General features: G+C 40.1%; 2 protein-coding genes across 5 annotated transcripts; one reads left to right on the top strand and one right to left on the bottom strand.

The window, feature by feature from the left end:
* The first annotated feature begins 19,822 nt into the window (after positions 1 to 19,822).
* On the top strand, positions 19,823 to 52,040 carry HEMK2 (HemK methyltransferase 2, ETF1 glutamine and histone H4 lysine). 3 transcript variants are annotated; one of them, XR_016280226.1, is made up of 7 exons: positions 19,823 to 20,038; positions 22,050 to 22,136; positions 24,635 to 24,725; positions 26,338 to 26,421; positions 26,605 to 26,746; positions 51,200 to 51,319; positions 51,870 to 52,040. XR_016280226.1 is itself a non-coding variant. In XM_089512147.1 (6 exons), exons 1-6 carry the CDS (start codon positions 19,908 to 19,910, stop codon positions 28,634 to 28,636), a joined length of 642 nt encoding a protein of 213 aa, XP_089368273.1. In that variant the 5' UTR covers positions 19,823 to 19,907; the 3' UTR covers positions 28,637 to 29,930. The 3 variants fall into 3 exon arrangements, 2 of the variants coding, with proteins under 2 accessions (XP_089368273.1, XP_089368274.1); XM_089512147.1 differs by lacking the exons at positions 51,200 to 51,319; positions 51,870 to 52,040 and adding an exon at positions 28,530 to 29,930; XM_089512148.1 differs by lacking the exons at positions 22,050 to 22,136; positions 51,200 to 51,319; positions 51,870 to 52,040 and adding an exon at positions 28,530 to 29,930.
* Positions 30,030 to 71,566, bottom strand: LTN1 (listerin E3 ubiquitin protein ligase 1). Of its 2 annotated transcripts, XM_089512145.1 has the most exons (30): positions 71,255 to 71,558; positions 68,954 to 69,157; positions 65,753 to 65,851; positions 65,176 to 65,406; positions 63,548 to 63,600; positions 62,595 to 62,775; positions 61,122 to 61,295; positions 60,260 to 60,450; positions 59,723 to 59,870; positions 57,977 to 58,750; positions 57,410 to 57,451; positions 55,061 to 55,253; positions 54,562 to 54,801; positions 53,718 to 53,871; positions 52,983 to 53,133; positions 49,155 to 49,356; positions 46,925 to 47,084; positions 46,615 to 46,719; positions 45,395 to 45,537; positions 43,632 to 43,767; positions 42,563 to 42,704; positions 41,104 to 41,317; positions 39,788 to 40,025; positions 38,544 to 38,618; positions 36,199 to 36,385; positions 34,102 to 34,273; positions 33,604 to 33,824; positions 32,179 to 32,373; positions 31,341 to 31,508; positions 30,030 to 30,236 (listed from the first exon to the last, which is right to left on the bottom strand). In XM_089512145.1, exons 1-30 carry the CDS (start codon positions 71,294 to 71,296, stop codon positions 30,174 to 30,176), a joined length of 5,298 nt encoding a protein of 1,765 aa, XP_089368271.1. In that variant the 5' UTR covers positions 71,297 to 71,558; the 3' UTR covers positions 30,030 to 30,173. The 2 variants fall into 2 exon arrangements, with proteins under 2 accessions (XP_089368271.1, XP_089368272.1); XM_089512146.1 differs by lacking the exons at positions 30,030 to 30,236; positions 31,341 to 31,508; positions 32,179 to 32,373; positions 33,604 to 33,824; positions 36,199 to 36,385 and having other exon boundaries at positions 34,132 to 34,273; positions 71,255 to 71,566.
* Between the last annotated feature and the right edge of the window lie 523 nt (positions 71,567 to 72,089).

Here is a 72,089-nt window from a genome sequence, read left to right as displayed (position 1 = left end):
AGAGTAAAGGATATGGTGTCCTTCCCTGATTTCACTCTAGTGTACCTGTGATGTTACATTTAGTGTATCTGTCATCATGGCAACAGTATACCCATAGGCCCACATAACATATCTTCCATCCAGAATCATTTGGTAAAATGCTCACAAATCCATGCACGATACTATGCAGTTAGCAGTAAAAGCTCATGTTTTAAATGTGGGTGTTTATGTACTGGTAATACAAACCAGTTATGAGTGAAAAACTATACAAATTCTCTAGTTTGAAAAGAATGTTGGCTGAGTAAGTAGGAAAACAAGTCAACTTTTAAAAATTAATTTCATTTTTTTCTACAGAAAAAGAAACATTTAAAAACAAGAAAATGGTTTGAATGTGATAGCTACAGAAGTAATTACCATCTAACTGAACACTAACCTTGCCAGATCTCAGTTACTGGAAGGACATGTTTCTTCCCAAAACTCTGTAGCTGTACTGAACAGATTGGAAACTAGAATGAAAAATGTCTACCTTGTGATCTTGAAGCTTCCTATCTTCCCAGTAAGTAAGAATTTACCTTGGAATAAAGGTCTGAAATGTTAGGAAACATCAGTGTGATTTCACCTGGCCCATTATCCCCAAAAGTATAACAACAGCACCCCAGAATCTTGCTCTTCCCAGTAGGCTCAGGCAAAAGCAAACTCTTGCAGCTTTTACTAACATTTGTGGTATCCCTCATTAATAACTTTTGCCATCTTGACCCTACTCTGATGTTGCTTGGCCACACATACCCCAGTTGAACTCTTATTCCCCCTGACATGGTTGTTTTTACTGTTGATCACTGGCAGAAGCTACGTGATGCACATAGTTGCTTGGATTTCAGGGAGGATCTAGTATGAAGGGAAAGTTTGCTTTGTCTGTGGAGTTCATCACATGTGAAATTTGAACTAAAATCCAAAGCAAATCCAAAGGGAAGGGGAAGCAGTGTCAATTCAAACCCAAGGCAATACATGTGATTAATTATCTCACATGAAAAACAGAATTGTGGTCATTCCTGAGGCAAAGCAAAGCGAGTGCAAAATAAATTATCACACCAGTACATACCATGCTGGGTCACCAATTCGAATTAGCACCCTTGCGCATGCTCAGTGGGGCTCTGAACGCATCGTGAACCTTTTTGCACTTTCAGGGTGAAGAAGGGGGCCACTTACTGGTTTCATTTTCACATTAATGCTAGCCTCCTGTGAATGATTGCTTCATGTTTCTTCCTCCCTTCTATTTTCCTATCCCTGGCAGCCAAATCCAAATGGGTCCCCCTTGTCAGAGCCCCCATCCCTTGCAGCCACATCTACATCTATCCTCCTGTCATTCTCCTCATCCATTTCAGCCACATCTACATCTAGCCTCTGTGTCAGAGCCCCCATTCATTTCAGCTACATCTACATCTATCCTCCTGTCATACTCCTCATCCATTTCATCCACATCTATATCTATCTTCCGTGTCAAAGCCCCCATTCATTTCAGCTACATCTACATCTATCCTCCTGTCATTCTCCTCATTCATTTCAGCCACATTTACATCTATCCTCCGTGTCAGCGCCCCCATCCATTTCAGCCACATCTACATCTATCCTCCTGCCTCTTCTCAAGGTTCAAGGCTCGAGGCAGGGTATCCAAAGGAAAACAAGGCACTGCAAAATAATAAATTATTATTATCAGCAAACTAATACATTATTATTATTATTATTATTATTATTATTATTATTATTTTGCAGTGCCCTGTTCTCCTTTGGGTCCCCTGCCTCGAGCCTTCAGGAGAGGCAGGAAATAAATTGTTTTTATTATGAAAGAATTATTATTATTATTATTATTATTATTATTATTATTATTATACATTTCTTTCCTGCCTCTCCTCAAGGCTGGAGGCAGGGTGCCTTGTTCTCCTTTGGGTACCCTGCTTTGAGCCTTGAGGAGAGGCAGGAAAGTAATTATTATTATTATTAAAGAAATATTATGCAGCCTCCATTCTTGAAGGAGTACCGGAAGCAAATGGAGCAAAATTGCAGTGCTGCATCATGGGAAATTTGCCACCTTGGAGGTTTGCGGGGAGTGTACCAGGACAGAAGCAAAGTTGCATTCCACACCAGACCAATTAGGACTGAAATCGAAGTGAGCTTGGAAACAATTTTTGTGAATTCTCTTGTTACTCAATTCACAAAAATCAGGAGTCAGTTTGGATTGACTTTGGATCTGGCTCAGAAGTACTCCCCATAGAAAGCAATCACGTGTGATAATATATCATGTTTTAACGTGAATTTGCATGGTTGGACCAGGAGTGACTTCGGATTGGATCTGCAAAACCCCTCGTGTGATATCGTCCTTTGTATTTTCTGGAAGGGATTGCCTGCCACTGCCATCAGGCCTGAAAATCATGTTCATATGCATAATTGTGTATTAGTAGAATTGAATAACAACCATTAGGAGCTCAAGGATCCACTTTTTTTACATTTGTATGCAACAAAACAGTCTCATTGATGAGTCCCCCAATGTGGGCACTTGGCAAATTTTTATCCTAATCATGTAGCAAATAAATCACAGACAGAAAAAACATTTGACGAAGAAAAAATGTTTCACAGTAAGAAACCCCACAGGGAGGGCAGATGCTTCTCTTTTCTTCCAATTCCCAATCAGTGTTCCATGTAATAACAATCCTAGTTGTATGTTTGCTGTTTTTGCTTCTCTTGGGACAACTATCCCTTCACTTCTGCACTCTGCAAATGAACTGATTCAGAAATTATTAAAAAGAATATTGGGTCAAGCAAGAGTAGGGAAGACAGACATCATCTTAGTTTTAATCGCAATGTGTTGCCAAGGCTTTTAAAATTATTCCTTGGTCAAAAGTCCTATTCCTTCAAGAAGCTAAAAACAAGGGAAATTATAATATGGAACAAGGCAGCAGCAGGTTCCCTGCAGGACACTGCTGAATTCCATTGACACAACCATTATAACCCCTACACTCACTTTCACACAAAAGCAAAAATACCTTTGTTTTAAAGCAAAAGGAGCCTCTGAGAAATGGAATTGAAGCAGAAAGAAACATGCATAACTACCTTCAAATAAATCAATCTACGACCACATTTTACCCAAGATCATCTCATTTAGCTGATAGGGATTTTCCAGGATTCCATTAGACGTCTTTTCAAAAGATGCTTTACTGTTGAACTATATAGTCCTTCCATCACCTTCCATGACTTCCCTCTAAGTCAAGTAGAATGATGAAAAATGTTATGAACCATCTTCCTTTTGAAAACACAGGTTTCAAATGAGGAGGAAATATTGTTGAAGATAAGAATGTGAAATTAATATTATGCTACGAACCTAGCAGAGGATAGTGCAGCAAGTAATGTTTGGAAGACAGAAGGGAAACTGGTGTAGAAAGAGTTCTAGGTGGGTTCCTATATATGAAATGGGCATATAGAAAATAGTACTGAGAGAATAACTTAAGGCTTTAGTACATTCCAGGTGCCATGAAAAAGCCAACAATCACCCTATGAGTTCAAATATACAAACTGTTGCAAATCACCTATAATTCTATTACTACTTATCACACAGACAGGGAGATGAGCGTACCATGCAATCAAAGGAAAATGTTCAGATTATTAAATATTTTGTGAATCTTTGCCTGTCCTAACTACAGAGTTTTTTGGAAGAATAGTCTCAAATAGTCAAAGCTGCAAATGTGGAGGGACAAGTATATTGCATCTCATTTCATTTACGAATATACAGATTGAGTGCACGGAGTGACAAAGACACAATTCAACTACCCCACAGGAAATCCACGCCAGTCCTCCAAACATGCAACCCTGTAGGTGCTTCCCAAAGGAAAAAAAACAGCATTCTGCATTCTGTCTCTCTGCTCTATTCATAACCCACACTTACAAAGACCATCTCTGTAATAAGATGCTCTTACTTAATATCATCTTTAGCTAAAAGGTATGCCTTTTGCCAAGATGGCTTTCACATTACAGGCTATCTCCAGATGACTTCCTAGTAGTATTAGGCCATTTACCTGTAACTAAAGCCTGTTTATGCCAAGGAAATTTACAGTCTACAGTCATTATGGTCACGTTAACTATACCCATGACTCCTTTGCATCAATCAGATAGATGCCATATTAACATCTGATGCACCTGAAGTTTCTTGCTAATAAGTCAAACCATTAATCCATCTAGTTCAGTATGGTCGCTCTGGCAACAGCTTCTCAATGACTCACTGGCAGTGTTGTTTCCTAGGTCTGAAACATGTATTGAGCCCAGTTATTGAGCCTGGGACAATCTGCACACAAAGCATGTGCTTTGCCACAAAACGAGAGGGAAACATATGTGCATATAACATGATAACTAGATTTACAATGCTGTTGATGCATCAAAAAGAATGAGATCTCTTTAACATTATATTATTATCAAGGCGGGTCTGGTGGGGGTAAGATGTTTGGAAATGAAATTTTCAAACTTTCAAATAGTTTTAAACTAAACTTTTAAGGCTTTTTGTGTTATGATTATAACCAATTCCCTGACCTGTTTACAACAGCTGAATAGGTTGTTCGTAACCATCACATTGTCTTCCCATCATCCTGCACCAACAGATTAGATAGACAGGTCTGATGGGACCTGCATTCCCAAAATATCTGAAAGTCCACACCTTTGCCACACCTGCTTTAAAGGATTTCTAATAAAAACACTTTGTCAAAACCACAGAATATTCTCACAGCTGCCATTACTATTCCTGCAGTAATTTAACTCTGTTCATTGCACTACTGAACAAGTACAAAAAAATGACAGAAATACAGTTTGATGGAATTCCTTATGTCTTGTTTATTTGCTGCTATATGCTAAATCCCAAAAGCTGTATTTTGTACAGTTCTGTGAAAGGCCTCCATTTAAAAAAGTAAAATTCAAACCATTGGCATATCACACTTTTTTTCGCAACTTCTCCATGCAGCCAATGTTGCCAAGAAGGTTTTATGGAGACAATTGCAAAACCTTGTAATTTCTCCTAAAATATATATCTACAACAGTGATTAATCAGGCTATCACTATTTGCAAATAAAGAATTTTCTTAGACATGCATACAGTAGACTGTAGTGAGATAAACACCTTAATCCTTAGAGAGCAGTTTGGCAGAAAAATCAAGAGCAATTCATTTCAGAAATACTCTTTCAATTATTAGCTTTTCCACCAGTGCTTCTTTTTAAAACACAATGTTCAGAGCCTCAGAATGGAAAAACAATATTTTTCCTGGAAACAGTTTTGCTGAGATTTAAATGTTGCTAGGTACTTTTCAATTATTTTGTTTATCCCTATTGCAAGGCTCTGTATTTGAGAGTATTACATAGCACATTGTATATCTGAAATTACTTAATGGAGGTTACATGAAGGTCATTGCTTGTGTTTAAAGAGACAGAAAATGCAGGTTAAACATAAACTGAGATCATAAAATCAATCTTAATTGTATGCATTTTTGTTTCACGTTGAAAGCTACACTGGGGACATAAGAAAACCCATGATATTAGTAATGCATAGTTGTTATTATTATTGATAAAGCCAGTTCATAGTCTGAGTGATTCTGGTATTTCAGTATTGTATACTTCTAATCTTCATAAGGATGGGAATCAAGGCACATCCTAGTCTTAGATGAAGAATGCTGGAAGTTGCAGTCCAGCGCTTGGTGGACTGTACTATTTTCATCTCTGGTTTAAATAATTCTTCTCTGGACGGTTTTCTCAAGCAAGGGCCCTTCAGTTTCTATCATCCTAATGACCAATAATTGTACTATCTGACAACAATGAGTAATGAATGAATTTGTAGTTCAATATGTCTGAAGTGCTCCCAGTTGGGGAGTCCTGTTCTGTGGCTTCTAGTTAGTAATTTAACTATGAAATAAGCAGGATTATATCCAAGAGGATATAATTTCCTCATAGAGGAAAAAATCATCCTGTGAATGTCTATTCTAGAGTAAGCCATCTAGAATTCAATGGGATCTATGTATAAGAATATAACCATACATATGACTGTTAAGTCATACTGTCCTAGTACGTTATACTGTGATTCAAGATTCAAGTACTACATACTGGAAGATGTTCATGAAGTCACAAAACTTGACAAGCTTGAGAGCCTCCCCCTACCATGTTGTATGTTTATCTTTGGATGTTTCAAGTTAATTAAATACAACATTATACATATTTCAAGGACTGGAAAGGAAGATAGACAAACAAAGCAGATAATCCATAAACATAATTCTTTCAAAGAAGCAAAACTTTCCTCATCTGAAAGGACAATGTGGGATAACGCATGAAAGTGTGTAGGCTCCTGCTCAATTACAGTGGGCCCTTGCTATCTGCTGGGGTTTGGTTCCAGGCCCTCTGTGGATACCAAAATCCATGGATGCTGAAGTCCCATTATATACAATGGTGTAGTAAATGGTGTATCTTATATAAAATGGAAAAAAAAATCAAGATTTGCATTTTGGATTTTTTTTAATATTTTCAATCCATAGATGGTTGAATCCATGGATATAGAGGGCCAGCTATAGTCTCATTGCCAACACAGCGAGGGTTTTTTCCTCCTACTTTGCTCTCCTGCTTTCTTTTTTATCTCTTAAGGTCTCTTTCACACAACTATAGTACTTTGATACAATTTTAATTACCATGGTTCCATCATTTGGAATCCTCTTGAAACACAGGGGGCTGCCTTAGGCCAAGTCAGACCATGGATCCATTTTGTGCAGTATTATCAGTTATCCTGGCTTTCAAACTGGATTTTGTCCTAATCCTACATGGAGATCCCTAATACTTCTGGTGATCACCTGTCTAAATACTAGCCAACTGCAATCCTACATAGCTTCCAAAATTAGCTGAGATTGAGTGTGTACAAGGTGGTATGGGAGATCTTTCCAGCATGCTGCATTATCTTTTACTTTTTTGACAAAGAATATTATTACTGATATACAAAGAGAAGGACAAACATTAACAGATATTTCCAAATAGATTATATCATACACAAAAGTTACATGGATCAATTTTACCTTGATCTTTACCACTTTAAGACAAAGACAATAAACACCATTTTTCTGTATAATCTCTGGCTTGTTGTTCTTGGATTCTAATTTTTTCAGCTTTATCATATAAGCTATACCCCATGTAGAAGAACACCTTGGTTAATGAAATATATAGATATTCCTAGACATTACTTCTTTAACAGAAAAGTTGATACCAGAGGCAGAAATAACATGGAGAGAATAGTGGTAAGTTCCTGCACCACAAAAAAGAAGAGCAGTTCAACAGGTTTCAGCAAAAATTTTATTCAAACTCAACAGTATGCATGCATGACATGACAACATCAGGTTAAGTAAGCCTTGCATAAGTAAACAGACACATTTTGAGCTTTCTACAGTACACTTGAAGACTTCTTTGAAAATTTAAAAAAGGTACCTTCTACCATACAGAGGTATTGGAAGGGAAAGCGGGGTTATATATATTTGCCTTCTGCTGTTCTGGAGAAGCCATATATGACCTCACTTTATTTTTATTTTTAAGTGAAAATGAGAAACAAGCTCAACTTCTTCACCTGCTTTGAGTGGTCGACTGCCATGGCTCATGAACCCACACAGAGTACATTGGTCTGATATCTTCCCTGTTGCATCCCACACCAGATTTTCCCTCCTCATGGCCAAACACCAAGTTTACACAAAACAGGTGCTGTAACTGACTGGGTAGAAGTTAAGTAGAACCAGGAGGTAGCTATTTTTATGCCCTACAAAGCAACATCTAGCATTGCATTCTGTATGCCAACTATCTAGCTCCAATCAGAGTAAACACATCTGATCTCGTATCATAGTATTGTAGAGTAGTGGTGTTATCTAAAGACAACCACTCATATCAGTAATGAGGCAATATAGGTCACCCAAGGGACTACCCATATCTGTCTTATCCTTGCACAGTAATATATTTAATTATGTGCAACATGTCTGTCCTTCATTTCCACAAGGTCCTGTTCTACTTGTACCAAAAAAGGTGAAATTTTTATGTGGAAAAAACACTAAGAATGTCTGAATTGTTGCATGTCTCTCAGCTAAACAACATCCACATACACCAAAAAGCAATTCAGAAGTATATCTTACAAGTTACAATATCCATCCAAAAAATAGTTACATGATAGACATAACATCAAAACAAAAACATTGTTAACTTGCCAGCAGTTTCTAGAAAATAAAATGAGACTGCCTTCTGGCAACAACACCCTGTCACATTTAGTTACATAAGGAACAAAAATAAATGTTGGTGAAGTTTTACCAAGCAAGTTTAGAGTCATTTTTTAAAAAATAAATATATTTCATGATCATTCAGATGGCCAAGACTAACATTTGTTAAAGTGTAAGATCATTACTTATGTTCTTGCAAAACACTTCAAAGGTTCACCTTCTATAGAGAGAAAAATCCCTCAGAAGGATTAAATTAATATAAATTAGCAATTCAAAATTCTCTGTTCTAGAGATCTAGATATTGTCAAAAAAGAATGCAGGCCTAAACGTACTTACCCTGGGGGCAAGAAGACATTCATGCAAGTACACAGTAAAAATCAGTGAAGGTTTCCCCTTTGACATGTTTGTCTAGTCATGACCAACTGTAGGGGGTGGTGCTCATCTCTGTTACTAAGCCGAGGGAGCCAGCATTGTCAAAGATGACTCTGTGGTCATGTGGCCAGCATGACTGCACAGAAAACTGTTACCTTCCCACTGAAGTGGTACCTATTTATCTACTTGCATTTTTACATGCTTTCAAACAATTAGGCTGGCAGAAGCTGGGACTAGTGATGGGAGCTCACTGAGAACTCTATTGCATGAGGTTAAAACCCTGGTTTACTCTTCAGTCCTAATTCAGGAGGCAGCTAAGTGTTATCGCAAAGAAATCGCCGCTGAATTGTTGGCCAGGTCCATCCCGGATGCAGCTTCTCATTTCTAAAAATGGCTGCAGAAGCAGCTTACAGGACCTGGGCTGCACCTGGGACAGACCCGGGCAGCGATTTCTTTGCAATAACACCCAGCTGCCCCCCGAATTAGGACTGAATTCGGGAAAGGTAAACAAGGGTTTTAACCCCATGCGATGGGGTCTTCTGTCATGCAGCACTTGGGTTTCAAACTGCCAACCTGCCGATCTAGCAACCGTCAGAATCAGCATCTTAATCACTGAGCCACCACATCCCAAATACACAGTAGGAAGGAGGGATAGTTTTATATAGGTAGGGGGTCTTGTATAGATAAAAGAATGGCCTGGAAGAGCATTACCCAGAAGAAAATGGACAGAAACATATCTCATTTACAACTGCTCTAATATATTGTAGCCAGTCTGTATCCTATCCTGGACAATCATATGATCTCATCTTGAAACAACTACCTACCAGGCTCCCAGAACACTCTGCTGATCATCTTTAAGCAGTCAGACTTGTACGGGAGACTTATCTATGGTGCTTCTGTAATTGAGAGCTTAGATTACTGGCATTCATTTTACATGAGAAGAGATAATGGAAATACCTGCCAGAATAGAATAGCCCTGATAGGAGTTAATAACATTAGTGGAAGATAGTTGCTGCAGTTAAATGTACATTGTGTGCCTTCAAGTATTAACTCTAAGGTGAACCTATCACAGGGGTTTTCTCAGCAAGATTTGTTCAGAGGGGCTTTGCCTTCCCCTTCCCCTTCCCCTTCAAGAGTGTGACTTGCCCAATGTTATCCAGTGGCTCTTTGTGGTTTAGTGAGGATTCTAACCCTGGTCTCCAGAGTCATAGTCCAACACTCAAATCTCTACACCACACTGGCTCACCTGAATATACAGAACCATTCAAAATGAAAATCTCACTGCAAAAACAAAGTGTAAAAATCTGTGCTCTGTGTCAGATAACCAGAGAATAACAACACTAATGCTAATAGCAGAATTGATCAGTTGTAAACAGGACAGAATACATATTTAACCCACACACTAGAATATTATTTATCTAATAATGTGATAATGATGTTCCTGTAGGCACATCAATTGCATATTTGGGCCATCATCCAACCAAATGTAAGAACTTTTGAACAGTTTTTCTCTCAATGAGGGAGTTAAGAACATCCTTCAGTCCTTGCTGAAAGATGTAAAGACACTAGCTCAAATTCTTGCTGCAGCACAGCCCTTACATTAATTTTGACTAAATTGTATTATTGCAATACGAAGCACCATCACTCCCAAGAAATACACTTTAGAAGAAACCAAAGCACATGCTAGTACCTGTCTCCAGAAAGTGCATGCTCTTTTCAGTGTGTCTGTAGTATGGACAACAACTTATATGAACAGAATTTAGTACTATCTATCCAGAAAACAAAGTTGCTTTGCCCTATTTTCTTAAGGGATAAATGTATGTTTTGCTTCCTTAACACATGTAATGTAATTAGTAAACAATTCTAATTTTTACTGACCATTTTTGAATAATTGTGCTTCAGGCTGCACAAAAATCATGAGCCTATAAAACTTCACAAATAGGAGTCTATTCTCAGCCAGGACAGCTTTCCAATGTTCTGCAAAGGACCTGGGCTAATTTTAAACCAGCACTCATGAACCTTTGCTGAAGCTAATTTTCCTGGCCACCCAAATGCAAACTGAAGGATTGGAACTGATTCTTGGCCTTGGCAACAGCATAATATTGGCCCACAAAATTACTCAGCACAGCAGCAACAGTTGTTAAGATGTTGCAAAGAATAATGTGCACATTCTGAAGGCATACAGGTATTATGAACGTTGCATCAATAATGTATTACCCATATAACTACTACTATTGTCTATATAGCTTGGCTCAGAAATCAGTTCCACCAGAAGAAGAAGGAAAATAGGGACATTCCATAGATTATGCAGAGTCTAGTGACTCCTCATCCTGAACTATTTTTGTTTGAGTTGGTCATTATAAGAATTAGTAGTTTGACTTACTGTGTTTTTAATTGTATCTGTTTGTGAGCAGCCTTTTGAGCAGGCTTGGGTCTCAGTACAGAGAGAGAAGAGGGACATAACTAAGCAAATTTACAGAGAGAAAGCCTATTTAACCTATTGGGACTTTTCTTAGTAAATGTGTGAAGGATTAGGATTATTATTATTATTAACCTTTATTTGTGAAGCGCTGTAAATTTACACAGCGCTGTACATACAATATTTTTAGTTAGACTGTTCCCTGCCCTTGGGCTTACAATCTAAAAAGACATGACACAGAAGGAGAAGGGAGTGGTGGAGGGAAAGGGTAAGAGGTCCAGCAGTTCCTCTCTACCTCCGAGGCCTGGACCAAGGCAGATGGACTGGAGGGAGGGCTTGGCTTCATAATGGATGGTTAAGATGGATGCACAAGAAATAATGTGTAAGGATATTTGGCTCAAATTTAAGGAATATCAATTAGCTCAACTCATCCATAATGGGCTCCTTACAAGTACCCTTTTTGGACCGAATCCCAAAGTGTTTACAGAGGGGGCAGATAGTCCATGAAAAAACGCAGAAGCATACTCTTTCAATTAACAGCTAGTTTATTAATGGGAAGGGACACACACACATAAAAAGCCCACACTCATGCTCTCACTCAAGACTCAAAGAAGAAAAAGGGAGGAAGAATGGACAGAGAACACTGGGCATATCTAACCCTAATACTCACCTGATGGTCTCCTTAGAATTCGCACAAAGCTGCACCACAGAAGATGAACAGGGAAAGGGTAAGGGGGGGGGGGTTGGAATTGCATCAAAACACAAGCTGACAAAGTGCCAACTTGGGCTAGGGCACAGAACAGAGAACAAAGAAATGGCAAGGCTTTTTATAGGGTTTTTCCTTGTCTTCAGTGGAGGATGTTTTCCTGCTTCAAAGCAAAACCAAATTTACACATTGCTTGATCTATAGTCAGCCTATTCAATAAGAAAGGCTATTGATACCAGAATAGCTGGTGCCTGCAAAGTATCTCAGTCATAAATCTGTCCCAATGGTGTGACGCATTCTTACTGTTTTGCAGCTCCTAACTAAGGCATAGTTGCTTACGTGGGATGCTCACTTCACTGTCATGGAAGACAGTGATCATTTCCCATCAAGCCCACTGTTAGGGTCATCAAGAGAAATGCCAGCACCCTAAGGACATAAGGTCTCACCTAGAGGCTTCTATGTCCAAGCAATGCCAAAGGGAACAGCCAATTACCTCCGCCAAATGCACTTTGAATTTGGGGGTGTTTTTATAAATTTCCACCCTTGCTAACAACTGGCCCGGCACATACCTCCCCGAAAGGGCAGGCTCGAGGCGGACAGTTTTTCTGTGGAGGGATGCCGCAGCAGCCAAGCTGTGTGGAGTCCCTCCACCCCAAAAAGAACCCAGAAAAACTTGGGGGTTCTTGGGATGCCGCACACACGAGTGTGCCTTTGGTGTGCTCATGACATAAGCAACACGCAGTGATGTCTATACACTGTGCGTTGCCTACATCATGATGATGGCTCCTGTATGGACGAAGACTGCCATTACACTGCCATCGTGACATCGTAGGGTTAGGGACCATGCAGTTGGTGCACGGTCCCTAACCCTACAATTGCTGCCTGGACGCCGCTTCTTGGTGGTATGTACTGGGCCATTGTTTCCTCTCAGAAAACTAGAACAATTTTGTATAAATGTTTAAGGACATTGTCTTTTATGTTCTCTCTGCTGAACCTTCACTGGCACAGACGATATTATTTGAGTGCCAAAAGCTGACTTATATGCTAGGCATTTTAAAACCCAGAAGTTAGTATATGTGGAATATGTTCTGGTTTTAACATCTCTGAACTGTTTTGACATTTTTTACCTTTCTTGTATTATATTTGTGGATTCTTTTTGGGTTAAGTGTTTTTGCTTGTTTGGAGGTTTGTCTGTCTGTTTACAACCAGCTACCTTAGAATAAAAGTAGTTTTTAAAAAAGGGTTTAACAAAAATAGCATTTCCAGTTGGAATGTCACCTATGCCTTCAGTAGGCAATACAGCATGGTTTCTGCTGCAGTTTAATTGCAAGACTCTCCATGGATAGAGAGGAACTACTGGACCTCTTACCCTTTCCCTCCACCACTCAGCTCCAAGCCAAGCTGAGGCTTTTTGTGTTTGTGCCTGTGCCTTTACCATCTGGGCAGCAGCTGAGGCAAGGACACGCCCCCTCTGCCCTCTCGCCGGACCACCGACGCCACCAGAGCTGCGCCTTCGGCCGGGCGGCCTCCTCCCGGGGTGTCGGAGGTGCGCATTTGTGCACCGCCCCGGGAGTGCCGCCCACGGACTGGGGAGCTCCGCGGCGGGACCCCCTTAAGACTCTGGGCTTGGCTTCTGGCTTTGGCGTTTGGCGGCCAGGAAGCGAGTGGGCCTTTAAGGAACACCTGGGGGGAAGCAGGGAGGAGCCCACCAGGTGAGAGCGGTGGGTACAAAAGCCGGGCAACCGGCGCCTCCTTGACACGCCCCCCTCTGCCCTCTCGCCGGACCACCGACGCCACCAGAGCTGCGCCTTCGGCCGGGCGGCCTCCTCCCGGGGTGTCGGAGGTGCGCATCTGCGCACCGCCCCGGGAGTGCCGCCCACGGACTGGGGAGCTCCGCGGCGGGACCCCCTTAAGACTCTGGGCCTGGCTTCTGGTTTTGGCGTTTGGCGGCCAGGAAGCGAGTGGGCCTTTAAGGAACACCTGGGGGGAAGCAGGGAGGAGCCCGCCAGGTGAGAGCGGCGGGTACAAAAGCCGGGCAACCGGCGCCTCCTTGACACGCCCCCCTCTGCCCTCTCGCCGGACCACCGACGCCACCAGAGCTGCGCCTTCGGCCGGGCGGCTTCCTCCCGGGGTGTCGGAGGTGCGCATCTGCGTACCGCCCCGGGAGTGCCGCCCACGGACTGGGGAGCTCCGCGGCGGGACCCCCTTAAGACTCTGGGCTTGGCTTCTGGCTTTGGCGTTTGGCGGCCAGGAAGCGAGTGGGCCTTTAAGGAACACCTGGGGGGAAGCAGGGAGGAGCCCGCCAGGTGAGAGCGGCGGGTACAAAATCCGGGCAACCGGCGCCTCCTTGACACGCCCCCCCTCTGCCCTCTCGCCGGGCCACCGACGCCACCAGAGCTGCGCCTTCGGCCGGGCGGCCTCCTCCCGGGGTGTCGGAGGTGCGCATCTGCGCACCGCCCCAGGAGTGCCGCCCACGGACTGGGGAGCTCCGCTGCTGCGGAGCTGCGCAATTGCGCAGCTTTTATTGGGCGAAGAGGCTTTGGATTAGCCTGGGTGCAGGGGATGCCTGTGGTGGCTAACCCCTGCTCCTCTAATAGCCATAGGAGGGTGGGGGGAGGATAGGGAAGCCGGGGATGCCTGGGCCGGGGATAACATCCTTGCGAGCGGGGCTCCAATTGAGGTTGTGCGGGGCAGGGGGAGGTATGGTGGTGGGAGAAGGGACTGGCGTTCCAGGGGAAGGCGTGATAGATGCGTCATATCTATCCCGCCTTCCTGTCCCCCTCCCAACCAGAAGGACCTGAGGGTCACTCCAACCGTGCCACAAACCCTGTCGCTGCTCCTGTGCAATGCCAGGTCTGTCAACAACAAGACCCACATCCTCCAGGATCTGCTGGAGGACTCTAAGTGTGACCTGGCTTGCATTACCGAGACCTGGCTGGGGCCTGAAGGGGATGCGGTGTGGGCTCAGGCCCTGCCTGCTGGGTTCTCGGTGAAGGATCAGCGCAGGTTAGGTGGGCGGGGGGGGTGTGTGGCCTTGATACATAGGAACACCGTGTCCCTCACCAGGAACCACATCCGACAGACCTCCTATATCGAGTGTATTTACCTGACCCTAAAGGCTAGGGACAGTCTAGGGATTCTGTTAGTGTATCGGCCACCGCATTAGCGGACTCCCTTAACGAGCTGACACAGCTGGTCGCTGAGTTGATGCTGGAGACGCCCAGGCTTCTTGTCCTGGGCGACTTCAACATCTCCCTCACGGCCAGCCATGTTCCATCCGGTGCGGCTCGGGAATTCATGGAGACCATGGCGGCCATGGGCCTGTCCCAGTTGATACAGGGTCCTACGCATTGTGCGGGTAATACTCTTGATTTGGTCTTCTGTTCGGAGGCGGAGAATCCGTGGGCGGAAATAGTTAATGTTTCCCCCCTGTCATGGACGGATCATTTCCTGGTAGAGGTGAAACTCAAGGCCTCTACCCAGATCCCCCCCGGAGGTGGTGGACCTGTTAGGATGGTCCACCCTCGAAGGCTGATGGAACCTGAGAGGTTCCAAGAAGCCTTAGAGGGGCTCACGGTTGGAAATGACGGCGACTCTGTTGATGCCCTCACCAGTATCTGGAATACCGGTCTTTCTAGGGCTATACACAGGATCGCTCCCAAGCGCCCTCTCAGGCCCGCTTCCAAGCGTAAGCCCTGGTATACGGAAGATCTCCGGGCAAGGAAGCGAGCTCTGCGACGGCTAGAGTACCGTTGGCGCAAACATCTCCGCTTAGACGACAAGACTCTCCTAGACCAATTGTTAAAGGACTATGGAGAGGCAATACGAGCAACAAAGAACTCGTTCTATGGTGCTCGTATTGCGTCCACTGAGTCGCGTCCGGCAGAGTTGTTCAGGGTGGTCAGGGAGCTAACTCAGCTCCCTCCCGCCCTGAACCAGATCCTTGAACCTTCTAAGGCCTGCTGTGACTTGTTTAACGACTTTTTTGCGGATAAAACTTCTCATATAAGCGAAGGTCTGAACGCTGACATTATAGCAGAACCTAGAGTAGAAGTGTCCAGAGCCTCCGTGGACTATGTTAAACTGGATCAGTTTGAGTTGGTGAGTACCGAGGATGTGGACAAGATCCTCGGAAGTGTCCGGAAAACAACCTGCTCTCTTGATCCCTGCCCCTCGTGGTTAGCAGCCCAGGGGGGACCGGCGGTAACATTGTTGTTACGCCGGATAATTAATACATCTCTGAGGGATGGGCTATTTCCATCGGATCTTAAATTGGCCATTGTAAAACCGATCCTAAAAAAGCCCTCCCTCGACCCCCTGGTTCATAATAATTATCGGCCTGTTTCGCTGCTACCGTTTTTGGGAAAGGTGATCGAGAGGGCGGTTGCGATCCAGCTTCAGGCGGTCTTGGATGAAACGGATTATCTGGACCCATTTCAAACTGGCTTCCGGGCGGGTTACGGGGTTGAGACTGCCATGGTCGCCCTGGTCGATGATCTCCGTCTGAGCATCGATGGGGGAAGCGTGTCCCTGTTGGTGCTCTTGGACATCTCAGCGGCTTTCGATACCATAGACCATGGTATCCTTCTGGGGCGCCTGGCAGAGGTGGGGATCGGGGGCACTGCGCTCCAGTGGTTCCGTTCCTACCTCTCCGGGAGGTCCCAGATGGTGCAGCTGGGAGACGTGTGCTCTGATGAGAGGCCCCTTAAAACTGGGGTCCCTCAAGGAGCCATTCTGTCTCCCATGCTATTTAACATTTACATGAAACCGCTGGGAGAGATCATCCGGAGACATGGGGCGCGGGGTTATCAGTACGCTGACGACACCCAAATTATTTTCTCTATGTCTCCGACTGATGCAGTGACCGGGGATGGCGTCTCTCCTCTCGTGGCCTGTCTAGAGTCAGTAATGGGCTGGATGAGGGAAAACCGACTCAAATTGAATCCAGAGAAAACGGAGGTACTAGTGATAGGTTCCCCTGGTCCAGGAATGGCGGTGGTTCCACCTGTCCTGAACGGGGTCACGCTCCCTGTGAAGGACTCCGTGCGCAGTCTGGGAGTGCTCCTTGACTCGTCGCTTCACCTGACTGCTCAGGTGAATGCGACGGTCAAGAGCACCTGTTATCAGCTTCGGCTGATTCGCCAGCTGCGCCCATACCTGGCCCAGAGGGACCTAGAAACTGTTGTACATGCTCTGGTAACTTCGAGACTGGATTTCTGCAATGTACTCTACATGGGGCAACCCTTATACCAAACTCGGAAGCTGCAAATGGTGCAGAACATGGCAGCCCGGCTGGTCACTGGTGCTCCCAGGACCAGCCATATAACACCGGTTCTGAAAGACCTCCATTGGCTGCCCATTCGCTTCCGAGCCCAATATAAGGCGTTGGTAATCACCTATAAAGCCCTAAATGGCTTGGGCCCAGGATACCTGAAGGACCGACTCTCCCCGTACATTCCGCCTCGCACCCTCAGAACGTCTGGGCAGCAATTACTGAAGGTGCCTGGGGCTAGGTTGGCCTCCACTACACGGAGGTCATTCTCCACAGCTGCCCCAGCCCTTTGGAATACGCTGCCCACTGAGCTCCGCTCGTCTACCACCCTGGCCCAATTCAGGAAGGATTTAAAGACCTTCCTGTTCCAACAGGCATTCCCCGAATAAAATCCTGTGGGCCTCCCTCCTCTTCCGTGGCCAAGAGGTTGGGCTATGGGGCTTTTGTTGGTTTTTTTCTCTGTATGATTACTGTATTGTATTTTAACTCTTGTCTTGATGTGTTTTGATTGTATTTTAACCCATGTTGTAAGCCGCCCTGATTTTTAGAAGGGCGGGATATAAATAAAAATTTTATTATTTATTTATTATTATTATATCACAATCCATGGATGCACAAGTCCCATTATATACAAAGGGGTAGTAAAAAGGTGTCCCTTATATAAAATGGTAAAATCAAACTTTGTTTGGGGGGGATATTTTGGGGGGGTGAATATTTTCAAGCCAAGGATAGTGTAATCACAGGCGACCTGGGGGCTTTTGCACTACACAATTATAGTACAGTTGGCCCTCCATGTTCACAGATTCTTTATCCACGGATTTGACTATCTGCGGCTTAAAACTATTCCAAAAATATATAAATTCCAAAAATCAAACCTTGACTTGTCATTTATCTAAGGGACACTATTTTACTATGCCGCTGTATTTAATGGAACATGAGTATCCATGTAATTTAGTACCCATGGGAACTGTGGAACCAAACTCCAGTGAATACCAAAGACCCACTGTGTTATGTTGTCAGTATAATGGGCATGGGAAAAAATCCTATGGGAACCTGGGATTTGCAGATTAGGGAGAGTTATTTAGATTTACCAGAGTGCTCTAGTGCCTCAGCAAACTACACATCCCAGGATTTCACAGGATGCACCCGTCAGTTAACATCATGTGCTTAGAAGCAGCAAATGTCAGAGAAATCAAGCTACAGCACAGCCGATACAGGAGAGTCAGAATGAGACGTTCTGGACTCCTCTGCGTAAAATAAATAACGTGCATGCGGCGGCACAGCAGTGCAGTGGCATGCGCGCACCACAGGTGCACACCCCATTCATCCCTATGGGACCCGCCACCCCTTCCTCCCTGTGCGGCTTTCAGCGTATGCTGAAAGCTGTGTAAAGCACACCTGCGTATGACGTGTGCGCACTGTATTAACAAGGTCACGGACATTCCAGAATTGCTTAAGTCAAGAAGAACAAAGCCAGGCAAGAAGAAATACAAGTCATATATCTTACAACCATTTCACGGCAGTTAAACTTGGTTATTTGTGCAGTGCGGATGCAGCCAAAGAGAACAAAGATTTTGAGCAGAGACTAGCACCGAAGACGTAGATCACGGCAAACCTGGTTCATATCCAGGAATAATGGGAACAACAGTCTCAAAGATCTGGAGGGCACCTGATGGGGGCTGCAATTCACATAGGTTATGAAAAGAGTCTAGTCACTCCTTCTCGCCCAAAATCTTTTTGTTTCCTGATTTTCAAGTCGACTTTTGTTTCGTTTTCTGTTTTTCAAGTCCAAAACAGTATGTCCTGAAAGGAAAACAAGAGTTTCGTCCCTGTGTCTGGACCCTCATCTAGGCTAGTGAAAGCTTCCATGGAAGAAAGAGGCAGAGGGAGGGGGGGGGGGAATTAAGGAATTGCCATAGGAATGACATGTAACTATGGCAGACACACACTTCTTTGCTAGCCAAAGACATTACAGAAACGAGAATTGGCACCTCAGCCATCGCATTCTGGCCCAAAACACACTGCAGAAATAATAATCCAGCTTGAAACCGCTTTAACTGCTAGGGCTCAATGCTAGGGAATTCTGGGAACTGTAGTTTTGTGAGACATTTAGCCTTCTCTGTCTGAGAGAGAGAGAGAGCTCTGGTGCCACAATAAACTACAAATCCCAGGATTCCCTAACACTGAGCCAGGGCAGTTAAAGTGGTCTCAAACTGGATTATTTCTGCAGTGTGTTTTGGAACAGAATTTGACGGCTCACACAATGCTAGTTTCGTTCATATTTTGGGATGTCTGTTGGGCTCCGTGCCAGGGCTCTGTGTCTTCTCCCTAATTTTTTTGCCTCCCTCCAAACCTCTGTAGCTTTAGGGAGAGGCACTGATCTATTTTGAGGGAGACCAAAGGACTGAGCCAGCGTGGTCTAGTGGTTTGGGCGCTGGACTAGGACTCTGGGAGACCAGGGTTCGAATCCCGAATCTGCCATGAGAGCCCACTGGGCGAGTCACTCTCTCTCAGCCTCAGCGTCAAACCCCCTCTGAGGAAACTTGCCAAGAAAGCCCCATGAGAGGTGCCCCTTAGGGTCATCATCAGCCGGAAACTACTCGAAGGGGGCTGTCTTTATTGAGAATCCAGTGAAGCAAAGCCGCTCTATTTAAGACGCGGCACTCTAATCGCTTAGCTCTAGGAGGAAGTGCGTCACTTCCGGTTTAAAACTGACTCCTTAAGCTCCACTGAATAAAGAACGAGGGGCGGGGCTTAAATGTCCGCCTCGCCTCGCCCTCCCCGTCGTTGGACGTGCGCAGGCGCACTACGGCTCCCCTTTTTCCCCTCGTGCCCCGCCGACGGTGACTCCACCATAGAGCTAGAAAAAGAAGGCGTGGCTGTGGCCGCGGGAGCCGCGGCCAGGATGATCCCCACCCCTTGCCACCGCCACGTAGGGCCAGAGGGGCCCTTCCGCGAGGTCTATGAGCCCGCCGAGGACACCTTCCTCCTCCTGGACGCTCTGGAGGCCGACGCGGAGGAGCTGAGGCGCGCCAGGTGAGAGGCCCAGGTGGGCCTGGCTTGGGAGAGCCAATAGGAAAAGGCGAGCGGATGCGGGGACGCTGATTGGTTCGAGGGTGGTGGTCACGTGTTATAAACCAAGTTCTAAAACGCACTGCGGAAATAAATCAACTGCGAGGGAATTCTGGGATGTGTAGTTTTTGTGAGACATTTATCCTTCTGTCAGCTCTGGTGCCACAATAAACTATAAGTCTCAATCAGGGAGACTTGAGAGATATATATATCAATATATATTCAGTATATATCTATATAGATAGATATTGCTATATTATATATATCTCAAGTCTCCCTGACTGAGAGAAGATATATTGAGAGAATATATATATATTGAGTATATATCTATATATATAGATAGATATTGATTTATTATATATATCACAAGTCTCCCTGATTGAGAGAATATATATATATATATATATATACACACACATACTCTCAATCAGGGAGACTATATATATATATATATATATATATGGGGTCTTGAAAACATTAACATTATTAATATTATTATTAATGTTTATTTATATAGCGCCATATATTACCGCCATATATTTGCATGGCACTTGACAGGCATCATCAAAACAACTTATAACCTTCCAATAGCGTACAATCTAAAAGTCATAAAACATAAAGTACACAAAATTAAGCAAGTTATGCGGTTGAAATACACACTGCAAAAACAACCAATGCATATAGTCAAATGTAAATATGATTATTAGTAGTACTTATATTGATAACAATCACACAGATCACTAGATCACACAGTTGATTTAAAATAAATTTATTTATTTATATTGAGCCATAAATTTGCAAGTCATCTCATCATGTGTATAATTACAGCGCTCTAGAAATAAAGTTTAATAATAATAATCATCATCATCATCCAGAGGGTAGCTGTGAGTCAAGATCGACTCGAAAGGAGCTAACAACAAAACAAAACAAAGGCTGCTTCCCCACAACAAACTCCCAACTCCCAGAATTCCATAGACTTGAGCCGAGACACTTAGAGCAGTGCCAAACCGGGTTATTTCTCCAGTGTGGATGCAGCCAAAATTTGAGGCAAAACTTGAATATTAATATTTATAGATTATAGGCCTGTAAAGGATGTGGCTTGTATTTATCGATGATCTCTGTTAGAGCTTTGAGAATGTTACTTGTTTATTTAAACTTTTGGAATCCAGAAAGTAGTTATTTTTAAAGCTGTGCTTCATTGTTAAAGTTCAGCAGGGGATTTCGAGACGAGATTCACCAGTGTGAAAAATAATTACTTTAAACGATGAATTTTACCACTTTTAAAAGAGAGGTTGTGAAGTTCCATAATCTGAAATGTAAGGTTCCTAATGGTTGCAATGATTCTTTTGAAGTGCAATTTATACTGTATATTCAAATCTCTCTTTTTTTTCTGCACAGATTTTACTATGAAGCTGCATTCGGAGGGGGGTGGGGCTGGAGTCTTTGTTTGTGTTATGTGCCTTAAAGTCATTTCTGACTTCTGGCCGTCAAGGTGAACCTTAGCTGATTTTTCCATGATGGGGATAGAATTCAGAGACATGGCTGTGTGAGTCTGGAATATCAGTATGGAAAGGTATCTTGCAGAACATTTGAGACTTATTGCGTGAAAGAAGTTTTAGCATGAGCTTTTGTAGACTCAGGTCCAAAACACACCGCAGAAATAATCCAGTTTGAGACTGCTTTAACTGCCCTGGTTCAGTGTTAGCAAATTCTGTTTTGGGGGAGATTTAGCTTTCTCTGTCAGAGGGCTCTGGTACCAAAATAAACAACAATTCCCAGGATTCTCTAGCACTGAGCCAGGGCAGTTAAAGCAGTCTTGAACTGGATTATTTCTACAGTGTAATTTGGACCTCAGTCTACTTCCTCAGATTCATCAAAGGTGCTCAAGAGCCCTTTGAATACTTATTTGATCTGTATGTAACATCAGAACCCTCATTCTAATCAACTTACACACTTATTTTTATGCCAAATTTAGCATTGATATCTGCCTTGAAGTAGGATGTGGATCTGGGGTAGTGTCAACTTTTCTGGCTTCAATTGTTGGACCTAAAGCATTGTATCTGTAAGTATAATCTAGTAAAAAATAATAATCTAGTGAACAAATGGGTCCTGGACCTGATTGGGCCAGATATCTCCCTGGAAGCCAAGATGACAAAGCCTAGGCTGTTGTACTTTGGACACATCACGAGATGACATGACTCATTGGAAAAAACAATAATGCTGGGAAGGGTGGAGGGAAGTAGAAAGGGAGGAAGGGTGCATGCTAGATGGATGGACTCTATTAAAGAGATCACAAGTATGAGTTTGCAGGAGCTGGGTAGAGCAGTGAAGGACAAGGGATCTTGAAGATGTCTCATCCACAGGGTCACCATGGGTCGAGACTGATTTGAGGACAGTTAACAACAACAGCAACAAATTGAAAGGTTGTGTGTGCTTAAATTAGGGAAGGGAATTGTGCAGTGCTGCAGATATTGTTGGACTCCAACTCCAAGCAACCCTAACCTCAAAGTAAATGGGGAGGCATGCTCGAGTTGCAATATAATAGAATTTGGAAGGCCACACAACCCCCACTGCAGTTTATTGTATCATCCACATCACTTTGGTAGCATTTTTACATACATACATAGGCGCGTTACAGACCGCCCCTTTGGGGCAACCTGTACCCACCCCTTTCCCCGATGGATCGGGGCCTCGGCTGAGGCCCCCGATCCGCCACTTTTCCAGGCCGCGGGAAGTGGCAAAAGGCCACTTCTCGCGGCCTGGAAAGGGTGTCCTCGGGGCTTCAGGCACCGCGGAAAGGGCGCCATTTGGAGGCGGTGTGGCCATGATGTCCTAATGGCGGCACCCATCTAGAATTTTGTACGTACTGTGTACCTACTAGGGTTGGGGGTGTCTGAAAGAGACGCCCGCGGGCAACCCTAGTACATACACAGTATGTACTAAAAGGCCCATCTGGAAAGGGCTATAGGTTCTTATTATTCTGCTTTCTTTTTTAAAAAAAACTTTGGACCTGAATGTGAGAAGTGTAATTAAAATTTTACAGAGAGATCAGTGATGCCAGTTTTAATTTATTCAGTAAAACCACTCAGGCCAGAGAAAATGCAGTTTGAAGCAAAACAGTGTTAATGCTGTTCTGCAAACTAATGGGTCATTTCAGATTCCCTGCCAACTCCTAGTTCATGTTAACTGTATTTTAAATCCTAATCCATTGAGTTTCATCTGTAAAGTAACCAAGTCATGCTTCTGATCATTTTGTAAGTTTAGTTTTCTATCCTAAATCACACAATTATTTTAAGATAAAGATTCATTAAAAATTCCTCATGTGGTTATTAATACCAGAGAACTGGAGATGAGTGGAAGTGTTACCCATGCTGCTCCATATAAATTTTGGTATAAATGATAGCCCTTAATGACCCCTAGATGAACTCTAATAGCCTGTCCACCATTGCCAGCAAGGCATGAGGACATGTACACACACCCCTGAGGGGCACCCACATTATCATATCTGGGGAAGTCGCATAAAGGGATTATCTTAAGCTGGGAAGAGTAAAAGGTTTACCTTCCTTGAAGCCATCACCCCCCTCCTCGAGCCTATTGTCCAAGCAGCTTAAGACCACTAAGACAATCAGACAGGGACATCCAGGTGAAAAGAAAGTCATTAAACACCTTTGTTCTCACCATCAAGCACCTTTGCCAAAGGCAAGATTTTGCCTATAAATATCATCAGATTTGCCTGTTCACTGGGCCAGTCTGGATTTCAGGGGGAAGCTCTGTCCCTTTGAATCCTGGCGCCTGGCCAGTCATTCCATGGCTGAGCCTCATGCCATCCTCATCATATTCCATTTGGATTCCTGGAGGGAGTCTACATTCTGGTACATATCACCCCAGTGATGCCTAAAATCCTATTCCATGCTAACCTATGCTTTTCCTGAGCCTTGTATGTGTGTGTGTATGCTAGTGAATCGTATGTGTTTTTCCCTTTATAAATAAATTGGTTATTAATTCTATAAGTCTGTCTCAGCTCCATTTATTGGGATCCCCTGGTCTACTCCGTATACACAACGGGAGACGATTCTGCAAGGGCTGTCGTAGCAGGCCCTCCTCTTGCAATATTTGAGCTAATAACAATAATAATAAAATTCCCCTGAACGGACCCTTGGCTACAGAAGCACTTACCTTGCCAAATTCTAATTAAAAATATTTGAATTCTGTAGACAGTCAGGGCTAGCATGATATCTCAACAGTTGCAAATTAAAGAGAAACTCTTTCTTACTAGGAACTTCAATTTGCAGATGTTATGCATCTTATTGTGAGAAGTCCTTTTTTACAAGGAGCATATATATCCCCCGTTACAACTGCTTCACTGAACACTTGTCTGTTTCTGGGTACAATTCAAAATGCTTGTTTTTAATTATGTTGTGAACCACCTTGGGTCCTTCTTGTGGAGGAAGGCAGAATACAAATCAAATAAATAAACCTTGTCTAAAACAAATCCTTCTTTTTTCACTTTACCAAATATAAGTAGTATTAACTGAAATGTGACTCATTTTACTCTTACAGGTGTACTGATATCAATCCTTTGGCAGGTCTGTGCACAGTGGAGACAGCTATGCGTAATAATGTTGATATTCAGCCCATAATTACTGATCTGGTGAGAGTCAAATTATAAATGATCCTTCTGATAGGTCAGCAGTTTTTACAGTTGAGGAGTATTAAAATAACTGCATTATACCACTTAGGTTAATCATGCCACAATAGTATTGCCATACTTTAAACTAGGTTCCTGCAAACTTACCTATTCATGCAGATTTTCTATCATATTGAAAGATAACATAGGGGTGGGGGTAGTATCATAGTTAGAAGAGACCTCAAGGGCCATCAAATCCAATCCCCCAGCCATGTAGGAAAACATAATCAAAGCAGCCCTGACAGATGGCCATTCAGACTGTTTAAAAATCTGCAGAGGAGACTCCACCACTCTCTGAGGCAGAGTATTCCACTGTTGAACAGCTCTTACTGTCAGGAAGTTCTTCCTAATGTTGAGGTGGAATCTCTACTCCTGTAGTTTGAACCCATTGGTCCTAGTACTATGGAGGTGGGATTTCTATGGCCTTCCACAGGTTGTTGGACTGCAAATCACAGCTGTCCTTGAGAATATAGTGGGTGGGGAGGTTGGCTGGAAGCTGAAGGGCTGCGTAAGTCCCATCTCTGTTGCACCAGTTGCCTGTTATTGCAACACAAGGAAGTGTATTTTCTGAACTCTCACAACTTGCCTTATACTGGTGGTGTTAGTAATGTTTGGCTTTGGCAGTTTTGTGACTCCTAGTTTGCATGTGGAAAAAGGGATTATCAAAAAGTCCTCAGCAGAAAATTGACACTGGGAGGGTGGGGCTCAAATTGTAGGTTTCCTTTTTTCATTCCTGGCCCAAAGCATTAGGAAGCTGGAGAGAAGTTATTGGAGTAAATACAACATGGTGAAGACTGACAGGTGGGAGTTCAGGAGTGTTTGTCCTTTGAATTAACAATTGTTTCAGGTAAAGCTTTGAATCCTAATCGCAACTCCTTTGTAAAACAGTTTATTCTCACATAACACTTGTAACTGTAACTCATTGAAGTGCTCTGTAAGTATTGTTTTTATGTGGAGGTAATCTTTACATTCATAGTAATAGGAAAACTACCCCAATTTGGTAGCTTGGCAAGTTTATTGAAAACATGAGTCCACTGTACCTTTATATGTGGACTTTTTGTGCTTTTCTTGAAGCATAACTGTTACAAGACAAGCTTTAGATTTACTATGCGTTTTGATAATAAGCCAGTCTTTTCACACGAATAGAAGCTATGTGGATCAGTGGTTAAGACACTGACTCTGATGATGGCAAGTGCCATGGGGAGTGAAGTCCCAGCTTCTGCCAACCTAGCAGTTCGAAAGCATGTAAAAGTGCAAGTAGATAGATACCCTTCGGTGGGAAGGTAACAGCGTTATGTGCAGTCATGCTAGCCACATGATCACAGTTGTTTTTGACAATGCTGGCTCTTCGGCTTAACAATGGAGATGAGCACCACCCCCTACAGTCGGACACAACTTGACAACTTTGTCAAAGGAGAATTTACTTTTTACTCAAACTAAGGACTTTGTATATATCTAAAGTTTTCCTAAAACATCTTACTGACTCACAAAGGAACACTAATTTTGCATGAAGACATAATGTATGGATGTTTCACTTACCTATTTTTCATGCTATTTTATTTCACCCTATGTCTAGATAACCGGATTGTTGCCACGACTGCATGGGAAAGTTGACCTACTACTATTTAATCCACCCTATGTGGTAACTCCTTCTGCTGAGGTAAGAATTGTGAGAATGCATTTGAGAAAATCATTTATCAACCTACTGCATGTGGGGCAGTAGGTCATCAATTGAATTTGCAGAATTGTACCTGTCTGAAAGTGTCAAAGAAGTTGAGCTTTATTGTTTAAAGCTGATATAAGTGTGGTCAAACTGGAACTTTTCCTGTTTTATCTATTTTAGATACAAAGTCATGGAATAGAGGCAGCTTGGGCTGGAGGTAAAAATGGCAGAGAAGTTATGGACAGACTTCTTCCACTGGTGCCAGACTTGCTTTCAGTAAAAGGATTGTTTTACATAGTTACGATCCAAGAAAATAATCCAGGTAGGAAAGAAAGTTTGGCGGGATACAAACGGGCAGGGGAAGACGTCTTGGAGGTGTAGTCTGCTGAATACGGAGCCTCCAGACCGCCCGCCCCGGGGGCGTGGCTCAGGAGATGGGGCTTCCACATGGGGGGCAGTGAAGACGCCTCACCTGGGGCCGTTTCTGACCCGCAGTTTCCAAACCGCCGCCTCGGAGGACGCTGCAAAGAGAGAGGCAGCTTCCTCACGGGCGGCCAAAAACGGGTCTTTTTTTTTCCTTTGCCGGCTGGCGGATGCGCAGCTGCAGCGCTAAGCAGCGGCGGCAGAAAGCCTATGTGCACATTTAAAGTGCCCAAGCCCCTTTAAAACTTTTCCCCCCACTCTGCCCAAGAACAATGGTAGTCTCCTGCCAGCTGGTGATCAGCTGGTGTTGGCATCCTTGTCCTCTTGCACTTTGCCAGTGTCACCAGCATCATGGATGCCTCCTCTCCTTTGGTCCCCGCGCTCCTGCTGAATCTGCAATGCACAGCCACAGCTGTCGCCGCTGCCACCGCTGTCCCCCTGCCATCCCCCATCACCTCCCTTGTACATATGTAAATATTTACAGTTTTAGCGGTTTTTATTGTTAGGTGAAAATGGCACAGGAATGTGTGTAGGGGCTCACTTTAAAGTCCAAACTTTCCAAGCAGCGCATGCGTACATGTTGCTCTAGGGTTAGGGTTAGAGTTAGGGTTAGGAGTCTTAAAATGCGCTGCAGCTGTGCTGCAGCTTCCACACCTGCATGGCAGCTGACGCTGCAATTAAAGCCTGACTGCAAACTGCGCATGTTCCAGGACCCCGACTCATTATGCGATGCAGCTGACTCGGAGCTTTTAAATGGGCAACTTAAATTAGCGGCGTAGCAATTCTGGCGTACCGGTGCAGCAGCTTACAGACGGAGCTGCGCAGCTGCGCATCAAACGGAAAAGAAGCGGAGAAAAGCAGCACCTTTTTAATGCCGCTTCTTCCCGCTTGGGGCGTGCGGGGGGCGTGTTCATGGCGGCATTCAGGTAAGGCCCGTCTGAAGGCTCTACCTTCATGACGTCATGAACACACCCCTTTTTGCCCATCTGTATCCCGCCTTTGTTTCTTTTTTGTTGTTAAATGTATGAATACACTGGTCCTCTTTGATAATATCCTAAAAAAAATACAAATTACTCTTCATTTATTGTGTTAAATCATATCATTTAGAGGAAGCCTTCCAAATAAACAGGTAATGCTTATGAGTCTTGGAGATGGCTTCACACCAAGCTGGATTGTCTCTGTGTGTATGGTCCAAACTATGTTATCCTAAAGAATATATAGCATTCAGCAGTTGCTATTAAGACATTATGGAAAGCCTTTGTAAGGAATAAAGATGGCCTTTTGTGCATTTACCAGAGCCTGGAAATTCTATTGAAAAAGCCAGTTCTAGTATTACCTGTTTTTAGAAGAAATTGTTACCTACTAGTTCCATTGAGTAGTGCTACCTATCACATTGATTTCAAAAACTTTAAAAATACAAAGACGACTAAATGGCACAACCTCCCTTATGACCTACAGCTGGCAGTTTTTACTAGTCTCTAATGCTCTCCTCCCCATTTTATAGCTGTTTGCCTGCCAGTAATGATCATCAAGTGTCAATATTTCTGCATTCCTATTTGCCAAATAAGCAGATAATAGGTTTAGCTGAAGATTATTTAATAATAACGATGAGGATGAGGATGACAGAAAAATTTTAGCCTACTCCTTTGAAAATTACTGTAACTTGTCATTTTAAATTGCAGATGAAATTATTCAGATTTTGCAGAAGCGTGGTTTAAAAGGTACCAAAGTACTTTACAGACAAGCAGGAAGAGAGAATCTTTCAGTACTCAAATTTTGCAAGTCCTGAAGATGAGCCCTGCTGCTTATTGTCTTGGAAAGCAAAAGGGCATTTGGTGCAGTAGCCCAACAGAGGGAAGGAGGGTAATTCTGAGAAGCGACTTGCTGCAAATTTTATGGCCTATCACAAGATATGCAGCTATCTTGTTGCTATCATCTGGGTGGATGGACAAGCTGCACAGTGCACAAGAGACTGGTAAATGTACTGTCCCACAGACACAGTTGTTCCACAGCCACTGTGGAATTCATTCTCTGCTGGCTTTCTGTCTTTAGCATTCCAATGGCTGATGCAATAGTACTCAATGGAGACCAGAAGATAAAAGTCTTTATTAGAGCTATGCTAGTATCTCCTACTTCAGTCCCTGCATGCTATCCCAGAACACTCCCTGCTGCTATCTTAACTGGGCTAAAGAGCATCATGAATTTGTAATATCAATGACTGGACTGGAATCTACAAACAATGCACAATCAATACAATTTAGTTAAGCTGAACAATCTAAAATAACCGTGAATTAAAGTGACAGGATTATATAAGTTTTAAAAATACTGTCATCATGAACTGAAATTGCTTATTTTTTTACTGATTTTCTTTTAATTAAATGAAGCTACTACCTGTGCCACTTCAGTAAAGCCAGCAGAATCAATGTGGATTTGTAGACAGTGGAGGCCAATGGAAACTAAAGAAAGATCTGGTGACTGTGTGTGAAATTATTAATAAATATTTAACTTCCACTATTACAGTTTAAGATATTTGATGTACTTTTCCCAAACGGGTGAGTACAAGACAGGATTTTTAAAAAAAAATTTCACTGAAGGAGTCCTAGCACAGGACAGGGTGGAGCTTAAAATGAGATAAACTGAGCTCAACTAGAATTTATTTCTAGGCTTAAATTTATATAATTTATAAATTTATATAAAATACACCCCACTACCAAAAAAAAACTTCCATAGTGTATTTTAAGTAATACACTAAGTAATACTCTTCACTTTTTTTTAACTTTTAATACTTATTTCAATCATGATTTGTAACCTAGCAAGCTCACAATCTTTTCTTCATTTGCTGCTGAATACTTTAGCTTCAATCAGTTGTACACACGTAACCTGGGAGTAGGTTCCACTGGACTCAGTGATAGTTATAAATAGACATGCATAGGATTGAACGGGATCTAAGCTCGTGGTTTTGTGATTCTGCCAGTGGAATCAGAAGAGGGCAATCTACCTGCTCTGCACTCCAAAAACCTGCTGCAGAGGGCTGCCAAACCCTTCAATGCTGCTGTGAGGGGATGAAACATTGGTCAACGGTGCACATGCTTTTACACACTCATCCATTTTCATAAGAAATATCAGAATACTCTATTTTAATATATAAATAAGTAATCTTGAAAACAATGCCATATACAATATTTAAGTTGCACTGATCAACCAACTTAAGATTTTTATTTGTAAATACAGCTAAAACAAATTAGCTTCTTTCACAGCTAAATCCTGTTGTAATCCATTGCCTGTTTTCTTTGAGAAACTCTCTGAATCAGAGAAGACAATATATTTCAGAAGAAGGTCTCTCGACAGAGGGGACAGGTAGACTTGTTACTAGATGTAAACCATTTGTACTAGAAAAAAGAAAATCAGGCATTAATCAGCTTTGTTTGCCATATATTTAGCAAAGTTAATTTGACTTGATCAAACTCTGTAAAAAATAATTCAGTAAACAATACATGTATAATTTCTGAAATTAAAATAAAGACATTAGCCTAAAAAGGTCTTTTGGCCATGTGGATCCCTCATGTTTTTAATTGTAGGAATTCCACTATATTCTATGTTTTCTATGGCCATGTTGGCTAGAAATTGTGGGGTTCAGTCCAACACATCCAAAAAGCCCTATGTGATGGAGTAGCTACACAGACTTGGCTGCCCACAGTTCAGACAAACTGAGTTGGGGGGCTGCAGAGGAACTAGAAGGTATAAAAGCAGGAGTGAGTGACTGAGAGATGGTCTTCAGTGAGAGTGAGATAACGAATTTGACTCAGAGTCAGAGAGGGATTCTGTCTAGGATCGGGAGTCTCTTAAGAAAGTCCAAAGGGGATTGTGATAAGCCTACAAGTGTATGCTAACGTAACCACACTGAGTTGAAGTAACCCACCTAAGATACTTTCTTGCTTTATGTTATTTAATAAAGTTACTATTTATGTTTTATAACATGTTTCTGAGTAAATAGACATTATAAACAAAAGCAAGCACACTACCTAAGATATTGAATTGGTTTGGAGAAGACACTTGGGACCCTGCCTTATACACTTAGGGAGAATGTTAAAAGGATAAAAACAAGACAGGTGTTAGTGACTAGGGCCATTTGGTGCAGAAAAGGTAAATTTAACCTCAGGCATATAAGGAAAGTCCTGTCACACCTTCTGTTAAGGAAGACGGAGCTAACACATCTTTAAAGTATGTATATTTTTAAAAATGACATTACTCTCAGTTTTGGTATATGTAAATGGAATCTGCATGATTTACTTAGAGTCCATTAAAAGTGTGAAATAATACAGAAGGAAACTGCTTTCTTGAGAGAAATGAGGATCATTTCAGTTTTGTTAAAGTGATTCAGCTTCAACAATTCTGACTTTACTACAGGTCCCTAAAGCCTTGTGAGTATAAAGGGGTTTTAAAATTATTATTTATTTAAAACTTGGTTCAATGTCTGTCTAGTAGTTACTTACCAAACATGCTGAATGGAACTTTTTCTTGCATGTTCTGCAAGCTTTTTTGGGGAGCGAATAGTTAGAGCCGTGGATGACCGAGAAACAGATCATGCAATCTTCCACACCCTCAAAACGTTTATCCACATTGTTTTTCCATAATGCTAAACCTTCCATAATGCTTCCATTCTAAAAAGAAAGTAAGAGTCTGTTAATAATGTGTTGCTTCAAACATTTGGCTTTTCTGTATTCCATCCACACTGATTTCACAATTTTTATGCAAAGTTATACTATAGCTGAAAATGCTTTAAGGCATGCATGCAACATCACATTACCCCTGCTCATGTCTAGGCCTAATGTGAAAACAAGGGGACATACACCAATTCTGTCCACTGCCCTGTTCCCATCAGTTTCAACTCTTGTGTTGAGCAGTAAGTTCTGAAAAGGAGTTCTATTCCTATTACAAGTAGAGTGTATATTCCTGATCAGTATGGCAAGATCTGAACTGAAGCAAGCAGGGCTGGCATATATTGGAAAATGTATAGCCCAAAGGTCCTACTCCCCGGCTGAACTACTTTGGTTTAACACTTCAATAGAGCTGTGAATTTCCTGGCTGACAATAAGATACAAGAGAACTGTACTAATGCTGTTCTGGCCATATATAATCTGGATATTTTAATCCAAAAAGTAACTTCTACAAGGTCTGGCCAAATTGTGAAGAACAGTACCCTTTTAGTTCTCCTGTAACCTTTTATTCCCCAAACCAGATCTAATTAGTTAACCTGCAGGCAATATTATATGGCAGGGACTAGTCTACTATGAAGTTTCTAGGAACAAGGCATTTTTAGGGAAAGCATACTTGGTGAGTGAGGTATGTACTCAGCTGTAGCATCCAGTTGCGCCATTGCTGAACTGCCACCCCAACTCTCTTTCCACTTTCAACAATGATGGAGCCCAAGGGATAATTGGGAGGCAACTGTATTATCAGTTCAATGAATATATCATCAACTGAGTAGGTAGCAATGACTTCTCGAGTAGCAGATCGAGCTTTTACCTATAGAAAGAGTGTGGACATAAAACAACTCATTTTCAAAATAGACCTGTCATACTAGACAATTTAAAACACACACCAAAATTATATATTTACAGTAGTATCATTGCAACCCTCCCCTGACAGGTGTCAAATTGTAATACATGTAGAACTGAATGAATACAAGGTAGATTTAAATAATATTATGCTGAAGTGGTAATAACAAACACACTAACACCTTACATTCTATAGAAAACATTGATTACTACTATGATTTGTGCAACATTAACCAGAAGACTGAAATTAATAATAATAATAATAATAATAATAATAATAATAATAATGTTTATTTATATTTCCCGCCTCTCCCAAGGATCAAGGCTGGATTACATCAATAAAATAATACAATAATACAAATAATACAATAAAACACTAATACTGAATTTACCACATTCCTATTAGTTCTCTAAAAAACAGTTCATCAGTAGCCAATAATCATAGTCAGGAGTGAAACATTATCATAAGCTTTTATATGGAGTCTGATGGATAAGCCCGCCGGAAGAGATCCGTTTTGAGTGACTTCTTAAAGGCCTCTAAGGTATTGATGAGATGGATCTCTTCGCGTAGGCTATTCCATAATTTTGGAACCGCAGCTGTAAACGCCCTATGAGAAGTTGTTGTTAACCTAGTATTATGATGTTCCAATAAGTACTTCCCTGATGTTCTGAGAGTGTGGGACGGAGTGTGTAGGGAGAGGCGTTCCCGCAAGTAACTTGGGCCCGAGCCATGTAGGGCTTTAAAGGTAATAACCAACACCTTGTATTGCGCCTGATAAAAATAGCTGACTGCAGACATTATCAAGAAGAAGGGCCCCCCCTCCAGTCCATCTGCCATGGTCCAGGCCTCCAAGAGAGAGGTTTGCTGGACTTTCCCCCTTCCCTACTTCCATTCCTTTCTCCTTTCGTGTCTTGTCTTTTTAGATTGTAAGCCTGAGGGCAGAAAAATATCTAATTTAAAATAATATAAGCTGCTCTGATAGCCTTTTGGCTGAAGAGCGGGGTATAAATACTAAAAATAAATAAATAAATAAATAAATAATCTGCTTTCCTAAGCTCATGACAATACTAGAATTTTTAACAGGGAACAGCTACGTATGTGCATCGAATTTAGAGTCACATAATTTCATGTTAGCACAACAGCAACGCTATCCTGAAATAACTATGATGAAATAAAGTAAGATAAGGAAATACAAACCATCATGCCATTAAACAACTGTGTACTAGTTTGGACAGAAGATATTTCTTGTGAAGAAAGTACACTGCTGACATATTTGCTGGTAAATTTATCTACAATGTTGAAGACTCGTTTCTCACAGCTATTCCACCAAAGGCGAACCATGGCTGGCAAATCCTTTAATGTCATGCAGTAAACAGAGCAAGCCAAATGTGGGATGTGTGATGACAGTCCTGATGTATCTGGATAAGAAATGTGTGTAGAAAGAAGAACAGTGTTTAAAGCATATTTCTATCATAGATGTTCCACACTAAGCCACTTTATCTCTCAATGTGACAGTGCAACCTAGGGATTGCCCTAAAGGACATGTTTAATCCTAGTCATTTTCCAACAATAAATCATGCTTCTAAGGTGAGCCAGTGAAAACTTTTTAAAATCATTTTTTTTCAGAATACAATATATTTGATACTTTAAAAGACTGAAATGGCTAGCATCAAAGTTAAAAATATTTGGACCAACCTTTAATGTCTAAATCAAGCTCTTCTGTAAAATATGTTTTTACATCCTTATTTGGAAGTTCAATTGCTGATACTGGTAAGGTTGGGTTTTCTGGCATAAGTCTGAACAGGTGATATAATAGTTTGTTCAAACTCTTAGTTCTTCGAAGGTATTGTGAATAGAGAGCCCGCAGCTGGTTGTGAAGAAAAAAGTAAAAATTATTCCATATAAAACTTTTGCTCAGAAGTAAGTGAACTGAAAGAATGTATACAATAGATTTAAATGAGATTCAGTCGATAAGAATATTTTTGTATGAAACCATACTACATACTAACAAAGGTCCATACCAAAAACCCCAGATGACCATACTACATACTGCAAGTAAACTAATGGAACCTGCTTGTTAAGCTATTTAAAAAGCAAGATCAAAATCTCAATTGAGCATTATATGAAACACATAGAAAATTGGCATCCTTTCACATTATTTTAAAGCACAAAATTGTGCTTAATGTTTACAAAGCAAATAGGAAATTTATACTGTATATGTGTACCTTTAAAAGTCTCTTATTTAATCAGTCATTTCTAATGCAAGCACGATAAAATATCTTGATAAAAGAAAAACTTTTATCCAGATGAGGAAAAGAAAAGTGCCATTGCACTTCCCAATCTTTTCATATACAAAAATGTGACCAACATGAATGCAGATTGTACATGACAATAGATATCTGTCCAAACAAGAATAGGAATAATCACAATTATTTTTCTAATTCACAGGACAATATTCTGTATGGCGGGACACAGATGGGCAGGGGAAGATGTCTTGGAGGTGTATTCTGCTGAATACGGAGCCTCCAGACCGCCCGCCCCGGGGGCGTGGCTCAGGAGATGGGGCTTCCACATGGGGGGCAGTGAAGACGCCTCACCTGGGGCCGTTTCTGACCCGCAGTTTCCAAACCGCCGCCTCGGAGGACGCTGCAAAGAGAGAGGCAGCTTCCTCACGGGCGGCCAAAAACGGGGCTTTTTTTTTTCCTTTGCCGGCTGGCGGATGCGCAGCTGCGCAGCTGCAGCGCTAAGCAGCGGCGGCAGAAAGCCTATGGGCACATTTAAAGTGCCCAAGCCCCTTTAAACTTTTCCCCCCGCTCTGCCCAAGAACAATAGTGGTCTCCTGCCAGCTGGTGATCAGCTGGTGTTGGCATCCTTGTCCGCTTGCACTTTGCCAGTGTCACCAGCATCATGGATGCCTCCTCTCCTTTGGTCCCCGCGCTCCTGCTGAATCTGCAATGCGCAGCCACAGCTATCGCCGCTGCCACCGCTGTCCCCCTGCCATCCCCCATCACCTCCCTTGTACATATGTAAATATTTACAGTTTTAGCGGTTTTTATTGTTAGGTGAAAATGGCACAGGAATGTGTGTAGGGGCTCACTTTAAAGTCCAAACTTTCCAAGCAGCGCATGCGTACATGTTGCTCTAGGGTTAGGGCTAGGGTTAGGGTTACGAGTCTTAAAATGCGCTGCAGCTGTGCTGCAGCTTCCACACCTGCATGGCAGCTGACGCTGCAATTAAAGCCAGACTGCAAACTGTGCATGTTCCAGGACCCCGACTCATTATGCGACGCAGCAGACACGGAGCTTTTAAATGGGCAACTTAAATTAGCGGCGTAGCAATTCTGACGTACCGGTGCAGCAGCTTACAGACAGAGCTGCGCAGCTGCGCATCAAACGGAAAAGAAGCGGAGAAAAGCAGCACCTTTTTAATGCCGCCTCTTCCCGCTTGGGGCGTGTGGGGGGTGTGTTCATGGCGGCATTCAGGTAAGGCCCGTCTGAAGGCTCTACCTTCATGACGTCATGAATACACCCCTTTTTGCCCGTCTGTATCCCGCCTATATATCTTTCTATACTGGTTAAAGAGACAAAATTAGCAGGAGTACTGTAAGAGACAGTTTTAAATCCAAATTGTGGAGAAGCAGTAATATATTTATTTATATTATTCCTAATTTTCCAAAAGAGAAGATTCTTGATTTTCTGCAGATATTTAGCAAGAGGAACTCTGCAAGCAAACTGAACTGGTTTGTTCCTAAAATGTGTGGAAATGAGAGTTTTTGTATGGCTTTTTTTTAACCTGAGAAGATGCTGCTTTGAAGAAAGTTAGTATTAATTTCCAGGTGAGAAGATATCCTAAAACAAGACAAAATTCTTCACTCATCGGTTGAACAACTGCAAACTCTCCAACTGGGATGAATTCTAGGATGTTTTCTAGTAAGTCTTCTTGCACGGCAAGAACATTCATAAGAGCTGCTGGTGGGGACCTAAAACGAAGGCAGAGAGTTAAATTCCATCTTCTACTGAAGTACTGAATGATTTTCCTCTTAGAAAAAGACACTGCATCTAGCTTCATGAAAGAAACCACCATCAGATTCTTATTATATGACCTGGACATGCAATCAATCCTACTGACTGTGCCCACAATTGGGAATGAACAAAGCAATATACCACTCCAGGATAAACAACAGCCATAAGAAATCGTGAGACTTCAGTTTGAAAACCTCAAGACAGGGTCAGGGATTGAAGTAGTGAATGGTATGCAGCCCACACAATAGCTAACTTTTGGGGCTTTACAGACAGCCCCTAAGGAGCGGTGGGGCCCCGCCACTTTCCTTGCCAGACTGGGGATGCAGCAACCGCAAAAAGAAGCTGCAAAAAGAAGCTTCTTTTTGTGCCGTGGAAAGAGCACCATAATCGCTGACACCACGGCTTTTGGTGCTCCTTTGGCACAGTGCATGTACATGCTGCGCCAAGGGAGTGCTGTCAACTCAGCGCCGTGCAGTTGGGCACACGGCATCATGCTGGCATGGGGGCGGAGTCAGGGCAAGCAGCATGCAGTCAACTCTGCCCCAATGCCGGCATTTATTGCTGGTCTCTTTAGGGCCTTTTGTTAAGAAAGAGGAGGCTATCAGAAAGTGAGCGGCACACACTCAAGAGTTTGATTAGTCCCTTTCGGTAGTAGCTTCTGCAACTGTTATGATTTGTTTTGCAGTTTTGGGCCTCGGCACAAAACAACATCATAGGTACATCTTATCACTTGTGTCTCTGAATAACATCATCCCTTAATATAAATAAAAATACTATGACACTAGGCCAAGTTCTAGTTTGAAGCCAATTTAATAAAAGTTCTGCCAGTATTCCTATTGGCGGGTAGCTACCCCGTGCATCCCACAGATTATCAATAGCCTGTCTGGTTGCAAGATACATAACTTGTACCATTGCATTACTGGTGAATTAGGAACTTTGGATATGGTGTTATTGGATACTTCCCTATGCGTGTTTGTAAAGCACCCCAACAGGGATCAAGCCAAAGCACTTTTATGCACTTCCATTCTTACTATTATAGGCAGAGATCCCATATCACACCAGTAGAAACATAAATGTAGCTAGGAATGACCTGAACTCCTGAACCTGCCTTAAACTCCAGAGAATCATTCCAAGCAACAGAGGTCTGCAGTGTGACTGAGTGGATTGATGTTTCCCAACATGGGATTATTTATTTATTTATTTATTTATTTATTTATTTATTATCCCAGCACAGGATATTTGAAAAGCCACCCTGAATCCCATCTTGGGAGAAAGGTGGGATATAAATTTAATAAATTAAACAAATATAATAAAATTAAAAACACTACACACATACACAGCCCATTAAAAGCTTTATCTGCTGCATACACTAAAAGCCAAATGCTTCCATAAGTAAAAAGATCTTTACCTGCTGCTGGAAAGATAGCAGGGAAGCCAATTGGGAACAGAGTTCCATAACTTGGGAACAGCCACAGAGAAGACTCTCTCTTGTGTTCTTACCAGAGCTGCCTGGGATGGTTATGGGACCAAGAGAAAGCCTTCCCCTGCAGATCTTACAGCATGGGCAGTTTCATATAGGGAGATACTGTTTTTCAAATATTATGGACCTAAGCTATGTAGGGCTATAAAAGTCATAGCCAGAGCTTTGAATTCTGTCCAGAAATGGATCAGCAGCAGCAATGCAGTTGTTTTAGCAGGGAGGTTATATGATCCCTATAACCTGCCAGCCAGCCCCTCTGATTTCCAAGCTGCTTCTCCTCACTGAATTGCAGCTCAAGGACAGGAGGGAGCTGGCTGCATCATCCTGAAGCTCCCTGCTCCAGTATGCTGCACAAATTGTTGCTCAGAGTTGCTCTGTGGAGTTCAAGGAGGACTAAAGAGGGCATTTATGATAATGGTAATACTGTCACAATTGTGAATATGAAGCACAACTGAATAATGAGTTGTTACAGATACATAACTGCAATAAAGAATGACAGTCATAGCCTTTTAACAGATACATAACTGCAAAAAAGAATGACAGCCATAGCCTTTAAAATGTATTAAAAGTTTAGTGTTTGAAACATTTTAAAGATTCTACAGCATCAATAATCAGAAAAGTAAAATAAAACATACAGTAATGGCTCTTCTTCCTCATCACCATAGGATTTCAGATTGACATCGTCAAATTTAGGTAATTCACACATTAACCTAAGGTTTGAAAAAAGGGGAAACAATGAAAACAATATTTTATATTTTATTACTGAAGATTTAACTGATTCTGAAAACTGAGTATTATGTATTATAATCACTGCTTTACAGAAGTGCTACATGCAAACTTGATTATTATTTAGGAGAAAGTGGTACCTCAGACCAAATATGTATTAGTGACACGAACAGGATTATATTTTTGGACAACAGGTTGACTGCTATCACTTTATTCTGCTCATGAACTGCTACAGTCAATGGAAGCAGAAGGGGGAAGATTCCACACCATGCTATGTGCCCTCAAAATCTGCTCTAACCCTCTGAGCCTATACAAGTATCTGTCATCCTTATCCTCACTATTAATATTTATTTTACTAACTCCTGTATATAACAAAGAAAGAAAGGAATAATTCACAATTAGGAAAGGGGATGGGCAGAGGGATGAAAGCTCCCTTTGCTCTTCTACTTTTTTTGTATGCTCACAGCAGCTAAGATTTCTATAAGATGCCTCTAGGGAAGAATTTATAGAGGGATCTAGTAAGTCCCCAAAAGACAAATCTGCTGTGCTTAGACAGGAAGTTACCCAATAGATGCCTCTGAATCACCTCATTCATCCCAGGAACTCTCTGGGGTATCTGGGCTTGGGACAGAGGCAACAGCTGAGGACTGTGTTATTCCGTTTCTAAAGCTGGCATCAACATCAAGCTCTAGGAAGCAGGGAAGGTTGAGCACTTAGAATTCATCAACTTGGACCAAGACTGCAACTAGCATGTTTTGGTATCCCACCCAGGGAGAGGTCAATTTGGTTTTGTAATTTTATTCCAAAATATCCCCAACAGAACTCTAGGAGGAGTGGGGGGCATTTCCACCACATTTCAGTTCCACCCTGGGCCAATTTTGGTCTGAGATACTGTTTGGAACAGGAAATGACTTCAACTCACTTCCTGTTGTTAAAAAAAGGCTTCTCCTGAGCCTAAAAGAGTGCAGCGGGGCAGGCCTCTAGGGGGCTAATGTGCTCCCCTATCCTTCCACTGTTGCTCACCTTGGGGTACAAAATGTATGATCACAACTGCACATTACACTGAACAATAATGTTCATTATGCTAATAAGGTTTTTTCCAAATTCAAATTCTACTGATAAAAGTGAAAACTGATACAGGGAGATGACTTACTTATTTAACATTTGATACACTGTGATTTGAACGGGTCTAGATCTAAAGAGCAGTAGTGGAGAAAGTGTATTCAACAAAGTCTGTAGTTTATCAGGGAGGTTTGTCTTCTGGCCAGCAACAAATTTGGCAGGAAGCTTATTATTCAGTAACTGATCCTTTGATATGTATGTTAAAGCTTTACCCAAGGATTTCAACACGGAGTTCTGAAAAGATGTTTCCAGTACATCTTTCTCCTTTCCTGTTCAGAGACAATTCACATTTTTAATTGTCAATACAAAGACCATTCACATTTTTAATTCAGTTTAGCAAGCATACAACACAAGTTACATATTGGTTATTTTCACCTAGCAAAACCATTCAAAAATACTACACACATCATACTGTACCCTTGAATATGAATATATTCAGAGGTGAAGTATTTCCAGAGCTTAATCTTTGTCATATTATTCAAAGACATTGCTGGGTGAAGGAATGAACAGCATGTTGATTATGCATTAAGCAAATAAGTATGGCAGTAGATATTGCATTGCGATAAATTCACATTGATTACCTAAAGACTTTTAGATGAAATAACAGAATTAAAAGGCAATGGAGAAGAGATGAAAACAGAAGTATATCCTCCCCTGCACCTTGTTTTAAAATATGTAGTCTGGAGATACCAGCATTTTATTTAGCCTTCAAAGGACAGTGAAGGAGCAGACATTCTGTTTAGACAGTACTCTCAATGATATCATTATAAACTGAACAAATAAATTTGTAGAATTTTCTTAATGGGATAGTCCTATAAAAGAGGAATTATGAAAAACATCTCCCAGTAGGCAATGAGGCGAAAGTGAAAAGAGCAGGGGGGGGGGGAGGGGAGTGGAAAATACTGAAGGAAGGGAATGCTTTGACATCATATGCAAAATACTTCTCTTAGGCCCCATACAGACTGACCAAATAAAGCTGCTTCGGATCACTTTGGATGTATGCTGCTTAAATGATGCATGTGTCCTAAGAGCCTGGAAGCTGCACCAAAGCTGTGCTACAGTTCTTAGGACTGGATCATGGCTTTGGCACAGTTTCCAGACTCTTAGGACGCATGCATCATTTATGCAGCATACATCCATAGTGACCCGAAGCAGCTTTATTTTGGCCTATCTGTATGGGGTCTAAGTACTATGCATCACCTTGGAAATCCTGAACATATCTTATTTCAATCCATCTTAAATTTTACTGGGAAAAGTGTCATTTGTTAAATAGCAGACCAAAGCATTTCTCAATTACTCTTGCATATTACCCAGGTTAACATACAGATGTAATTTCCACAGACTTACTTGTAATTTTAACCAACAAAGGTAAAAGTAAACTATGGATGCCTTCAGAAAAGAACTCCTGCCATTCAGTCATAAGGTTTGTTGGAAGTTTTTCAGTGATTTCAGGAGTTGCTGTCTGGAAATAAGCACTCAATGCAACACTTAAGTCACAGCTGACACAGGCAAACACTTGCACCAGCGCCTGGGGAAATACTGCCTGACTTTCACTCATTGTCTGGGAAGGGATGGAAAAACATCACAGAAAACTTTTATTTATTCTCATTTGAGGAATTTCACTAACATGTATCCCCTACCCAAAAGACAATTAATTCTGTCTGTCCTAATTTACATGTTCTCAAATTTTAAAACCAAATTCTGTAACAAATCTGAGCAAGTTCTTTAAGTACATGGCCCTAAAATAGGTTCCTGTAGTAAAAAAAAAAATACTTTCTCTCTCTCGATATATCTTATTTTTCCATATCTCTTCTTTTACCCTTATTTTGTTTTAATGACTTGTTCCATATTTTTATCAATTCTTTTTTTGTGTACAGACATATCATTAGTTAGTTAAGAACCTGAATAGTTTGGTAAAATGAAATGTCAACAAAGTACAGTATGTTCAAGTGTAGAAGCACTGGTAAGTAACATTAATTTGAGCACAGATCTTCTATTCCCATAATGGCGAACCTATGGCATGCGGCACCATTTTGCCAGGCACTGGCCGGAAGAAGGTGAAACAGGCATGCGTGTGCCCATTCCTCCTCTCCCCCTGCCTTTTCCTGGCCTCTAGCTGTCTCTCTGAGACAGCTGGAAGCTGAAGGCCGGGAACAGGGCAGGGGGCGGAGGAGTGACCGCATGCAGGCTTGTCCACCCACCCCATGGCCCCTTTCAGAGCCATAGCTGTCTCCATAGAGATAGCTATGGGTCTGAAATGGCCTGGGAGGACAGAGGAGTGGCCAGCAAACAACAGAGGGGAGGAGCTGGAGGCGCACACCTCTATTTCTTGCCTTCAGAAGCCCGTTTTCCAGCCTCTGAGTATCCCTTTGGGACACTCAGCCAACAAACACCGGGGGGGGGGGGGGAGGTGCCAGAGGCGCGCACCTGTGGCTCCTGCCCTCCAGACAGCTGGAGGTCGGGAAAAGGGAGTGGAAACACCACCCCCTAAAGGCTGGAGGTCCCAGCCCCCAGAGGCCAGAAGGCCCACCCCTGGCACTGGGTAGAGCCTGGTGCCTTTAAAAAATCAGTTGGGGCACACAGCCCCAAAAAGGCTCACGATCACTGTTCTATTCTGAAAATTTGCATCAGAAAATGTGAAACATTTATTGTAGCTCACAATCCTGAACAACCATTAAAACATCTTAAATTTATAGGAAAGGACACTGCAGAATATCTGATATTTGAACTACCAGCCAGGGAATTAAAAGTGAAAAGTATCTGGATCCCTACTCAAGGGTTTTCTGTACTTATGTTCATTACTTACTTCTAACCATGCCAGCATGGAACACATGACAAAATCCCATTCACTCTCCAGCAAGGAAGAAGGATTATTCAGCAATAATGAAATAAAATGGATCATCTCTATATTGAAACCAAGCAGCTGTAGGTTTCCTTCTTGTAGATTGCTTGGAAGAAATTGAGGGGAAAAAATGTAGTTTAAGGTTAATGTATGTATAACAACAGAAGAGGAGCCACCTTCTTCAGGTAAGAACTCATTAAATGTAAAATCTAATGTAAGAAGATATAAGACGTCGGATAATGTAAAGTTTTATATAACTCTGACTCAGTGATGTTTATGTTGTGTCATTATTTATGTCATTTGTATGTATGTATGTTGTTATTTTTTGTCTAATAAAATTCAATTAAAAAAATAAATGTAAAATCTGGAACAAATTATGGACAAAACCACATGTGAAATTAACATGCAAGGAAGAATAAAAAGTGATCATAAGTAAAATTCCTTTTATTTTATGACTTTTAAAAAACTAATCTTTAATACTAATAACCAACATTATCAAGGAGCCCTGCTTGTTTATTGTGAAGGCCTACATTGCTATATTGAAAATCCTAAATCCTATAAACCGGGACTGAAACATGTATTGCATTAAATTGCTTAGAACAGACAGTTAGGTTAGAGTAATCAATTTTTGAACATTTAACTAGACAGAAAGTTGTCCCTGCAAAGTTTATTATTCTTTTAAAAAATATTTCAACCATTTTAATGCATATGTTCATGAAGACTGTAGATGAGAGCCATCACCTTATGATGCTTTCTCTTTTAACATACAGCAAGGATACTTGTAATATAAAATACATTAAAACAAGTGTGCATCATCAAGTGTGCATCATCAAATGAAAAGAAAGAAAAGAAAGAGAGTATTTCGCCCTTCAGAAATATTGTTTTGTCTTTATGCACACATTCAAACAAATAAATTTATGAAAACGCATGTTAAAAATTATTTTATTTTGCTATAGCCTTATTGCAAATATAACTATTTCAAGAATATAGGACAGACCAATCTTTAAAACAAATATTCAGTAGAATTACCAACCAGCTGAAAAGAAAACTGTCCTCACAGTCATTTCGCCAGGATATAATGATCTTTAGTATGCCAGACATTAGTTCTCCATCATTAATGCTTCCAGAATTCAAGCAAGAATTTAAAATAGCAAGATATCCAAAAGCTCCTAAAAAGTCAAATATCAGATAAAAAGGACCACAATAAATGTCATAGAACCTAAGAAAAATAGTAAATTAAAACAGTGATAAGGAGTGAGAGGCACAGCTGGCTGTAAAACCAAAAAAGCTCTGACATTCCTCCTGTTATTTGAAAAGGTCTTGAACTTCGGCACCTGGTTTCTACCTGATCAAGGATGGGCTACAGAACACACATCAGTGCCACTGCAGCTTCATTCAAAATTCTGTAATTATCAGTCCATGCTTATTCTTTATGATTGCATGAAAAAACTGAAAATGTGGTGGAAAATTTATTAGACAATTCCAAACAAAAAGATGAATGTAAAGAAACCAGGGTTGGTTAGTGTAAAACTAATCATTTTTAAAAAAAACTCCTGGTTTTGTTAAATGATTCTTCTTATACATCTTTTCAAAGTCTGCTATTATTACTATTTTCCAATCCTCTGGAAACAACACTGACTGTTTGAATTTAAATATTTTCACTTTAACAATTTATTGGCAGTTGTTCATTGTCAGAACAGTATCCAATGTCAGTTGTTCTTTTTAATCACTTTATTGTATAGTGCAAGAAATGCCATTTGGAATAAATACTTCAATTAATATAAGTTCAACCAAAACAACTTGCTGTAAAAGAGCACTTTTTAAAGAACAGTTATTATTTAAGCTAGGCTGCATTTGCACTGCAGAAATAATGTAACTTGACACCACTTGCACTGCCATAGCTCACTGCTATGGGATTCTTGGATTGGTAGTTTTGTGTGATATGAGCTCTCAGTCGGCACAGACTACAAATCCTAAAATTCCATAGCAATTAAAGCAGTGTCAAGTTTCATTATATCTGCAATGCACATGCAGCTCCAGTGACCAGAACATCTGAACTGCATTTTGATTCTTAATTTTCTGATATACTGATGTACTCCTACACATTAAAGCAAAAAAAGGGGAAAAAAGAAAAAGAAAGAAAGGGGGAGAAGATGATTTACACCCCACAAAATAGTTGTTTGTTTGTAAAGTGTTGTTGTTGTTTTCCCAGCCCTGCTTCGGGACTGTTGTTGTTGTTGAGTGTTGTTGATAATTGCCCTGTGGATCAGATATCCCCAAGACTCCCTATCCTTCACTGCTCTGCTCACGTCTTGCAGACTCATTCATGCCCATGCCCTCCCTAATTGAGTCCAGCCATCTGCTTTGAGATACTGGGATACAAATGCAAAACTTCTAATTTGAATGGCACAGTTGAAATGAAGGTTTTTTTTAAAAAAAGAGGGGGGGAAATAAAGACATTCAAAATGCATACTATTACCCTTCAACCTTACAGGAAAATTTCTAATCCGAATTAAATACCTTTTCCTTCTAAAATTCAGACGTTTTCTAGAAAAACTCAGGTTAATCTTATTTATATGGCAGCCACTTTGGCAATATAGCTGATACTATGCATCTTGAGATTTGCAATTTAGAATAAAGCATTTGTGTAGATTAAACAATACAATGCAACAATTATAATGGCTCAATAATAATGGCAGCAATTCTTATTTTCTAACATTTGGTTGAATGCACATACTGAAAATCCTACCTCTTACAAGCTAATGTAGCACTGCAGAGAATATATGAGACACTGACCATCAGTACTTAGAAGTTCACTTCCATTGCATGTCATTAATTTTGCAGTACACTGAATGACAAGTTCTTCCTTATCTTCCTCAGGTAAAAATGAGCATAGATTCTGAAGTGTGTGCAAGTTTCCTTCTGTTAATGGAAAAAACCTGTAGTTGAAACAGAGACGAGAGAGAATCTGAGAATCATCATATTGATCACCACTGATGATGGAATAATGGATTGTTAAGGTTTCTGAGTTAGCCCAAATGCCTAGATTAATGTGGATTCTACAGGATAAGACAACTGAAGACTTATTGGAAGATTAGAAACTTTTTATGGACTTTGGCCCTGTACAGACAGGCACTTTGTGCTGGCCTGTGGGAGGAGTCAGGGTGCAGCATCCTGACGCTGGATGCCCTAACTCTGCCCCAAGGTTTCATGATGCCACGCGGCATTCCAGATGATGCAGCGCCGATGGGATGCCATACAGCCACACTGCCACTTCTATTCCGCCCCCCCAGAGCCTGGATGGCGCCGTGAGGTTGCCACGACCCCAATCCGGCCAGGATTGTGAGCAATAAGAAATCTAGTGCTTTAATAATCTGTGGCTATGGTTATTAGTAATTTTAACAGGATTATTTAGTTTGATCTGTAGTGGCATAATACTGTTTTTAATTATTTCTTTTAATTGCAGGATTGAGGAGTCAAAGCCTACTATGTATTAGCTGTACAGTATGTGTTTTTTCTTTCTCTTTTTCTTCTCTTTGTCATTGTTCTCCCTTCTTCTTCTCTTCTTCTGCCCTCTCGCCCCAGTTTCCTTATCTTTGATTGTATATTATTTTGACTGTAAAATTAGATTGTTTGGGCTAAACTGATTTTAAAAATAATTTTTAAAATAGTTCAAAAACACATTTTGGTCATCACTGATCAAATGCAAAGTCATTGGAGGGCCTGGTACACAACAATATTCCACATTCTGTGCTGTTTGCAGAATTTTATAAAGAACAGAATTCACCCAACCAGTCAAGAGATTTCTCAGGCAAAACATTTTTCTGAAATAACCAGGAAGGCAGAACACAGAATTAAAACAATATAAAAAGGTAGGGCAAAACACAATTAACTGTAAGATGGCTATTAACATTGTTTTTGCAATATGCTGTGGTGCATGCTTTGCATTTCCTGCTTTAATCAGTGTAGTAGCAGTAGATACAAACAGTCTAAGAAGTACTAGACAGTTATCATACCTTTCTGCTGTATTGAAAAGTGCTTTTATCTCAGAGGATGAAATTATCTCTGTATTTAACAATTTAGCCATGGTTAAGGCCCAGAGTCTTCCACTCTCTTTTGATCTATGAAAGAATAGGAAAGCTTTAGTGATTAACCTGGTTTATTTATAAGACAAATAAATTCATAATAAATTAATTCATGTTAATTACCAGTGTGATAAATTTAAACAAGCCTTAGATATAGAGAATAACCAAAATGATACCCAAACATACACAATTATCTAAGAAATAACAGTATGTTTTTATTTTTCCAAAAGCACATACTCACCTATTGAATAATATTTGAAAGAGGCAGGAGATATTACTGAGTGTATGTAACTTCCCACATGAAATATTAATTACTTGAGGGTGGTGAAGAAATTCAAGGAGTGGGCAAGGTGGGTTTGCTAGTTCTTCAATCCATTGTAAAGTATACAGATATTCTGCAACTAGAAAAAAACAGAACCATATATGATGAGCGTAATCCAGCATATGCATTTGTCATCAAAACTTTGTGAAGTTTGCTATATGTGCAATCCAAAACATTAGATATATACATTAAAAGTAGGAGAAAATATCAACAAGTTGTTATTCTTGATATTTATCTAGCGCTTGCATGCACATGATGCTTTGCATTCCTGCTCTGATTTCCTATCTCACCTATAAATCTTAGGGGTGATACAGATGGGCAGAAAGGGGCAGTGAGACGCCACCCCTTTCTCCCTCAGATGGAGGCCACAGCAGACAAATGCTGCGGCCTCCACGAGGATTAAAAAGAACCCGCTCCCGGTGAGTTCTTTTTCTGCCGAGTGAGGTACCATTGACGTACTTGTGTGCAACGATGATGTCTGTTTGGTCGCCGCGCTGTTTGGGGCACTGCGCTGCATGGACATCATCATTGTGCTCCCAGTATGGATGGGCGCGCACAACCATGGCGCCCATATGGCGATAGTAGGGCCGGGCGCATGCCCTACAAAACCATAAAATCGGCCTTAGTTTATAGACAGGGAGCCAAAGATGAGAAATGGAAATAAAACTGAAAGATGTTGACACTCATTTGGTACCATTCAAAAGGTATACAGTGCGCCTGCGTTAAACACAGGCACGCTGATGCTGTGTGCCGGAAAAAACAATGGCTCACGTGCCCATGGTCCATGCAGTGCATGCCACCCCGCACCACGAACCCCATTAATGGGGCTCAAGCATACACAGAATTTCCCTTACGCAGGTGGTTCGAAACGGATCCCTCGTGTAGGGGAAGGGATCATTGTACTTCTGGATCCGGGACTGCACTGGGATGGAAAGGGCAGCATCGGACAGAAGGTTCTTTCTTATATGGGAACATTAATGACCCATTCATTTCCAGTGAGGAGGTATCCTTGTGTATGCAAAATTGCTTTCTTCCACAACCCCAGAAAAAATAGGAAGCCTGCATATGTAGTGTAATTTTTGAGAGATTTACCTTTACAAAACAATCACTAATGCAATAAATGATGGTTTAAGTCATACTGCATAAAGAACAACAAACTTACATGTTAAAACATACAATCCCATATCCCAATATCCCACCCACCTCTAAAATACAATTAAACAATTCAAAAATTTAAAACATACTTTAAAATAACAAACAAATCAAGAGTCGCTGTGATAGAAGTCAGGGGTATAACAGGTTTGACTTTTTGGTGGCCGGTTGTCAGGAAAGGCCTGCTGGTAGAGATCTGTCTTAACAGCTTTTTAAAAGCTGTTTAAGGTGGTAATGTGACGGATCCCATCCGGCAGGCCATTCCATAACCTGGGAGCAGTAGCCGAGAAGGTCCTCTGGGCAGTTGCAGACAATCTAGTTGTTTTAAGTTGCAACAAATTCCTCCCAGAGGACCTGAGTGCGTGGGGTGGATTATATGGAAGGAGATGGTCCCAAAGATAGGTTGGACCCAAGCCATTTAAGGCTTTATAGATGATGACCAACACCTTGTACTGCACCCGGAAACTGATAGACAGCCAATGAAGCGATCTTAAGATCGGTGTTATATGGTCTCTTCTAGTTTTACCTGAGTCTAGCCTGGCTGCCATGTACAGAAGTTTCCAAACTAAGCACAAGGGTAGCCCCATGTAGATGCATTACAGAAATCGAGATGAGAGGTTACCAGTGCATGCACCACAGTTTCAAGGTCCTTAACTTGTGTCAACCTGGATTATTTCTGCAATGCGGATGCTGCCCAAGTGATGAGAACAGGGGGAAGAGAGAGCATTTAATTTAATTTTTCAAAGTAACATTTTCAGTTATGTTGTAGAACAGGAACATAAAGAACAGTTAAATTTATTAAAATAAGTATAAAAGTAACTAACAGAGGGGAGATTCAGAGACCGAACTTTCCAAATTCTGTTCCTTATTAAATACCAGTGTTTGAAAAACCAAGTCCCTCTTTATTTGTGTAAAATAATTATATGATCCATTTCATTTTGGTACTAGAGTTCTAAAGCAGCTGTTATATTTTTGCTAAAAAAATCTTGTTACTTACTGATATTTTCAAATTTGCTTCTTTCCACCTCCTGATTTTCAAATACCACTTCTTTTTCCAGGATTAATTGTACCATTCTACTTAACAGAGCTGCAGTACACAGATGGCTTGGAAGTTTAGTGATGACACAAAGCTTTTGATCTGTTCCTGATATCTCACAGTTCATGCTCAGTCTTCCTTCCAAAAGTGGTTTCCTGATCCACTGTAAAAACAAAAATTGGCAAAAATTAGTAAAATTATTTACAGTCATATAATATTTTTGTTTCAATACTAATCATATATCCAGAGCAACACATTAAGATTGCACAATTAAAATTAGCACAAGAAACGTATTTGTTACACACATACATACACAGAATGTGATGTTTCTTTCAACATTTGATGTTCTGCTCTATTACAATGTATATTATATTTATTGTTGTCAACACTGTCCAGTCAACTTCCACTCATGGTGACATTATGAATGAGAGATCTCTGTGTTACCCTATCATTAACAGCCCTGTTCAGATCTTGCAGACTCAAGGGCGAGACCTCCCTGATTTGAATATATCAATCTGGACTGCAGTCTTCCTTTTTTCCTACTGCTCCTACCTTACCAAGCATTATTGTATTTTTTTAGTGAGTCATGTCTTCTCCTGCTGTGTCCAAAGTATAACAGTCTCACTGTAGTCATTTTGGCTTTTAGGGAGAGGTCAGGCTTGATTTGCTCTAAGACCCATTTACAGTGGGCCCTTAACCATGGAGGCTTGGTTCTAGGACACACACACACACACACACACACACACACACAGAGAGAGAGATAACAAAAACCGTGGATGCTCAAGTCAGGATTTAAAATTTAAAAACAACTGACTTCAGCCAGGCTAAGAAACGGTTCCAAGGTAGCAACGAAGGCAGCACTAGCAAAGCCCGGGCATCAGGCACACATTCTTCCTGCTTTGGTTGTTGCGATTCTGCTTTTTCCTCATAAAGGTAGAAGTGGTGTCTGACATGCTTCTAGCAAGAAGCAGAAAGAATATGTACCTGGCGCTTGGGGTATGGTGCTCTGGGCTTCCAGCTGCCACCTCCCCAGTGGCTAATGGAAGTCAACCCCACCACAAAGGCTCAGCCAGAAAAACTGTTTCGATCCACTTCTTTGCTCCATTCTTTCTGCTGCCCGTCTGCCTTTCCATTGCTGTCTTGTGAGGTAGCTTCGTGGTGGGAAGATGGGAAAGGGAGCGAGGAAGGGGTTTAAATTCTCTCATAATGTATGCAATATATACATGCTGTCAGGATGCAATAATGCATCATTGATCCTGCCATGATTTTGGATTCCAGAACCCTGTATTATGTTTGAAATATTGTTCAAGTGTTTTGGTATATGACTACAGTTTAAGATGGAGATTGTATTATTAATTATCAGTATGGTAATTTAAGGATTATATGGGAGCTTAAAGTTCGTTGATGGATATTGGGTTTTAAAAAGTGGTCATGGTAACAGTTCTGAGATAGCTGGCTCTAGTCAGGACTACTATCATGCTGTGACATTTGATATATGATTATAAGGGAAATACCTGTGGACAAGTTATATAGAGAAGTGATACCATATATATTATATGGGAGATCCTGTACAGTTATGTGAGACACTGGGGTGATGGTTATTGATATGAGTTCTTTTATAGGTTAAGATATTTAGTTATAAAAATAAGGTTATGTCTTACAATTATAGTTCCATTATAGTTATGATTTGGTTAAGATGTTTTAACAGTCATAGTTAATGTTGTTATGAGGTTTTGTTTCCCGTTTATTCTGTTTTAAGGTTAAGGATTATAGAGTATTATAAAAATGTTATAAGGTTCTGTTATATTGCTTGATTGTTATAAAACCAAAGATGGATATGTATTAATGTGGCTAAGATCAAATAGTGCCTGTGTAAGAGATTAAGTAAATACTGTATATACTCATGTATAAATCTAGAAATTTAGGTCAAAAAATTGACTCAAAAAAACTGAGTTGATTTATTCACGGGTCAACTTTAGTACTTTATCTTAATTCTTATTTAAAAGAAGGAAACATCCCCGGTGAAAGGCAAGAGAATAAACTGCTCTGGAAGCACTGATCCCCTCTACTCTCTCATCCATCCAGCCTTAGGATTGAGCACAAAGAGCTATGTCTGCTGGAATTTTGTAAGTTCTTTGGCACCGTTTTGCTTTGCTTCATCCTTTAAATCCTTTGTTATATGCCCCTAAACTTTACCTTCAACTTATCCATGGGACATATCAAAATCTATAATGTTGGCCCTACAACTTGCCCTCGACTTATGCATGACGTCGACTTATAGTCAAGTATATACAGTAATATGTTAGAGGGTTTTATATTGTTTAGAGTTAGGCTTATGATAAGATTAATAATAGATATGTTAACAATTGTTATACTGTTTGATTAATATAAGAAGAGGTTCATAAATATGCTATGTAGACTCCCAAATGTATTAGAGAGATTTTAGATATGATTAATTAAAGGGATTGTATTAAAAGAATTCATATATCCAAATAGTTAAGTATTTCAGAATGTATGATTGGAGATTGTTTAAATGAATTGTTATTAAGAGGGTTAACAATTAATTGATACATTTTATAAGTAGATAATTGTATAAGTTTTACTTCATTTAGTTATACTGTGTTAAAATCTTAGGTTAAAAGCTCAAGTTTTGTAAGTTTGTTTTATTGTTTATAGAAAAGCCAAGTGCCTGAAGATAATGCCAGTCTGAGAAGAGAGACATGTTTATGTTCCAAAGTAATTCAAGAACATTGAGCCTTACTGAGAAAAGAGAACCTGGGAATGGAATTACACATTTTGGGAACTTTTGGATAAACGTGACCAATGATAACTCTCCTCTGAGTTGTAAGTAGGAATGTAACTGAACTGTATAAACAGCCTGAAAACCTCACAAAAAAAACCTGTATAAATGTTTGTATTTTGAATTGCAACCTGAGATCTGTCAAAGACACATGTTTTTAGTATGTTCTATCAATAAAACTGTCCTGTGGAACTACAAGAGCTATTCATTGTCTAGGAGAAAGGTCTACATGTTAGGTTCATGACACATATGTACATTTACATGCTCATGTTACGTCAAGAACAAAAACTGGTCCTGAAAGACTAATCTTACAAACCAAGTGGAGTCATAAAGCTTAATAACTATACTGAGTGCATAAATATGCACTAAAGTGATAGTGTGAGCTTGAAAAACAAGCTTTCTGCAGTGCATTTACGAACACATGTACAGTCTGCCCTCCCCATATGCGGGGGAATTGTTCTGGACCTGCCTGCATATGGGGAAAAGAGCGTATGCTGAAGCACCATAAGAAATAATGGGGCGTGTGCTCAGGGTGGTGCACAGGGCACACAGCCCAAGTACACGCCCCATTATTTCTGTCTGGGCTTGCCTTCCGTGTGAGCTCAAAGCTGCGGAAGGAAAGCCTGCCTATAAGGAGGGCCAGTTGTATATATATGCAAATAAAAACGAAGTAAACAAATCAATTACAAAATGACTCTGCAAGACCAGAGTCTACTTAAAACCATGAAAAGCTTGCATTCATATTTTTAGAGGAGATTTTATTAACAGAACAAGTATTATATATAAGGAAGGAGCCTGTCCATGACTGTGACTTATCTTGGATTCATGGACCAAATAATTAGGAACCACATCATCAATCCAAAAACTAGCTGGTTACAATACCTTGCAGGTATCTAAAATTTAACTAGTGAAATGTGTTCTTTATATTCACAACAAAAATCTAGGTACAGAAATAATCAGTATGCATTGTGCAATTACTTTTTATGTACCTCACTAGACAAAGATTCACGCATCCTTTCCCACTCAGCCCTGCTTGGAGTGAGCCATTCAATATAATGTTTCAAAATAGAAGCAGAAATTTCATCAGTCTGCAGTAGTTTAGTCAACAAGTCATTGACCGCAGAGATCAAAACCTGCAAACTGAGAAGAAACCAATATTTTACTTGAAGAATAAAACACAAAAAACACAAACTAGTTTTCCATATGAGAACTCGCTGATGATTCTAAACCTTGCATTTCAAAACTTACATACCATTAATAACAGCCAGGAGCAGCATCTGGACATACCCCTGAAGTTTAAAAAAAAAAGCACTGTAGATATGAGCTACAGTGCACTCTTTCCTCCAGGGAAATTTTAGCTTTCATCAATACACTAGACTACTCTACTCTAAAGCAGTGTTCCCTTGATGTTCATAATACAGATCCCATCATCAGTGGTTACTGCCCTTGTGATTTTGTTTAATGAGAAATGTAATACCTTGTTCCAAGATGGGATTTAATTAAACATGTACAGTGCACCCTTCCCTTACGTGGGGATCCGTTCTGGACCCCCCTGCGTAAAGAGGTAATGGGGAGCATGCTCGCGCCGCACCCCATTACTTTTTCTGGGGCACGAGAGGAGTTTTTCTGGCACAGCTTCCAGAGTATGTTGGAAGCCGGGTATGGCATGCCTGCGTATAACACAGGTGTGCTGTATTAGTTCAAAAAGTTTAATATATTATTACCTTTTAAGATCCAGTACTGAAGACAGAAGCTGGTTTTTGACCCAGAATGCTGATCTCTTCAAGAAGGTGCTTTCTTTATGTGTATCACTAAGATGATACACAAGGGAAGTTAGGCCACACAACCAAGTGTGCTTCAGTTTGTTTACCAGGAAATCTAGAACAACAACAACAACAACAACAACAAGATTCAGTGTTTTCTGTTTCTGAGAATTCTTATGTTGTTCTGATTTCAAAATCTGTATAAACTTACTTACAGTACTATCATGTATCCCTTCAAAGAACTGGTATGCGTTCAGTTATGGGATATAGGAAATTATTAATAATTTATTAATTACTAATTATTAATAATAATTAATAATTAATAATACCCTGATAATTACTATTTTGACCATGTCAAGATGCAGTGTTACACAGAACAATCAGTTATTTTATCCAAAAAGGCTTACAAATTTTTGAAATTGATAGCATTACCTTGGCCAGTAAAACAGCCTAAAGGCACCAGATCCCACCTGATCTTGGAACCTAAGCAGGGTCAGCCCTGGTTAGTATGTGGATGGGACACCATCAATGAATATCAGATGCTCTAGGCTACATTTCTGAGGAAGACACTGGTGAAAACAACCCCTAAGTATTCCTTGACTATGAAAACCCTATGAAATTCAAGGGATCACCATGAGTCAACAGGTGACTTGTAGACACACACACAGAGCACTGCCTTAATATTTATTCTTATTCTGCTTCAAAATTTTATTTTGTATGTTTTTGTTTTTTAAGAACTGCATCTATCAGCTGGAAAAATACATACAAGAATCAATATGCAGTTGGCCTAGTTGTCATGTAGTACCTGACAAATGTGTTGTATCCTGGTTTTGTGCACACAACTGGAAAATGGTGAACAACAAGTCTTCTGATGAAGGCATCAACAAGCACCCTTTAACTGAGCTGAAAAAGTTAGAGGCTATGTCACAGATGAAAGACACAGATGGTTCTGTATTTCCAGCTTCTGAAAGATCCTTTGCTTTAGTCAGTGCTGCTTGTAGTTTATCAATAATTCTTTCAACATATGTTTCACCAATCAAGGATTCTATTGATTAAAAGAGACACAGTGTAAGTCATTCCCAGGCCAATACATGATTCTGCAACCACAGAATCACAACCCCAAGACAAATGGACTTGCAGCAATAACTGATTCTTCTTTAGGACTATATTTCATACCTTTTGAAACCTTGTTTATTTATCAAGAATAAATGCAACATTATATTATTATAATATTATTATATTATATTGCTCTTCCCAACCTTAGCAGGTCTTTATTATTCACTAAGAAAGCTAAAGTCACCTACCGTTTTTAATCAGTTGAGATAGTACCAAACTTAGTAGAGTCCATCTTTCTGAATAAAAGGATTCTGTTGAAGCTACTGTTGTCTTCAAGCTTGTGCTGCATAAATCATCAGCCAGAGTGACAAGCTTCTCACCTAACACATCTCCTTTTAACCATGTAGAACTTAAAGAATGCTTTTCTGAGCTTGAACATGCCTATATCAAGAAAACATCAGATTTTTCAGAGTAGTTTCTTATTTAATAGTGCATTAAGCTGAGTGAAGAAATTATCATGACCAAAGCATGCAGAAAGCTATCCAAAATCTCTTGGCTACTCCGGTCTGTTTTTCCTCCTCAACGTCCAAACTATCTTCTTCCCCTCATAATGGTGCAAGCAAAAGCACTAATATTAACCTTCCAAATGGCTATTATGATGAGATGGAATCACTGCTGTCAAAATTCAGATCCTTGCGCTGTTCAGTTTTATTTTATTTTTAAACCTACACAAATACTACAGAAGCAGTAATTTCCAGTAATCTATCAAGTTTACAGATTTAGAGGACACAGTCCAATGCAATTTAAAATGTAATAATTAGGGATTAGAAAATCCCTCTGGATTTGGGTTTCTCATGTGACCCCTGCACTGACCCTGAAGCCAAGAAAGGATAAAGACCGGGAAGCAACTGTGTCCAGCCTTGAGGATCATTTCTCAAGGCCACATTTCACTTGGACTTCCCTGAGGAAAAGAGGATGATGGAATGAAGATTGCTAAAACATAGCCTATGTTTCAAGGAGCCAGTCGAGTCTGTTAGATTGCTCCTACACCATTCCAAATGAGAGGAAGAAGTGAAGATGTCAACATGTCTCTATCTTCCAGGGAAAAACATGGGGAAAGAAAGAAAAAGAGAAAATAATTGGTCCAATGATAGTGAATTGTAAAATAAGGGAGAAGTGGAGCAAAAAACTGGCTATAAAAAACTGGAAGTGGTTACTGAATATTTAAATAAAAGTAACAATGAAGACTTTGGAAAGATATTAAAAAAAAATAAAGATCAAGGGATTTAAATTAATTGGAAATCAATACTGGATTCAAATAAAAGGGATAATAAAATTATTAGATAAAATACAATTGAATATTTTAGACCAAAATGAATTGCTAGAAGAAATAGTTTTTAAAAATTAGAAGGTGGAAAAGGACTAATAAGGAAAATTTATAAGGTTATGTTAACAACCCAATTTAGAACGGTAGAGGGGCTGACAATGAACTGGGAAAAAGATTTGATTGATACAGACAAAACTAAAATTTGGCTACAAGAAATTGTTAATATTAAAAATAAAAATGTAAAAGAATAACAAATGAAAATGATTGGGAAATGGTACAGGACGCCACATCAATTAGCATTTATGTATGATAAATTTCAGTCAAAATGTTGGCATGGATGTGAAGTTAAGGGAATTTACATACATATGTGGTAGGAATGCCCATTTGTTCAAGAATTTTGGACAGAGGTTAAGAAACATAAATATAAAAATAGGGATAGAGATACAATTAAGCAAAGAAAATTGTCTAACTCTCAGTTTAGGGGAATTAGGATTAAATAGTAATCAAAGATATATAATAAAACAATTGCTCATGGATGGAAAAACAAATCAAATTGGAATAAGTCTTATTTGTTTAAATATATAAAATAATACATATTATTTGATTTCCTTAGGGAAAGAAGACTTAAATATATTGGGAAAAGTAATAAAGAATCATGGAAAGATAAATGAGAAATTGTGATTAAGAAAGTGGAAGGTAAAATGGAGCATGAAGAAGTAAAAAATGTAATTAATTATATTTTTCACATCTCCGATAAATGACTGTTAACTTGATTGGAATGTATTTCCCTCAATGCTGTTTTTGGGAGGGGGAGAGGAGAGAAAAGCTTATTATGAAATGTGGATTGTATAATTTGTATTATGTACTATGTAACAGATTGAAGATGTCAACGTGCAGAGCCGGCACCAAAAGACACAGCTCCTTCAACTGACTCTTTCACTCCATACCCTTCTCCTCACAAAAAACAGGAAAGAAGCTGGATGACATAAAAAGGCAGATCTTCAAGGAAAGGGGCCCACCCTTGATATCAAAAATGTCCTGGCAGGTGTTCCAGGATGCAATCTGGATCTTAGAACCAATCTAGTTCATCAGACATGTTTTACAAAGTACATCTTGGAGTCAAAGAAAACTCATTTAGCATGGGATGTTGCTCCAGGGAGCTTTCACTAGAAGAAAGCTGGAAAGCCTGTGCTCACTGAAGTAACTTTGTACTTCTCTGCAGCCAAGATAATATCAGGTAGGAAAGTATGAAAATAAAAACTGAACATACCTTTTGAATTATCTGAAGAATAATATTCCAGTTCAGGTCCATCTGAAACAAAAAAGATTTCAATAATGTGACTAGAAAAACCTTGCCTAATTTCTCTTAATTTTTTATTCATTCTCACTTTGCCTTATTTAAACGAGCTTTCAATACTAATTATGATTGTCACCCTGACTGGCATAGTTTGTTAGCAACTCGCAAATACAATGTATAGCTCTAGTGTTTTTGAAGGTGCTGTTTTAATCTGTTAATTTTACTGTTCAGATTTTAAAAGAAACACTTCATGTACACCATTTTGTATTAGTTAATATTAGCTATAAGAGGTCAGTCAAAATTCTATTAACATTAACATTAATGTTTCTTTGTTGTTGTGAGCCTCCAAGTCATTTTTTATTTAGGATTACCCTTCTATTCCAATCCTAAATATTCAATCCATATTCATCCAAACTGCCTTAAAATGGATTATTTTATTCATTTTATTCACTGGAAACCATTGATGATGGTTTCCAAACTAATCAAAATATGAAAGCACATAAAATAGATTTTTGAGTTTATTTTACAGGTAAATTGTACCTTAGTTAAATCATCGAGAATGTGTTCTCTCTCTGTGATACTGCTGCAGCAATAGAGGACACTATACAAAATATCAACCAAGAAGTCAGTCTCTTTTCTCCCATCTTCTTTCAGCCAATCAATTAGGTTTTCATACAAAAACTGGACAGATGGATTTTCATATTGAACCTTTCCAGCTTCTAGTTTGTTTCTGTCCTCCAACAGTATGTAAAAAACTCTACTAGAAGCAAAGTTGCTAAGCAAAGCAGAAAGAAACTTTAAGTGTCTATCAGACTTTTGTTCATTAGCATACACAATACTCAGTTCAGAAAGTTTACAAACTAAATCTTCTAAAGGCTCCTTCTGTAGAGATGAAAGATTTTGCTCATGAATCCCAGTAGCAAGAGTGCTGGTTTCATTGTTACTTCTGAGATCATCATAATTTTCATGTTCATTGTTACTTTCAGGTTGAGTGTCTTCTGCAAATCTGATCTTCACAGATTTTCTTTTGTTTGGCTTCATTTTTTTTCCTGGATTCTGGAGTATTTGTAGCAAAGAGGACATGGCAGCCAAAGATTTCTCATCTGCATCCATCATATCAACGTATCCCACACATATATTTGAAAGGCCATCCCAAAAGCTCAGCATCATTCTCTGGTAAGTGAGAGCTTTTTTGTCACCAGTTGAAATCTCTGCTCTTGTTTTCCAAAAATGTAAAACATCTGTTACATCATAAAACAAAGGTCCATTTTGTAACCTGGGCTCTTTAATCACTATGTCAATGATGGGAATTAACTATCAAGAGAAAAAACACAGTAGTTTTAGTAATGAGAATACTTGTACTGAGCTGAGATGAAACTGTTTGCATTTTTTTGTCCGTAAAAAAATATAAAGCTTACTTCTTATTGCAGAAGCATGGCAAGACTACTTACCCATTCTAAACAGGTACACCTATGTTGCTGAAGCAGCCTGACTTTTGCTCCTTAACTAACAATTCTGCAGCAGCAATGAAAAGATCACAGTAAAGCAGGAAATGAAACAGTAGTCAGGCTGCCTCAGAATCTGGGGTGTGTTTATTCCCGCCACATATCCTGTTTTATTAATTTGCCTCCCTCTGATGTCATTACATATCCTAATTTAATTGGCCATGAGGTATGACATTAAATGTGTATACTTAAAGCTTATATAATTTATAAACATGAAGAAGGAAACCCCAACAATAGTGAATTGGGTAAGAGTACACCAAAAATATACATTCTTAAAGATAATGGTTCTCTCACCCACCAGAACATATTTGTTCATTCATAAAGTCATGTTTCATTCTGAAAATATTTGAGAGAAAACATTTAATATGTTTGTTTAATCTAAGGAAATTTTTCAGCCATGTTTACAAATGCAGTTCTAAAGAGGTCCTTTTTGGTTGTGCTTCCTTTCATTTTAAAATTCCTGCCTAGGGAGGATTTTTCCAGATATTTCACCACAGACTTTCAGGCAAGAGACTGTAATTGAAAATTTATTATTATTATTATTATTATCATTATTATTATTATTAAATTTTATTTCTAAAGCGCTGTAATTATACACAGCGCTGTACAAAGTCGGTAAAATTAAAGAGTATATAAAAGCCTGCCCAAGGCGTACATTCTAAGATAATAACAATAAAAGAGGAATAGATAAAATTACCATATAGAAAAGAAAAAACAAATTAAAAACATCAAATTTAACTACTATTAGATCATACACAAGTGGAATTTTAAAATAAAATACCTGTTCACTTATAAGCATTTCTTGGACTTTAATTTGTTCTTCTTCTTCACCTACATTCTGTAGTACCATAAACTGTAAGCATTCCATAAATGCTGACATGATTGCTGAACATTCTGAACGACAAACCATAGCTCTTTCAGTCAATAACCTAAGCAAACAAAATTAAGAGACAGAACAAACATTGGTATTGATTTAATATTCAGGAACAATTAAATAATTCTACAATAATTAGTTTTACATACTGTTGTAAATGACACCAGTAGAAAGTATCAGAAATAACAACATAGGCAAAAAATGGATTATGAAACTTGTAGAGTTGTAAAATTTGTAACCATGTAAACACAACACCACCAAAAAGCAAAACAAGCAAAATAACAGTTTTAAAAATATGTATCAAATTATCACAACTAACAGGTAAATAACTATGCATAATACTGAAGTCTGGCATCTACATCCCTCAGTTTTACCTGACAGAATTTTCCATTTCTAAAAACACATATGGCAATTCTTAGTTCTATAAGAGCTAGTGATACCTACCCTTGAATTATGGAGGTAAAAAATGTTCTAGAATAGTCTAGCTTTGGCTCTGTAATTCCATGTGGTATCTTGCTAATAAATGGTAAGAGATTCGGATATATAATAGTAGCAAGCCCATGTCCTCCTTCTCGAAGCACTGTCCATAGTTTTGGCAGAACTCCCTTTTTTGCATTCACATGACTCCAACAATCCTACAGAACACCCCAAAATGCAGAAATAAATTAAAGAATAAGCAGATGGCTTGGAAATTACCCTCTAATCTAGACAGCTAACGTATTTCATGTACAATTCACCTGTGACACTGCAACAGAAGAACACCAGCCCTCTACCTTAATCAAAACTATAAATTCACCAATTCAGTTCAAAAGCAGTGAATCTTAATGTTTTAAGATATCCTAAGACAATTAATCACTCTTAACTGCAGATGTTAGAGCAAAGCAACTTTACCTCTCTTCCAGATGACTATAAAATATACAATAAGGGATAACAGTCAGAATTTACGAAGTTTTGCACATAAATCTTTAGTTTAATAATCAAATTGTTGCCCCCTCCAAAAAAGAACATTAAAACCACACTAAACAATCACCTCTCTATGTATACTGTAGTATGAGCAAGACTGCTTATTTGAACCATTTGTAAACTGAGTAATGGCATCACCACAACTTTCTTTAATGCTTGTGAAAGAAGGTGAAAGAGATGCAATTGAATACAGGCCTCATCTACTTTTAACAGTTGTGCAGAAAAGGATTAATTGGCACGTATAACCTTCCTTATTCTCTCTATATAAACTGCTGGTTTTTTTTTTTAACAGTGCCTGAGAAAGTCCAAAAAGATCATGCTTTTGTATAGTATTCTGCATTACCTCGATGGTAGTAAGGACATGGAGTACAGCTTCCCAAAGAGCAGGGCATACAATAGCATCACTGTCATCAATGCTAAGAAGAACTGTTGGGCAAAGTCTTGATGCTTCAGCATTCATTGACTCAGGAATGTGCAGACAAAAAGCAGAAATCAGCTCAAAAAAAGCTGAACGGACCTAAAGCAGAGGGGAGGAAGGAAAATTAGATCTTTCGAAGCAGGGAGAAAAGGCTATAACAGTTTTATCTCCTCCACCGTGGCTAGTCTCTTGACATTCTTTCTAAACATTCACCAAAAGATGGAGATCTTGTGTATATACATATGCAGCAACATTTTCAAGTCTTCTTTTTCTACTCTTATTGAAATTGAATATTGCAGCCAATCACTCACAAACCATAAGGTTGCGAGTTCAATACCAGCAAAAGGGCTCAAGCTCGACTCAGGCTTGCATCCTTCCGAGATCACTAAAACGAGTACTGTACCCAGCTTGTTGGGGGCAATTAGCTTACATTTTGTAAACCGCTTAGGGAATGCTTCAGTGCACTGATAATCGGTATAGAAATGTACCTGCTATTGCTATATCTTTGGAAATTCTTTTTAAGTTTAAAAAATTGTCTTACTGAACAGCGTCAGATGAAGGGAACCATAATTCTGACATAAAGTTTACCTTAAAACATAAAAAAATGTGATATAGCCAAGTTCTCAACTAGTTCTACAAGGATGTTGACAAGAGATCTAATTTCTAAAAAAAATTCTCTTTAAGCATGAACGCATCTTGTACAACATTTATCATTCTGAAAAGAGCTACAATCCACACAACATTTCATTGGCTGAAACTCTGACATTAATAGAGCTATTCCAAAATAATTGCTTTTTTTCAGACTGCTTAGAAACTCTAATGGCATAAACACAACAGACAAAATACTGCTCAGGAGTGGTCTAGTACTCCAAGCAGTTTTTTATGCTAGTGCATCTTGTTCACAACACAGAACTGAAGCATGTATATGCAATCTAAATAAATCAGATTGCAATACTGACAATATTTACATGGTTTTGCAGCTCAGTGCAATAATAATTTAGTAGCCTCTGGGTTTTAAGAGTTTTCAAGAGCCCCTCAACCAAATCCCAAATATAAAAATATGACAAGCAGCAAGAATACAGATGCCTCTTGCCATTGGTGGGTCTAAGCATTTGCAGACGGCCCCACCCTATTCAACCCAATGCCAGCATGTGCACGCGGCTGTGCTAGTGCAATTGCACACACAGTGCACCACTATTGAGAACAATGGGACTAGAGATCCAGTGTTCTTTGTTATCGGGGGAGGGGAGGTCCACAACAGAACTCCCACGAATATGAAGGGCCAGCTCTATATGAAAAAAAAACTGTGATTAAAAGAAAAACATTAATATAGTCTAAATACAGTTTACTCTTCTCCGTTTTATATTCTGAGGTGAAATGTTGACAAAAAGTAAATACCTGTGGTGTGTTGTGCTTTCCATATTTCCAAAACTTGTTTTGTGACAGTAAAGGCTTAAGCTTCTCCTCCAGTGACCTATTCTCATTACTAGGCAGCATACAAAGCAATTTCTTTAATGCTAGCAAAGAACAGGTTAGAATTCGAAAGAATTTTGCCTCCCTTTCTTCTTCTGGCACTGTTCTGGAGTGAAAGGAAAAATGAAGATATAAGCTGCGTAAATGCACAGTTCAATCACCAATACAGTTTTATATATGATTTCAAATCCCATGTTTAAATAAGACAGCACAACCTCACTCCAAAACCCCTGATATTATTTAGCTTTTGATTATGGATTGTACTGTATATTAAGAGATCAATCACAGAGGTTTTAAAGAAAAATACTGCTGCTAAAAACAAGAGAAATGACATTTTACTTAGCTTCACCATCAATATCCCATGTCACCTTCTACTCATTTTCTAATTCATCTCAAATATTCTGTGCATCTTGCAACAATTCAGAATGGTAACAAGATTATCCAAGCACAAATTCTTCCATGAGGAACCTACACTGCTAGAACACATTGTACTTATTCAGAAGTATCACGTATAACCATCTCATAAAGTAACTTGTATCATCATCCAGCAGTTCTCAGCTGACCAGACAGACATGAAGTACACACAGAACCATCTCGTACACAAAGGCCACCCATGCACTAGTGAGATGAACAGGAAACACAGCATACACAAAGGGGAAATGTGAGCTGAAATCAGTTAAGTAGTCTGCTCATGCAGAGTGGTCACTGTGCACAGTGCAGACTAAGCTCTGAACTGGAAGAAAATTCTCCTCTCATTTAAGCTGAGAGATCGCAAATGTGCTTCTTTACATCTTATTTGTACATACAAACTGAATTAGCACAAACTACATTTTATTTTTTACAAATAAAAAAAAGTGTGCATATGAAAAAATACATACTGAGGGTCACTTAGTGTATCCGGTGTTTCTTTCAAAAGATGATCTTGTAGCACCTGGATTTAAAAAAAAAAAATCAGATTTCCTTAAATGGGCAGGGGGGAGGGAGAATCCTATCGTTTACATGGAAATACAGTGCTCCCGCGTCATACGTGGGTGTGCTTTATGCAGCTTTCAGCATATGCCGAAAGCTGCGCGGGGAGAAGGGGAATAATGGGACACGCACCACTGCGCCGCCACGCGCACAAGCCCTATTAATTTAAATTAATTTAAATGGGGCTCAAGCATAGGCAGAATTTGATTTACGCAGGGAAGTCCAGAACGGATCCCCCACGTAAAGAAAGAGCGCACTGTACGTTAATATCCATTAGAGTAAGAATAACATTACTATGCTATTTTATCTTTTGCAGACTGTAAACTAGATGTGGCAGACTTCAGGTTTACAAGATCCATATCATTCATAGTAGAACCTTGAAATCCACTGAGTGGTTGTTGGTGCAAAAAAATATACTTGATAATTATGGCTAGGGGGCTGGGAAGGAATTAGTTTGTTTTTCTTGTATTTTTTATTGTACTTCCATTATTGTTAGCTGCCCGGATTCCTCGTTGATTGGGCGGGATACAAATAAATAATTTATTATTATTATTATTATTATTATTATTATTCACTGAGACTATCAGTTCTACATTAGAACTTTGTTTTGTAGAAAGTGCAAATGATAAAATATACGAAGTCGAAGATAAACTATATATTTGAAATATACTCATTCTTCCACATTCACTGGGGTTAGGGTCACAGGACCCCATGAATGTGGAAAAACCGCAAATAACAAAAACACTATGTTGTTACTAGAGAGAACATCTCCCTAGAAATCTCTAGGTCCTCCAGCGCATCGAATTGCGTTGGAGGAGCTACAAATGCCTAGTGGAGTGTTCTCTTTAGGAATCTCTAGGTCCTTCAGTGAGACTTTTTGTTAAAATTGACCATAGAGTTGCGCTGCAGCACCTAGATATTCCTAGGAGAACATATTAAAAAAAAATCTGTGAATACTGTATATACTCATGTGTAAGTCTAGAAATTTAGGTCACAAAATGGACCCCAAAAACCTGAGTCGACTTATCCATGGGTCAATGTAAGTAGTGTATCTTAACTCTTAGTTAAAAGAAGGAACCATCCCCTGGTGAAAAGCAGGAGTATAATATGTGAAGCACTGACCCCCTCTACTCTCTCATCCATCCAGCCTTAAGAGTAAGCACAAACAATTATGTTTGCTGGACTTTTGTAAGTTCTTTGACATTGTTTTGCGTTGCTTCGTCCTTTAGATCCTTTGCTATATGCCGCTAAAGTTTATCCTCGACCTATCCATGGGTCATAGCAAAATCCTTATTTTTGGCCCTGAAACTTGCCCTCAACTTATACATGAGGTCGACTTATAGTCGAGTATATACGGTAATCAAATCTGCAAAAGTCAAAGCGGCAAATATGGAGGGACAAGTGTAATTGCAAACAAAAGAGTAACTAATAAGCTTCTTAACAAAATATATTTCTGTTTAGTAAAATATTTATATTCTCCTAAAAACAGAAAACACCCTTGGCCAAAAAAAATTAATTCAAAAACTGGAAAACTTACACTCATAATTTCATCTTTGCAAAACAGTAAGGCTTCAGGCTGTTTACTTGGTGGAAAGGCTTTTTCAAATGCTACTTTTGCTGCTGATGCTGCAGGAGGGTAAGTATCACACTGAGCTATCAGCCAGTATCCCATAAGACTTTTTAAATGAGGTGCCAAATGTTTCTTAACTTTCAGAATAAGCTGCTCAAATGCTTCATGTGTTGCTTCCCGGACTCGGCGGTCATGATCCTATAATATTGAAAAGTAAATACTACTTATAATGCAGGAAGACTACAATATAATGCAGGAAAACAAACAAATGTTCATTGTTTCTCTATCTTGAAAACAATTTGCACCATACTTTGACATCTACAAAATTGAGGCATGAAAACAGTATGAATCCAATATTTTCTCTACTTCTTCATCAATATAATTTAATCAGAAAGCACAATCTTATATGACATTATTCTTCAGAACAAATTAATCTCCCCACCTTGAAAATAATTTTTACACATTTCTTTACCTAGCATAGAAAATTCAAAGAAAGATCATTTGTTCATTTTTTTTAATACAATCCAAGAGTTTTGATACTCACCGCAGATATTTTACAATAAATTCTAGGCCAATAAGGTAGTACTCCTTTAACAATCTCTGCTTCTCTTTCTTTACACATTGTCCCGAATTCCTGCATAGCCTAAAATTAAAGACAGGAACAATTAACAAGATTGTTAAAAGCACACACACATTGTGCTTGACTCTCTGTGTACAATAGTACAGTGTACTCCATTTCACCTCACTTGCCTTCACTGCTGGACAACAATTTTCAAAAGCATGTTAAAACCACATAACAATACAAAAAGAAATTTCTCAAATGATATCAAAGACCCCTCAGACTGTAGCTCCTTATCAATCATTTGGTAACTTAAGGACAAAGTGGACAGTCAGTACGTTCTCTCTACACTTACGAGGGTCACTCAACAAGTACTTAGCCTCACCACCCAATGGCGCTGCTGTTACAAAAGCGTTTTACCATTGTGCAGTACATTCTTTTAGAAGCCTACTGTCAAAGTTTCAGTTAATTCCCTTCATTTGTTTTGTTTTAATAGCCTTTGGAAGCGAGCGTGTCGGTCAGTTTTACAAAAATGGAAAAAGAGCAATATCGTTCGGTGATTCGATTCTTGTTTTTGGAAGGGAAAACGCGCAGCAAAATCAAAGAGCGCTTGGATGCTGTGTACGGTGACTCTTCTCCTTTGATGACGACCATCAAGAATTGGTTCAACAAGTTTGTTCATGGCCGCACGTTGGTTTTTGATGAGCCACGCCCAGGTGCCTCAAAAACGGCAACTACGGAGGAAAACGTAAAAAAAATCCATGATCTCGTGTTGGCAGACCGCCAATTGAAGGTTCATGAGATAGCTGAGACTGTAGGCATTGCAGAAGGAATGGTGCATCATATTTTACACAAAGAAATTGTCATGAGAAAGCTGTCGGCGCGATGGGTGCTGTTCCACCACGACAACGCGCCGGTTCACACCTCCGCGGTCATGGCCAAATTGGTCGAATTGGGCTACGAATTTCTGCCACTGTATTCCCCAGATTTGGCCCCCTGTGACTTCTTTTTGTTTCCAAACCTGAAAAAGTCACTCGCCGGGAATAGATTTGGGTCGAATGAGGAGGTCATTGCCACCACGGAGGCCTATTTTGCAGACCTCGGGAAAACGTATTTTTCGGACGGGTTGAAAAAGTTGGAGCATCACTGGGCCAAGTGTATCAAGCTAAAAGGAGACTATGTTGAAAAATAAATCGCCACTTTTCCAAAATTTTCATTTTTCTTTGGTAGGCTAAGTATTTATTGAATGACCCTCGTACCTGAATCAATTCGAGTGAATTTCAACTGAATTTCTTTAAATCACTAAACATATAACAGATTGGGCTACATGTCCTGTTGAAATCATTATCACTTCCAGCACAATATGAACCTTGTTTAACATATATAAACCTCACTGAGAGGTAAAACGGATGGCCCCAAAGGGCTGCCCTGGGACCGCATAGGGCCCATGTATGCTGGTGCCACAGCAGCTGCATGCACCCAGCCCCAATTTGGGCTGCTGTTACAGTCCCCAACCAACCACCGAAAAGAAGTGGATTTTTCCGCTCCTTTTTGGGCCAGCTTTGGGCTGGCTCTTTCAAAGAGAGCAGCGTCTGGGATGACCTCTGGTTGCATTTGGGACATGTATCATGTGCACACTCCAACTTGTCCCAACAATGGTTCTTTTCAGCCATCAAATAAAGTTCCAGTCCCACATTGCTTTAAACATTTTTCTATATAGTTAGTAGCAGTGATTTCAAATGTACAGCGCGCCCACGTTATAGGTGGACGCACCATACTATTTCCAGATGCTGGAAACTGCGCTGGAAAAACTCCGCGTGCACGAGTCCCATTACTTCTAACAGGGCTTGAATATATGCATTTTTCCCCTTACATTGGGAGGGGGGGCGGAACGGATCCCCACATAAGGAAAGGGTGAGTTGTACTTAGATGTACCTTGACTTTCTCTGTCGATTCACCTTTCATGCTTATCAGACATCATGTTCTGCTGAACTCAATCACCCAGGGCCAATTTTCTGCCCAAAGATGTTTCAGGGGCTACAGAAACTTTCAAAACTACACTCAAATTTCAGCAACCATGGCATGAAGATAATTTCAACCAAATTGAGTAATATCCTACAATGCAACATTATTTGTACTATATAACATAACTTTTTTCCCCTTAAAGTATTTCTGGATGTATGTGGTCTATTTAAAGTAGTATGTTCTGGGACATATTCATTCATACGTTTTTCATTTAAAATTTGGTAACTTGTTTGCAGAGCATTTTAAAAGCATGCTGATAATTCTGCCTGACTCCCAAGGCACACATTAATCGAGACGAGGCAGATGAAGCACAGATGGTAGAGTTGACAGTGAACGTTCAAACTGGAGCTTCATTTCAGTAGAAGCTTTCTTTTAAAAAAAACGATTCATTATATTCTGCAAAATAAATACCAAGTTCTACGTTTAAAGTATTAATATGGTTTCTGCTGTTGCCAAATTCCCTGAGTGGCTTGCAGGTAAGGGAAATAGCAAAATGTAGACTAGTAAAATATCAAAATGATAAAATACTTCCCTCTATCTACTTAAAAAGTGAAAAGATTCTGTAAGAGGCTTGGTAAAATGTAAAGGACACAATAGAACTCAAGATGAGAAGTGCTGGATTTAGTGTTTAAGAACCACCTAGAGCTCTAAGATCCTCAGAAGGCTTTCTCTCGGTCCCACCACCATCCCAGGCTCATTTGGTGAGGACACAAGAGAGTGCCTTCTGAGTGGCTGCTCCCACCCTTTGGAACTCCCTTCCATGGGAGACTAGGCTGGCCCCCTCTTTGCTGGCCTTTTGCCGGCAGGCAAAGACATTTTTATTTCGGCAAGCTTTTAAAAATCTTGCAGGGTTGGTTTTATTGGGGGATGAGGGAGTTGGTTTTAGATTATTCTTTTTAGCTTTGTATGTTTTAAATTTTGTATGTTTAAAATTTTTAGCTTTTTACTGTTTCAATTAGGCTATTGTAATTGTTTTTTAAAATGTTGTTTTAATATGTTTGTATATTGTGTGAGACACACTGGGTCCCTTTTTGAGAGAAAGATGGCATAAAAATAAAATAAATTTAACAGCCCTGGCCCTTAAAATACACAGCAGGTATTAAATTATAACCTATAAATGCAACCTCAATCAAAACTTTAAGAGAGATACAAGAAACCAACCTTTAATTTGGTGATGACATCTCTTTTGGAAAGTTTCCTGAGCACCATTCGAAAATCAGCATCAACTAAGCTGTCTATTTCTTCAGCTCCTTGAATCGCGGGAACATATCCTGGATCACGTGAAGATGTGCCAAAGCCAATGAACCCTGGAACAGTTCCTCGTTCTTTGGCAAGAAGTTCTGCTGCCCTTCCACTACTAGAGGGCTGTCAAGAGAAAGGATTAGTTTTAGAGAATGATTTCTAAAATTTGTTTACTAACATCCTTGTTTTAACACTCATTATGCTGTACATGAAGACTGCAATTCTGTGGGCCTATATGACTTTTCAGCTTAGTCCTTCTGATGGCAGAAAACCTCAATGCTCCCTTGGATGTTTCTGTAGCACTTGCTTCTCCAACATTGGTAGAGATGGAGACGTGGGCAGATCATGCGCTATATAAATAAAGCATAATATTAATATTAATATTATTAATAATAATGCAGGATCCAATGCCCTCTTGGTTGCCAGCTGTGACTCTGATACAGGGAGGAAATACATACCAGGCCTGAAGCTGACATGTATAATATACTCACAGGCACCTAACACAGATTAGTTGTACTTTCAGTGGGGATCTGGCAATGAATCTGCACAAAATCTATGTAAATCTATAGCACTATATAAATAAAGTATAATAATAATACAGAATCCCACTGAATTTAGATTTTTATTGTGGTAAAGACCTTTCCTTTCAGTTCATGCTTATGGCAATGGGAAGCAAATTAAATACTCCAAAGGCACCAGATCCTGTCTGACCTTGGAAGCTAAGTAGGGTCAGATGTGGTTGGCACTTGGGTGGGGGACCACTAAGGAATACCAACCAGGTGCTGTAGCTATATTTCTGGCAAAACCACTTGTAAGTATTCCTTGCCTAAGAAAACCCAATGAAATCCATGGGGTTGCCGTAAGTCAACAGGTGACTTGAAATCATACACACAAGAAAGAAAAGAAAAAGGCAGCTATGTAGATATCGCTGTGCCATAAGCAATGAAATCCAGCGTGTGTGTGTGTGTGTCTTGATCTTGTGTGCCTTCAAGTTGTTTCCGACTTATGGCGAAGGCGAACCTATGGTGGGTTTTTCTTGGCAAGATTTGTTCAGAGGAGGTTTGCCATTGCCTTCTCCTGAGGTTGAGAGAGTGTGACTTGCCCAAGATCATCCGGTGGGTTTCATACACAGCAAAAATAAAATTATCACCTGACTATTATGTTTTTGCCCTGGAATTCTACAAACTTCCTAACAACTTGGTATGTTTCAAGGTCCCCCTTTTTCCAGTCATGAAGGTCTTGAGATCTGCTTTAACGCACAAAAACACTCCTGTAACCACAGAGCTGTGGGAACAGACTCCTCCTAGGACGCATCTGCACTACAGAAACAATTCAGTTTGGCATCGCTGCAGCTCCATCCTATGGAATCCTGGGGTTTGTAGTTTTGCCAAGTCTTTAGCCTTGTCTGCCAAGGAGTAAAACTACAAATCCCAGGAGTTTGTAGGATGGTGCCATGGCAGTTAAAGTGGTGTCAAACTGCGTTATTTCTACAATGTAGATGTACCCCTGCCCTTGGGAAGAGGTAAAGCAGGTGTCCTAACCACACAGGATGACTGGGGGACACCTAGCAATGTATAGTAATAGTCCTGCTCAAAATGGAGGACACATGGGGAATCCTCATGGACAGAAGGCCAGAATGGAGGACATGTCCTGGATGAGGAACTCTGTTCACCACAGGTAAATATGAAATCAAGGTTCTTAGTCCTGCTCAAAATGGAGGACATTTTGGGATTCTTGCTGGACAGAAGGCTGGAATGGAGAATGTCTCCTGGAAAAGGAGGACGTTTTGTCACTATACATAAATACTGTATAAAACCATGCTTCTTGGTCCTGCTCAAAAGGGAGGCCTCTTTGGGATCCCTCCTGGACAGAAGGCTGGAATGGAGGGCAGGGCCTGGAAAAGGAGGACTGGGCTGGGCATAACACTCCTTCCACAAAACCAGCTTCCCTGGACCTACTCTAATCTATCTAATGCCGTTTTAACTTGTTGTCTGCCTTATTTTATTGAATGGCAACACGGAATAACATGCTTCAGAGGCAGCTTTTAATTGTATTCTGTTTTAATGGATTCTACTTACAGCACTGTACAAAGAAGGCTTAATAATAATAATACTCCAGGCCCCCAAGTGGGGAGGGATGATTATCATTATTATTATTATCATTGTTATTGTTGTTATACACACATCTACACACTCCCACACTCAGCCCAGGCCCTCTCACCCTCACGTTGCCCTTCGTCCTCTGCTTATTCTTGCCTCCCATGGCGGCAGCCCCAACGAAGACAAGGAGGAGAAATACAGGGCTTCCGCACCCGAGGAGGAAGGAGGAGGAGGAGGAGATGGCGGGGAGGCTGTCGAGAGAGAGAGAGAGAGAGAGACGGGAGTCTCCGCCCCAAGGGCCCTGGCTGAGAGGCTGCTCTGTGGGAGAAGGAGGCCTGGGGACACCGAACTGTGTGCCCGTTTAAAAGATTTTGGACTTCAACTCCCAGAAGCCTCAGCCATGTTGGCTAATAGCGTGGGTTTCTGGGAGCTGAAGTCCAAAATCCCTTAAAAGGGCAATGTTGCGGGACCACTCCCTGAGGGGAATTCCTTCCTTATAACCGTCGTCGTGTCTTTTCTGCCCTCCGAATAATAATATGTAGGGTGGAGTGAGAAAAGTAGTGGCGCATCTCTGACGCATCTTCCCAAAGACCTCGAATGCTATTATCATTCTCATTATTATTAAAATAATAATAATAATAATAACAATAACAATAACAATAACAATATAATTATAATATTATATATTTATTACAATAATATTATAATATTATAATTTTATAATATTTATTATTATATAATTATATATATTATAATAAATTTTATATAATATATAATATTATTATAATAAATATTTAATAATATTATAATAAAAATTTAATTATATTTAATTATAAATATTATTAAATAATTAAATATAAAATAGTAAAATATGTTAAATAAAATAAATTGATAAAATAATAAATTTATAATAAATAATAAAAATAATACCAATTAATAATAATAAATTGAAATTA

Source organism: Sceloporus occidentalis, unplaced genomic scaffold (assembly GCF_023333645.1).
Source record: "Sceloporus occidentalis isolate IW3139 unplaced genomic scaffold, rSceOcc1.0.p SCAF_2, whole genome shotgun sequence".
NCBI classification, from domain to species: Eukaryota; Metazoa; Chordata; class Lepidosauria; order Squamata; family Phrynosomatidae; genus Sceloporus; species Sceloporus occidentalis.
Note: the sequence above shows the minus strand (reverse complement) of the source record. Positions and strands in the feature narration are given on the sequence as shown.

What these genes read in the sequence shown, in the direction of transcription:
- HEMK2 (XM_089512147.1), top strand. Translation starts at nt 19,908, where the DNA reads ATGATCCCCACCCCTTGCCACCGCCACGTAGGGCCAGAGGGGCCCTTC. An exon ending in GGACCTAAAGCATTGTATCT is followed by an intron (nt 22,137 to 24,634) that starts GTAAGTATAATC and finishes TTACTCTTACAG; the next exon opens with GTGTACTGATATCAATCCTT. An exon ending in GATCCAAGAAAATAATCCAG is followed by an intron (nt 26,747 to 28,529) that starts GTAGGAAAGAAA and finishes TTTAAATTGCAG; the next exon opens with ATGAAATTATTCAGATTTTG.
- LTN1 (XM_089512145.1), bottom strand. Translation starts at nt 71,296, where the DNA reads ATGGGAGGCAAGAATAAGCAGAGGACGAAGGGCAACGTGAGG. An exon ending in ATCTCAACTGATTAAAAACG is followed by an intron (nt 54,802 to 55,060) that starts GTAGGTGACTTT and finishes TTTAATCAATAG; the next exon opens with AATCCTTGATTGGTGAAACA. An exon ending in GTACATACCTCACTCACCAA is followed by an intron (nt 31,509 to 32,178) that starts GTATGCTTTCCC and finishes CTTTCTTTTTAG; the next exon opens with AATGGAAGCATTATGGAAGG.